This window comes from Glycine soja, chromosome 11, assembly GCF_004193775.1.
Source record: "Glycine soja cultivar W05 chromosome 11, ASM419377v2, whole genome shotgun sequence".
Taxonomy (NCBI): Eukaryota; Viridiplantae; Streptophyta; class Magnoliopsida; order Fabales; family Fabaceae; genus Glycine; species Glycine soja.
In genome coordinates, this window is record NC_041012.1 from 19,375,999 (window position 1) to 19,448,087 (window position 72,089).

At 31.9% G+C, this 72,089-nt stretch overlaps 2 protein-coding genes and 1 long non-coding RNA gene across 12 annotated transcripts; 2 read left to right on the plus strand and 1 right to left on the minus strand.

The window, feature by feature from the left end:
* Nucleotides 1-7,413: 7,413 nt before the first annotated feature.
* Nucleotides 7,414-19,428, plus strand: LOC114374687. 10 transcript variants are annotated; one of them, XR_003658600.1, is made up of 12 exons: nucleotides 7,420-7,657; nucleotides 8,196-8,294; nucleotides 8,373-8,443; nucleotides 9,886-10,552; nucleotides 10,672-10,882; nucleotides 11,782-11,834; nucleotides 11,941-12,013; nucleotides 12,085-12,220; nucleotides 16,698-16,885; nucleotides 16,969-17,162; nucleotides 17,243-17,300; nucleotides 19,104-19,428. It is a non-coding gene; the product is annotated as an uncharacterized LOC114374687 (long non-coding RNA). The 10 variants fall into 10 exon arrangements; XR_003658603.1 differs by having other exon boundaries at nucleotides 10,288-10,552; XR_003658602.1 differs by lacking the exon at nucleotides 8,196-8,294 and having other exon boundaries at nucleotides 10,663-10,882.
* Nucleotides 19,429-22,109: 2,681 nt separating this feature from the next.
* Nucleotides 22,110-25,842, minus strand: LOC114377193 (aspartyl protease AED3-like). Its single transcript, XM_028335609.1, has 3 exons — nucleotides 25,328-25,842; nucleotides 23,479-23,953; nucleotides 22,110-22,901 (listed from the first exon to the last, which is right to left on the minus strand). The coding sequence occupies exons 1-3, from the start codon at nucleotides 25,793-25,795 to the stop codon at nucleotides 22,528-22,530; spliced, it is 1,317 nt and encodes a 438-aa protein (XP_028191410.1). The 5' UTR covers nucleotides 25,796-25,842; the 3' UTR covers nucleotides 22,110-22,527.
* A 12,551-nt stretch (nucleotides 25,843-38,393) lies between these two features.
* Nucleotides 38,394-46,105, plus strand: LOC114374331 (probable calcium-binding protein CML25/26). Its single transcript, XM_028331969.1, has 2 exons — nucleotides 38,394-38,940; nucleotides 45,524-46,105. Exons 1-2 carry the CDS (start codon nucleotides 38,530-38,532, stop codon nucleotides 45,929-45,931), a joined length of 819 nt encoding a protein of 272 aa, XP_028187770.1. The 5' UTR covers nucleotides 38,394-38,529; the 3' UTR covers nucleotides 45,932-46,105.
* Nucleotides 46,106-72,089: the final 25,984 nt, after the last annotated feature.

Genomic DNA, 72,089 nt, shown 5'->3' on the forward strand with positions numbered 1-72,089 from the left:
ATCAGAGGTGGTTAGAATACGTGTTTCCAATGGTGGAGAAGGATTCAGTATGAAGGATTCAAGGTCAAATGTTTCAAGGGCAGAAATGATTGTAGAGCGCCAAAGAGAGTAGTTGTCTCTATCAAGTTTTATGTTGATAGGAGGAAGTTGGAGATTTAGATTAGAGGTGGTGGTGTTTGCTAGAGCTAGAAGGGAAGGGTTTGAGGTGGCCATGGAAAGAAGAATTGGCAGAAAAAAAATGGCTCTGATACCATATAAGAAAGAAGGTTCTCTATATTTTCTATTACATGATTATAATAGCAGAATATATATACACCTGAATGAAAAATAACTGAACAAAAAACTAAACTCCTAAATACAAGGCACGTTCATCATGTATGAATACAAAACTACCCAACTCAGTTTGAAAGGTCAAAAAACTGATATACAGTTATTTATATTTATCTGGTTGTTAACTTATATACTTTATTTTTGTTGTATCACCATTCGATGTGGGATCTCGGACATGACCAGTATTATTGGTATTTTGAGATGGAGAGTAAAGGATTATTGGTTTCGCAATTTGGGATTCTATTTTCAGCACACCAGAGTGGTTCAGTGATAGAACCACTGAGTTAAGTTCATTACAGATGTTAACAACCTGTTGTTAATTTCTTATATCTTCCTTTCTCTGAGTTCTGATTATCTTTCTTTTTACACTGATGTCATGGCCAATAGTTCCACAATGACTGCAAAACAAAGGGAGTTTTTCGTATTCAATATTGGAGACTCAGCAATAGGTGTATGAATTTTAAGTGACTCTTACAGTATAAAAAATAGTTTTAATATTCTAGATTTTCACTAATTTTTAGTTTTAGATAAGATTATTATTACTGTTACTATTTTTTTTTTTAGTTTTTAAGTGACCCTTTTCTTTTGTTTCATTTAATATAGTTACCTAATTTTATTTATCATTTCAAGTCATGTTTTTTTATTATTTTAAACGATAATTTGCATCTCTTTCATTAAAATGGTAAAACCTTTTAGCCAAAACATGTTTTGGTTTGTCACTTAAATCTAATTTAACGATAATTACCTTCGCCTTACAAAAGCACTGCCCAGCCAGACCTAAATAAATAAACCTAAGATATATATAAAAAAAATAATTAATAAATAATAAAAACTAAAAAATGTGTGAGAGACAGGGGTGGGGGTTCCCTCAAATAATATACTTAAATTAGTTCTTAAAATTTTAAATACTGATTAACATAACTTTTAAATTATAAAAATATTATTAAAATACTTTAAAAAAAACTAAAATATACTTTTGGTTTCTTATCTTTTTACTAAAACTCATTTATCCTTTATTTTTTAAAAATACTCATTTAGTTTTGTCTCTCAAATTTGGAACATTGTTATATTTTTTAAACGTAATTATTTTTAATTTTGTGACACAATTTTAAACAATGTTTTTTTACTAATTAAAGACCCTATAGGCTAATGCCTAGTTCCGCCTCCTTCCACCACGAGGCCGACCCTAATATATCCAATTTAATTGAATTAATGAATTGTTATCTAACAAGTAATACAATATTAGCAATAAATAAATATGATAGTTATGGAATTAATTGATGTTTGTTGCTGTATAATTTGACTCAACCGTTTGAAAACAATTAATTACCAACGAATGTTTCTTCTAAAGGTGAATGACTTGAGAAAGAAAGGTAATTTATTTATCAATTGGGCTCTTAATCTACTAAAAGAAAATATAGCATTCATTGAATTGAAGTCAACTAAGTTACTTTGCTCTACTCCTAAAGTAGTGTGATAAAAAAAAAAAAAGTTTAAAATAAAGTTATAAAGAAAGTAAGTTGCTGGAAAAATAATAAAGTTGATTGAATTGGTTGGAGACCTCCGTTATTTGCATTAGATGTTTTTCCCTATGACAATTACCCGTTATCTTGTTCATCTTTTCTTTCGAGCTTGGTCCTTTTCAAGTTAGGCTTGATTCTAGGTCTCTTCTAAGTTCAAATTATGATGAACCTGCATTAGCGGTCCAAAAATGACTAATTTAGAGGTCATTAGCCGTTTTTAGCTGCAACAATAATGTTATTTCTTATTATTTTATGGGTATTTTAATTGTTTTATCATTATCAAAAATCTAACTCAGTTGATTATATATGTTATTATAAGTTCTCTTATATCTATCTTTGATTTCTAGAAATAAAAAAATCTTTTAATAATGAGATTAGTCTTATTGCTATTTAAATAATGGTTTGTGGCATGGCAAGATTTTGTATTTTTTTTCTTAAAACGATCAGGTCTACGTTTTCAGACAGATCCGAATTATTGTTCATCTTTTCTTTTCTTTTTGCTTGATGGTACTGAACAATTGGAATGTGGATTCGTTTTGGAATAATTTGTTTCAACCCCTTTTTTACATTTCCAAAGAATTATGCTACGATTAAAATTGTTAGCGAAAGAAATGATTAGATTAGTACTACCAAAACCAATGTTTTGAATTCATAAACGAGTTAACTAGATTAGGTTTGCAATACCAAATTATGATTAGGGATGTCAACAGGCAGGACGGGGGCAGGGAGTACTCCTTCGCTCACGTTCCTACCCCAACTAACCTTCTGTCCTCATCCCTAATACCTTTTGTGGGGGATTTTTTTGTCTCCTGTTTCCATCTCCGTAGTCCCCATGAGATCCCAAAATTTAAAATAAAAACACCATGGTGATGTCGATCATTTGATGACAGCAATTTCATTCTTTTCCTTTTTTGTTCTCTCTTGCTTCCTCGCTCTTTGTACATCACCACAAAGAGTCATCGCAACGATGACGTCATAGTAGATATCTCCCCTTCTTTACATCGCACGTTCCCCAAAATGATACTCGTTGATGTCGTGCCACGATGGTGCGGTCTTCTTGCTTCACTCCCACTTTGTCCCTATGCTAGGATGAGCCGCCACGACGACAATGCCTCTGTGCGACTCTCTTCCCCTTTCCCACCTCGGCGTACCTCCATAACATACCTTGTGGTGGTGCTTTCAATTGCAACAATACCCGCCACAGTCCATTATCGCTATGTTGCGACGGTGCAGCTGCTCTCCAAGATCTAGTCGCACATATCAGAGAAAGAGAAAGGGTGTTTAGGGTTATCACTTCAAGTCAGTGAGTTTAGGGTTCATTTTTATTTTTCTTGGTTTCTTTTTTTATTTTTTTAGGAAATGTATTCAATTAAAATTTTAAAGGATTTTAAAATATATATATATTTTTATATCCAATTAAGATTTTTTCTCTCTAGAAGGAATCCCCTATTCTTCCTTACAATTTTGTAACATAAATAGACCGAGTGTCTCATGTGAATGCTATTTTGTAAATGAATCTGCGACTTTAGGTTTTTAACACAACGCTCTAACCAATTGAGCTGATAGTCTAATTATGTTATAAAATAAATAATGTTGTTATACATAATACTAAATTTTCTAATGTATATTTAATGCGCATGTAAATTTAAATAATAAATTTTATGACAATTAATTTTGATATAACTCATACGAATTATTTAATCTGTATAAACTTTTTATAAATAAAAAATATTTACTATTAAAAATTTAATAAATTAAAAAAACATATTTTTTAAAAAAAAAATACTTACGAATTACGTGATCTGTATGAGTCATGCTAATTAACTCATACGGATTACGTAATCCGTATGAGTTAATTCGTACGACTCATATGGATCACGTAATCCATATGAGTTAACTCACATGAATTACATGATCCGTAATTATTTTTTTTTATTTTTTTCAAAAATATTTTTTTTAATTTATTATTATATTAAATTTTTCAATAGTAAATATTTTTTATTTATAAAAAAATATACGGATTAAATAATCCGTATAAGTTATATCAAAATTAATTGACACAAAATTTATTATTTAAATTTACATGTGCAATAAATATACATTAGAAATTTTAGTATTATGTATAGCAACATTATTTATTTTATAACATAATTGGCCTATTAGCTCAGTTGGTTAGAGCGTTGTGTTAATAACCTGAAAGTCATAGGTTTGATTTTTGCTTGGGTCATTAATTTTAAATTAATTCGTAACACATATTTTTGTTAAAAAAATAAATAAAAACAAACTTTCGAATTGGGCTTATATGGATCGACTGATCCGTGGGCCTCATATGGATCAACTAATCCGTATGAGGCTTATGGATTAGTTGATCCGTATACTTTTATGAAAGGGCATTATTTACTTGTCATTATTTAGCTCAGTTAGATCACTTTCTTTTGATTTTATTTTTAATTGTCTTTAATCTTAAAAGGATGATGGACTGATATAACCTCATGTTATGTTCACATTAAAAAAAATTATTTAGCGAAAAAATATATATTTGATTTTGTCATGTGTAAAGTTCCCTTAAGTCAGCGGCAACCACCATCATGAATAGGATTAATTTCTAACCCAGCGAGTTGGGGGATAACCATGGTCTCTGACCCAAGATCAATACAAAAAATTAATTTTCTTTTTTTCTATTGATTTGGGTTTGAAATAAATTTATTCATCAATAAAATTGAATCGAGTGGTCTTGATCTCTTCCTTGATGGTGACTTCAGCCTCACATAAACCTTGGTCTGAAAAATTAAGTCTCCTCCAAAACATATGGATTGAATCGAGTGGGATGCTGCCAACAACATACCTAGATAGCTCACATGCACAAGGAAGATCGTGCGTGGTTTTCATCACACAACCATAAGAAGAGGGATTGTTGTTAGCATAGTGTACACGCTCAAACTCAGCAGCAATCTCATTTAAAGCGTACCTTAAAACCATTCCAAGAAGCCTCTTGTATAAGGCTTTTTTAAATACATGTCCAACCACATGTGTACTTGTCAAATGATGCTTTAATTTGGGTGTGCTGCAGCGTGATCATGTTCATGGCATCCCAAACACTACACAGGTCTACAAGGCTATTATGTAACACTCTTTTAAAGCCCAGTGACCAAATTCAACCCTACATTTGAAATAGACAAAAAATAGTAAACATATACAACAATTAAATTGCATAAATTAATAAACATTACTATAAAAAATGAAACATTTTAATACCTGTTTGTTGTTGTGTTGCCTAGGTGCATGACCTTATTCATTCAGGCTATGATAAATTTTTTCTTGTGTGGAATAATCCATGTTTCGTTAACATATTCAACAAACATTGGCCAAGGTGAACAAGCCATTTGAAACTTCTGAAGGCACCCAGGGAATTGTTGTTCAGAAGGATAATCAATCAGAGTACCCCAGTTATCCATGACACACTCCCAAGCATTTTTTTTTACCGATTAAAGATTTGCATTTGGCCTTGACGTTCTTGTCGATGTGAAACCTGCACAACAAGTTTGTACACTCGGGGAATACATTTTTCACTGCATTCATCAATGCTAGGTCTCTGTCAGTAACAATAACTACAGGGAGGCGATCACGTCTTAAAAATAGACCTCGAAATCGTTCCAAAGCTCATACAACATTATTAACACGTTCACCCTCCAGGTGTGCAAACCCAGCAAAGAATGTCATCCCCGTTGGTGTCATCCCAACAAAGTCAACTAGTGGGAGTCTGTACCTATTTATTTTGTAGGTATTGTCTATGAAAAATACCAAATGACATGGATTGCATAACTTCATTGCATCTGGGTGACACTAAAACAGATCATGTACCGCAACTTCATCCTTCAATCAATGCCAATGAATATATTGATCACGTTCAAGAAGCTTCATTAGATGTTGCATTTCAGTATCACTTCCTCTAATGGAAGAACGATATGCACTTCTTGCATTGTAAATTTATTTGATTGTGGTGCAATTGTTGGCATTGTGCTCCTTCAACGTTAGTAGGATGTTTCTTGATTTCACCATCGACTTTGTCATATCAACAATAATATTCTTCTCATCCTTAGTCAATTGCCCAGCGTATGGATGTCCAACTAAGAACTTGGCCAATTCATGATTGTGAATCCCACAGATCAACTTCACCATCCAACCTTCCCTTCCATGCACTGGTTTCCCACGAAGCTTGAAGGGACAACCACATTTCCTACTCTCAATGTCTCTTCTAACAGATTCTTTCTTCCTACACTTATATTGACCGCTCATTTCACAGCCTATTAACACAAATGAACTTCTTCCTCTACTACCAGCATGTGTGTCAGACATCATAATGATTGCAACAAATTTGTTTTCATGGGCAACCGATCGAGCCCACTGCAAAACATCATCTCGGGTACCAAAGACCTACAACATAATCCCGACATATTAATTTTTATACAAAACATAAACTCAACAAAATGACTCAAACTAATGAACATCATTACCTGAGAAGTATTAAAAGCATCCGAACAATCAACATGTGGTGGTTCATTCACACCACATTCTTGTTCATTTTCATAATCCATATCAACTTCTTGAGATATCGTATTGTCTTACGTCCATTAATCTTCGTCCATCTTAACGACAAATAAATAAATTACACATCATACACAAGTACATTCAAAATTTACAACTACATACGAATTACCATATTAGCAAAACTAAAAATAGACTAAATAATAACTACATACATATTACCAACTAATACAACTACATTCAAAATTTATAACAAAATAATTTACTTAAACTAAATACAAATTTTGGACCTAAATAATTTCAATTTTGACTAATCATATATTAAATTTGTAATAACTAACTAATTTTAAATTTCTACAACAAATTACCCAATACGTACTACAAAAATACAATAATAATAAATTTTACGAAACATCTAATTTCACAAAAAAATACTTCAAACAAATACAAATTTTGCATCCTAATTAACAACTAAAATATATACAACTATAACTAACAACTAATTAAACATTTTACTACTACAACAAAATACAATTATTATACCTAAATTATTTAATATTATACCTAAATTATTATACCTAATTAAACCAATTATTATCCACAAATACAAATTATTATACTTCAATTATATAATATTCATAAATATTAATTTTTTCACAAATCTAAAACAAAAATTAAAAAAATTTAAAACTAAAACTAAAAAAAATTAAACTAAGAAGCTTACGGAAGACCTTCTTCCATAAGAACACTACTAGAATTATGGCATTCTACATCGCGCGATCTACGACGGTTCTGGAGAACCGTTTTATTATAAGGCGCGGTGGAAATTTTGTAATTAGGAGAAAAAAAAATAATTTTTCACGTTGTACATTCTAAGGCGGTTATTTATAACCGTCTTAGAATGTATGGTGGTGACAAACTTGTAATTACGTACAATGAAGTCAACGACGGGTTTTGACCTAGGACCGTCGTAGTATTACGAATATAAAAACTAATCTAAACCCACGGCGTCGCTACTCAGCCATTGTCGCAGACCATTCACGTTTCTTCTCAGCCATTGTCTCCGTCAAACTTTTTACCTTGCCTCCCTGAAGCTCACCCACATTGTGTCCCTGAACCTCATCCACATGGTGTACCTCAAACTCTGAACCTCACCCACATTGTGTACCTCAAACCCTAGACTGTTGTCTCAAAAATATTAGGTTATACGCCATCGACAATGTTTGCACGCGCGCATCCATGCTCACCTCATCAAACAGGTAATCGACAACCCAGTGTTTGCCCGAGATTGATTTTGAATTAATTGTGGATGATTTTATCTTCATGTGTTTTTTTTGTCGGCAATGATTTTCTACCACATATGCCTACACTAGAGATTCGTGAGGTCTGGTATTCTAGATCTCTTGTTCTCTCACTCCCTTTCTTTTCTATTTTCTATATATTTGGTGTGAATCAAATTTCAAGACTGGTCTTCTATTTTCTAGGCATTAGTTGCGGATTTTGTCCTTGACTTAACCTAACTGGTCTTGGACGTATATTGGAGCTGTTTTTCCCCCTTTTTTCATTTTTTGGATTTTGGTAGCTAATGTAAACAATTTGGGGCAATTTTGAAAAAAAATGATGGGTTTGTTCTTTTATCTAAATAATAAGGAACTAACTATCAAGAAAGCTTATATTGTTAGATTGACCAAGGCTAGAGTGCTTTGGGTTGATTCGTTGAAGCATCAATAAAGTATCAAACCCACTCTACCTTCTCTGAAGTTTAAGTTAATTTAAAGCATGTGAGTGGTTATGTAGGATTTTGTAGTCTAGGATTAGGAACAACTATCCCAAAAGCTGAAGCTTTTGGATGGAGGCAAAACTCCTGAGGAACTTGAAGCTATACGTAAAGATGTCGTAAGTTAACAAATTGAAGTGTTACTAATTTTGATTCATATGGAGATCTGGGCGTTCCTAATTCAATTTATTGTTTAGGTCTTGAAATACACTGAAGGCCTATGTTGGGTGATGCACTATTATTATGAAGGCGTTTGTTCTTGGAATTGGTGAGTTCCTTTTCTAGCTTTTTCTGGAGAATTGTATGAGCCTGAAATTATGTTGGCTTTCATTTACCTTTAATATGGCACTTGTGGTATTTTTCTCTTTTCTCACCTTGGATGATTAAATTTGGGATGACGTAATTTAAGGTGTTGAATACTTGGTTTTAAGACTAGTTTGGTTGAAACTGAAATTGTGTGATGCATTTTGAATGGGTATGGCTGTATCCTAAAGTGGATAGGTTTAATTACTTGTTTGTTGAATGGATGATCTCACCAGGTGAGTGCATTTTGAATCTTGATAGCTTTAATTAGGCACAATTAGCTGGGTGGTTAGATTTTAGTGTTGGAGGTATATATATTGAATTTCTTTCATATATATATATATATATATATATGGAAAGTGGGAGGTATATATATAGAGTTTTTTTTTGGTTCAACAAAAGCAAATTAGATTCCTAGGTGAGTGCAGTTTTAGGTACTGATGAAAAATAATTGGTTATGTTTTTTTTTATCTCATTTTGTTTAAGAAGCTATGGAGTGGTCTAAATTTGTTCACTAGTTAATTCCTTCTCCCTTGAGCATCCTAGTCGTACATGATTTGTTCACTATACCTCTAGTACGATGTGGTTGTCTTTTACATAGTGCATTTTGAGATTGTTTTGAACTACGGCCAAGGTAACAAATCTTGACGCATATATGTTCATTGGTTTAGAGGTGAATTTGTTTTAACCGTGGGAATTGGTAAGTTAATTATGGAAAATTTCATGTGTTGCAACATTACATGTATTTTTTGAAGTACGACCAAGGTAACAGATCTTAAAGCCTGTTCATTGGTTTAGAGGTGAATTTATTTTAACCGTGGGAATTGGTAAGTTAATTATGGAAAATTTCATCTGTTTGTTGCAGCCTTACACGTATTTAGTGTGTTATAGTCTCCTTTTTGTGTTTAGTATATTGACTTGTTATCTAATTTTGGTCACAATGAGTAAATAACGTGTTCATTTAGTGTGCTACATATGTTCGTTTAAATCTTAGCTTCTCTCTCCAATTAGACTAAAAAGAGAATAAGGACATTTCCGAAAGTTTGTGAACGTGTATATATAATTTCCTTAATCGTTTTTTATTATTTACAAAAAGTAAAAAGAATAAAATAATTAAGTCATTAAATATCTTTTCATCCATTTAATTTGTATCCCAATTTCTTCCTTTATTTATTACACTTTTTGTTATTAACTCTTTTTTTTGGGGGGTTAAGTTGCATCTCTACTACCATTTCTTTTTTAAATAAAAAAACATAGAAAACCCAATCATTTAGTCCTACTTGGCCAAAGAATCAATAAGAGGTGTTCAAATACAAAGGGCAATGAGTGAATCCATATTGAGTGCAAATCATATTAAGTGTTTGATGGATGAAAAAGATGAAATCATATTAACTTGTAACTTTTCAGGTTTTAAGTGCAAATGCAGTGGCTGGTCTGAGCATTGAGTGTTTGATGGATGAAAAAGATGTTAAGGGCTTTATCAAGAGGGAAGAATTTGAGAATTTGGCATCAGGATTACTGGAGAAATTTAATATTCCCTGCAACAAAGCAGGGATACACTTGATATTCACTACTTTAATCATAATTACATGCTTTTAACTTGAAAGTTTCATATCCTTTGCAACATGAATTTAGCTAAATTTGTTTAGCTGTATTGTTCCCCTTGATTTATTAAAGTATGTTAACAAGTTACATTTTGATTTTAAGATAATTTGAATTCTGCAGCTTTGGAATTGAGATTCAGAATTTTAATCCAGATAATTTGAATTCTGCAACTAATAAAGATTGCGAAATGTTATTTTAATCCAGATAATTAAGAACCAGAAGAAAGCAATGGGAATGCATATATAAATACTATGCTCCAACCCCCAGTTTAATTTGGTGGTAAGTGGTAAACAGAGGAAAGGATAATAGCTTTTGATCTACCTAGTAGCACACAATATGGGAAGATCCCCATGCTGCGATGAGAATGGCCTTAAGAAAGGTCCCTGGACTCCCGAAGAAGATCAAAAGCTAGTCCAACATATTCAGAAACATGGCCATGGTAGTTGGAGAGCCCTCCCTAAGCAAGCTGGTTTGTGTATTAATCTCTAGTATAATTTATAGTAATATGTTGCAGCAACTATATAGTTCTCTCTTTCCAGCATTTCCTCATTCATCTATTTCTCTTGCAACTTTTGCAAGTCTCAACAGATGTGGAAAAAGTTGTAGGCTAAGGTGTACTAACTATTTAAGGCCTGATATCAAGAGGGGGAAGTTTTCTCAAGAGGAGGAGCAAACAATTCTAAATCTCCATTCCATCCTTGGAAACAAGTACTTTCCTTGCCACATAATAATATTAAATCTCACACATTTCTGAGTTTTGTGTGCAGGTTTAATTGACTCTAGTAGGAATTATGTTCAGGTAATGGGATTAATTATTGTACAAAACTCACACATTTCTTAGTTTTGTGTGCAGAAATTCAAACAATGACTGTGTAAATATATAAATATAAATAGCTTATATAAAATTATTTGCGAATATGAAAGTTGACTATGCTTCGTATAGATAATGGAAATTAAGGTGAATGCTGCCCAATGTTTATATATCTTCATTACTAACAACAAATTAAAGAAGTTGATTTTAATGAAGTGAATGTTTTCTTTCCTTTTATTCTCATTTTTTTTGTGTGTGTGATTGATTGAATAGTAAAAAATAGAATGATGATGATGAATTAATTTAGCTAATTAAACAGAAACGTTTATATAAATGGATTTTGTTTCAAAGCCTTGAATAATATACTTGATAAAATTTGTTTAGAAACCTTTACTTTATCCTTGGGAGAAGGGAATACCAATGCAAAGAAAGAAAACAAGAAGGTCAAATAAAGCCTCTAATACCTACCCAGTTAGTCAAACATTAGAAATTGTTGGCTGCATTTAAGGAGTAATAACCACATCTAACAGCATGTTTCAATCATTCTTGAACATGTATATAAAGCCTAATCAATCAAAGCCAAATGTTTAGTTTTTTATATTTCCAATAAAGACAAATCAATTCTGCGGCTTTGATGGTGGAAGTTTTGGTTCAATACCATGATGACTTAACATCTGGTCTAAAAAAAGCTCATCATGAATTGCTATTTCATATTAGCTTGCTGCAATTTAGGGTGAAAACTATTAATGACTTTTAATTTTTCAATTATATACAGTAATGTCATGAATGATGAATTATATATATATATATATATATATATATATATATATATATATATATATATATATATATATATATATATTCTTTAATGTTCACATGTTCACCAGGCAAACAATGTTAGAGTTCCTACACCTCCTCGTCCTTCAAAATTAATGTACAGGTATGACTGGTTAAATTCATGAAAATAATGAAAATTGAATCAAAAAATATTTGCAAAATGTGGTGGAAGTAAACATTTAATTTTCAATCTGTACATTCTTGACAAGGAGAGCTGTTGAAACGGGCAAGTGTTGTCGACTTTACTGATGAATCTCAACCCCCCTTGGCTGATCCTACAAAGTAAGCTTATGCTTCCCTTTCAATCTACTGCTTCTTAATTTGCTTAGAACTTGCTTGACTTATGTTTGCAGGACCATTGAAGTGGACAATGGATTTAAAAAATCAAAGTTGTGGAAGCCCCCAAGATACAAAGACACACGGGTTGATGAAGTATTTGCTGCCAAAAAGTCCAAGTTTAAAATTGCATCTGGCAAGGAAAATGCAAAGGTTATTATGTTTTTTTCCCACCTAGAGGTAGTGCACATTATGGTCGTTATAATTAGAATTGGATGAATTTGTTTCCTGATTAAATTATATTTTCTTTTATTAAAACATTTGGTATGGGCTTAATTTAAATAATTAGTTTTTTTCCTCGTTATTTTGAAGTTTACATCTCACTTTATTAGCTGTGTAGTGAGCTATTTTACTTTAAAATACCAATACTTTAATATTTTTACTCTTTGCTGTTAAAATATTTGTTATGGCATTTTTAATTATTGATCATGAATTGATTCGTGTTACAGTTCAATCCATGATTAGGTAAATAAATTTTTTGATTCATGATATGAATTCTGATTTGACAACCTTTGAGGCCTACTATTGGTGTGTGCCATTTCCCACACTTGACATATACGTGGTTAATACCAGGTTATCCAAAATCTACTGTGCTAGCTAAATCAGCTACCCTTGGTTAATTTGAAAATCGAGATAATACTGGATAAATCTGAAGTCGTGTATAACACTTTCAGATTGAATCAAATTTCGGGGTTCAATCAAAATTGTTCAATCAGATAAAATCAGAAGATTATAATTCAAGAGTTTTGTTTTGGTCTTGTATGTTTTGTCACCCGTTATGTTTTCTGAACCAGAATGATTATTTATGATAAAAGAACAGGTGGTTTTGGGCGGTTGATGGAAGTTTTTTCTTTTTAAAAACTGTCGTTGATGGAAGTTTTAGTAGCTTCCATGTAACTTCCAACCGTTGATGGAAGTTTTAGTAACTTCCATGTAACTTCCAAAATTTGCCTAAACCGAACATCTCGTTATTACATTAAAACAAGCGTGCACTCTTATTTTAACATAATAAAGAGATCAATTACACTAAAATGTCCAACAAACCTCCCCCATTTTAGTGTAATTACCGATCAAATCATCAAAGTCATAACATACCACAAACTACTGCATAGATGAAATATTGTGACGATTGAATTTCATCTTAGCAAATTACACGTTTCAAATATTCGAATATCAGGGTGTCACTAGGGATTGAACCCTTTCTATTCATAATGAATACATGAAGATAATCTGTACAATAGTTTATACCATTACTCTTGCTCGACACTAGTTTACTAGCCTGTGTCCCTATCCTTCATAAGCATATCAAAGTCAAGTCTCAGCTTCTTGAAGCGGCTAAACTTCATGCTTATATAGGTAGTCATTTTCTTTCTTGCACCTGCAAATGCAATTTTTCAAAAGAACCATTGAGAAGTTATACTTCAACCTCCTTAACTTACAGAACCGAACACATTCCTTTTGGGATACTTTCGATGATGTGTTCCAATCTCTACATGTTAAGCTTTCCACATTGAATTCAGCACCTAATGTCATATTAGATGGCAATTGGGTATCTTAACATAAGAGATTTCAGATGGACTTTAATCCTAATCCCACAGCCGACCTTTTCACGAGATCTCTACTTAACCCTTTGGTTAAATGATCGGCCAAATTATGCTGAGTTCTCACAAACTCCACTGATATCACACCATGCATGATTAACTCCCGAACCATGTTGTGTCTAACACCCAAGTGTCTAGACTTCCCATTATACACTTGACTATATGCCTTAGCCAAAGTTAATATGGGGTAACCTTATTCCTTTTGTTAGGAATTCAGTTCAACAAGTAACAGGCTGTCAACATAGCCTCACCCCAAAATCCTTCACTTAAACCCGAATAGGATAACATAGAATTCACCATTTCTTTCAAGGTTTTATTCTTCCTTTTGGCTACACCATTCTGTTTTGGTGTATAGGGAGTTGTAGTTTGATGTATTATTTCAGTAGACTGAAAATAAACCGGATCATAATACTCACCTCCCCTATCCGTACGAAGAGTTTTGATTAGCCCATTTTGATGAAGTTCTACCTCTTTCTTATAAATTTTAAATCTATCAAGAGCTTCATCTTTTATATTTAATAAATATACATAACAATACCTTGATGCATCATCAATAAAAGTAACAAGATATTTTTTTTATGACCTAATGATGGAGTAGCATGCAAATCACACAAATCACTATGAATAAGGTCTAAGACTTTAGTCTCACTTTTAACATCCTTAAAAGGTTTCCTAGTGATCTTGGTCAACATGCAAGTTTTGCATTTTTCAATGTTCATATCAAAAGGAGGAATCATACTTGGTTTTGACATATCTTTTAATCTTTTGTAATGAACATGTCCTAATCTAGCATGCCAAATTTCTAATTTTGTCATATTAGTTATAGAACTACACGAGGCCATACAAACAGATTCATGAACAAAAGGAACATCAATGTTTAATTTAAACATTCCATTACAACGATAACCAAATCCAACAAACGAACCATGTGTTGACAAGATGTACTTGTCACTTTCAAGTACTTGCTTGAAACCACAATTATTTAAAACCATACCAGACAATAAGTTCTTACGAATACTAGGTACAAATAAGACATTATCCAAATACAAACTTTTTTCGGAAGTAAAAACTAAATTCACACAACCTAATCCTAGGATTGGTTCAGTTGCAACATTGCCCATCTTCACAATAGAGTCATCATCGATTGGTCTAAATTCTTTGAACCAACGACGATCTTTGCACACATGGCTTGTTGCTCCCGAATCAAACCACCAAGCAACGTCATCATCCTGCACATAGAATGCATCAGATATTAGTGATACATAATTTGAATTCGTATTCGAATTAAAATTATTCACTACAATCTGACCTTGTTGCTTTTCAGGATCATTAGACCCACTTGGACCAGCCTTGTTCTTTCCTTTGAACACCCGGCAATCCCTCTTTAAATGACCAGGTTTCCCACACTTCCAACATGACAATTTTGTCTGTTTGTTTGGACCTTTGTTCTTATTTCCTTGAAATTTTCGTTTGTTACCTTTAGCATTGTAATTTTGCTTAACTGTTCCACTTTCCTCTACCATATTAACGGAAGAGGAACCTGCTACGTTTTTATCATTGACTTTGTCAATTTCCTGAGCCCTCAGTGACTCCTCAATCATGAAATGACTACCGAGTTGAACCAGAGTCAACTCTTCCTTCTTATATTTCAAGGTATGCTTGAAGTCTTTCCAAGAAGAAGGCAGTTTATCAATTATAGATGAAACTGCAATGGATTCATCCATTTTCAAATCATGTTGAGTAAACTGACCCAAAATCCGCAGCAGCTCATTATATTGTTCCATAACAGGCCTCGAATCAATCATTTTGTAATTAAAGAAATTACTAACTAAGAATTTGTTACTTGAGGCATCTTCTGCCATATACTTGGATTCAAGAGAGTTCCATAATTCCTTAGCAGACTCAACATTTTGATAAATATCAAAGAGAGAGTCAGACATACCGTTCAGAATGTGTCCACGACAAATGTAATCGTCGTTCTCCCATTTCGAACGCTTCCTTTTTTGATCCAGAGTTTCGTCTTCCATATACACCGGCATCGGTGTACTCAGCACATACACCACATTCAATGTTGTCAAGAGAAAGTGCATCTTCTTCTGCCATCTTCTGAAATCTTGCCCTTCAAACTTGTCCAACTTCGCAAACTTGCTTGTCATCTTCAAACTATTGTTCGTCATCTCGAAAAAATTTGATTCAATCTTTTGTTGGTTAATTTGAAAATCGAGATAATACTGGATAAATCTGAAGTCGTGTATAACACTTTCAGATTGAATCAAATTTCGGGGTTCAACCAAAATTGTTCAATCGGATAAAATCAGAAGATTATAATTCAAGAGTTTTGTTTTGGTCTTGTATGTTTTGTCACCCGTTATGCTTTCTGAACCAGAATGATTATTTATGATCAAAGAACAGGTGGTTTTTGGCGGTTGATGGAAGTTTTTTCCTTTTAAAAACTGCCGTTGATGGAAGTTTTAATAACTTCCATGTAACTTCCAACCGTTGATGGAAGTTTTAGTAACTTCCATGTAACTTCCAAAATTTGCCTAAACCGAACATCTCGTTATTACATTAAAACAAGCGTGCACTCTTATTTTAACATAATAAAGAGATCAATTACACTAAAATGTCCAACAACTTTTTCTATCTTCTCAAAAGTGTAAAGTTTCAAGTTGGACTTGGGGAAACTTAACCACGTTGTGATTATAAGTGCAGGATTTGCATCATATATAAATGATAAGGTAGTCCTACATGTTTCCCAGCTACCCTCCACACCTAGAAGTTAGTTACAGTTAGATCTCATCTCCTTTAAATGTAAACAAATAAATCTAATTTATTATAGTTTAAAAACAACTATATTATTCTAAAAAAATCTAATTAAACTTTTAGTCTTAAAAAATTTTAAATTTTAAATTTTAAATTTTATTTTCTTCTTTTTTAATTCCTTTAAATATTATAATTTTTCAACTTTATATATATGTTGATATTTCATGAGATTAGTATATAATTTTGACTATGATGCACTCTCTCAGCTTCAGCATTTTTCCATCAACAACCCGGGGGATCCTTTCATTGAAAGCAATTATGGTGTCCACTCTAGGCAGTTTGAGGTTGGTGTTTTGGACTGGTTCGCGTGGTTGTGGGAACTCGAGAAAGATGAGTATTAGGGCTATATAACAAACTGTGGCACAGAAGGCAATCTCCATGGCATCCTAGTGGGGTTAGTAATTCTGCTAGTTTTGTGTATGCTGCTGTAGAAAACTTGAAATAGGTCTAATGTGGTGAAATGACTTTTGTTTGTAGGAGAGAGGTGTTCCCTAATGGGATTTTATATGCCTCACAGGAATCACATTATTCTGTTTTCAAAGCTGCTAGAATGTACATAATGGAATGTGTGAAGATTAACACTCTTTGGTCTGGTGAGATTGATTGTGATGGTTTTGAGGCCAAGCTTCTTTGTCACAAGGACAAGCCAGGAATTGTGGATGTGAACATAGGTAACTTTCTCCTCCTCTGTTTCTCTCTTTGACTCTTCCCTGTGCCCTCTCTCTTCTCTTTTTGATTCTGACTCTCGCAGGTTCTACATCCATTGTGATGGGGCTTTGTTTGGTCTCATGCTGCCTTTTGTCAAACGTGTAAGTCTTGAAATGTCACTTTTTGATTGTTCAATTTTTCGTTGCTATCCTCGCGTTTTCTGACACACAACATACTAAGAATTTTAAACATTGTCTAATTAGCTTCTTCCTTTTGTGAATAAAGCATACTAAGAAAACTATGTCTCTAATAATTGGAAAATACTGAATTTTAAAACAATATTTATTGTTTTCCCTAAACAAGTTTGGGGACCTACTTCCATATAGAAATGTTGAGTCTTGTTAATCAAGCAGGTAAGTTATTAGCCTAATATTATAAGGATTTCATTTCTTAGTTGGGACCCAATTCTAGAACCGCGTATCTGGAATTCCATTGCAAACTTTACTTTTACATTGGAGAATTTATTATTTTTTATATAATTAATTTTATAATCAACAAGATTTTTGAATTAATTTTAATTCACCTTTATGTTCGATAAAACATTTAATTATGAGTTTTATTCTTAACTTATTTTATAAATTACACAACTTTAAGATTAATTCTACAAATTAAATCCATTCAAAATTAATTTTATCGTGTCCTCCATAAACGAAGATAATCAAGTGTGGAGCGAATACCTGATTACTTTTTGTGGCTATTTGTTGTTTTTTTATCTCTATTGAAGAATGTGCATTTTAATTTTAATAAAAGTACTTTTGTGTTTGAACATATGCAATATTAATTGATATCTTTGCTTTCTTATTTCTATACTTAGTACATATAATGAGTATGTGCTCTATCGGAAGATATAGTCTCATTTTAGCTTTCTCTTTTCCATATATTTATTTTGATAAAGAACAAGGAAAGGTGGAGTGAGAAGAATTTTAGTGCCCCACTCAACCTTGTTGGACGTTAAGAATTTCAATATCAACAGATTATGAATATAATAATTATAGCAAGAATACTAAAAGAGTAGTAGTAAAGTCACGTTAGACAAAGAAAATGTAACAATATTTCACAAGACATACTTGGTATTTCACCATATATACTATTGGTATTTTTTAATTAATCAAGTTAATACGTGTATCAAAGTTAATTTATTCTAATGGATTATTTTTAATTTATTCAATTTTATTTATTTATTTATCAATTTATTTAATTTTATTAGGATGAATATTTTTGGGTACCTAATAGTAGGATATGCTAATAAATATATGCTTGGAGTTATCTTAGTAAGCATGGATATTGGCGTCATGTTGTGAGTACTCAATTAATTCTTTTTTGGGTACCTAATAGTAGGATATGCTAATAAATATATGCTTGGAGTTATTCCTTTTTATTTCCTAAAAACATTTCCTAGATCATTGTATATTCCAGAATGAAGTTGAGGCTGCAAAATCTGAGATTCAGACGTGGTATTCTTTATTTCAAAATGAACCTTTTATACCTATTGAGACCACTCCAAGTTAGTTTATGCTTGTTAAGCAAGAGACTTGTCAAATATTAATGTTGTTGTTGGTGGTGTTATTATTATTTTGCTGAACAAAATCAATATAAATGTTACTAATTTATAAGTCTGTCATGATTTGAATGTGCTCTTTGAAAGAAATACATGACTTATTATGTGTATAGCATATCATGTGAGTACTCGTTCTTATTGTTACAAATAAGAATAATAAACATAGACCATAAGATCATATTTGAATGGTCAAGATTAATGCACATGACTTTTTTAAGTGGCCATATGACGACTAACATTCGAACTAGAGGATTTATTTGAAATAAGTTTTTAACATATGTGCATGGGATTTTGATCCATGTTTTGTTTACTGCTGATGAATTCTTATTCTTGTTTTTGTTATTAGCTTCAAAGTATGAACCAGATGGTCGAGTAATGCTGGTTGAATTTGAAACACTTCGTTATACGAGACAGGAAGACCAACAAGGACTATTAGGTTATCAATCCCTTTACATGATGCTCAAGAATTTTTGTCTCTACCAACTTCATTATGCTTTTCTAGGAATAGGATAGGAGATTTTGAGCAACCAAACACTCGTGTTATACATATGACTAGCTATAATAATTTATTTCAATAACAAATTTGCAGGTGTAAAGCTGCCATATAATTATGCATATTTCAATTGTATTGCATAATTTTTTATAGTATATTAATTTCATTGCAGAATTTTGATCGGGGTAATATAATTTCATTGCTAAATTAAGTCTTATATGAGACATTAAGTATAATTATATTTGCACATATAGTTACTGTCATTATTGAAAAAAAAACACAAAAAATTAATAATTCTACATCGGTTGATGACAAAAACGATGTAGAAACTACACCATTCAACATCGGTTATTAGTCAAAACCAATGTAGAATGCTATAGCCTTCTACAACGGTTGTCGTCACAAACAATGTAGAAAGTACGCCCTTCAACATCGGTTATTATCCAAAACCGATGTAGAATGATTTGGTGCGCATAGACCATTTTACATCGGTTATCATAACAACTGATGTAGAATGGTTTAGGATACTACTACGATTTTGATAGCAAATGATGTAGAAAGTATGACATTCTAAATTGGTTTTGGCTAATAACCGATGTTGAATGGCGTGCTTTGTACATCGATTTTGGCGAATAACCGATGTTGAATGAAATGCTTTCTACATCGGTCAGATATCCGTCGTTGTAGGACGCGTGACTTTCAATATCGCCTGCAATGATGACGCGTCATAACCGATGTAGAATGGGTAAAAGAACCGATGTAAAAAGGTTGTTTTTTAGTAGTGTGATGCATTTTACACTTACGGAAAAAGTTCTTCCACAAAAAACTTATGAAAGAACTTCTTCCGTATGTTAGATCTTACGAATAGATCTACTAAAATACAAGATACCCAGAAAAGTCATAAAATGTGTACCTTCATCGAAAAAAAAAAAAAACACCACCCAGTAAGAGTTTCACCTTCACCAAACTGCTAACTCTCTCAACACTTGCAAAAACCACCACGAACGGCACAAACCGGAGAAGAATGAAAGAAACAAAGCTTGAAACGTAAAAGAAAACCCAAAGCGCTGTCAATTTAAAGAAAAAAAACAGAGGAAAAAAATTGACATTTTTTAAAAGTGTTGGGTGCACTAGTAATATTGTTGGTGTACCTAGCAACACTCCCATTATTTAGCATAGTCAGATCACTTTCTTTTGATTTTATTTTTAATTGTCTTTAATCTTAAAAGGATGATGGACTGATATAACCTCATGTTATGTTCACATGAAAAAAATTTATTTAGCAAAAAAATATATTTTATTGTGTGTAAAGTTCCCTTGAGTCAACGGTAACCACTATCACAAATAGGATTAATTTCTAACCCAGCGAGTTGGGGGATAACCATGGTCTGACCCAAGATCAATAAAAAAATTAATTTTCTTTTTTTTTTTATTAATTTGGGTTTGAAATAAATTTATTCATCAATAAAATTGAAAATAAAAAATGGAAAAATAATTAAGTGGTGAATTTAGGATCTAAAATCTGTGTAATATTGTTTTTGTACGTGTAGTACTGTAGAACTCCTTTTTAAAAAAAAAATCCTTTTAAGTGATCTTTTTCATAAACTTGAAATATTCAAACTACAGTTTGCTAAAACAGAAATAAACTATAGAAAAAAATGGCAAGTAAATTTCAAGAGTTATTAAAAATGAAACTAGTTTAGAAGAAAAAGACAAATTAAATAAAAAAATCATGGATTTTCTAAAATATGCATGGGAACAAAAATCTCTCAAAAAAGAAGTAGGAGGATCAAAATTATAGATTAAAAATTAAAAAAAAGATTAAAATTATAATTTAACAAAAAAAAGATTGAGTGGAGAGACTTCACTAAAAGAAATCAACCAAATTCTTTGAAAGAATCTAGTCTTTAAGAAATCTGGTGAATTCATTACACCAATTTCATGATGATCCAAACATTTTTTTTTTACCAAATATCAATCATATATTATGTTATGAAATTAAAATAAATGTCGTGTGATTTCTTAATTTGAATCAAAATATATTATCAATTAGAATGTTTAAAATTTTGAATAGGACATTGATCATGAATACCGTAATTAACATATAATTATGCATTTTATACATAAAAAATGAAAAAAAAAGTCATTTATATTTTGGTGAGAAAAAAATGAAAAGCAATACCACGTGATATATGCCTATGTGGCAAAGTCTATATATATATATTAAATATACATTTTGGTAAATATTATTTATTAAATATAATTAAATGCATAATACTTTTTAAATATTAAATTTATTTATTTTTATGTTAATAATTATTTTTAAATAATGTTTTATTTTCTTATTATATCTATTATTAATTCTTGTAATACTATATGAATTAAATTCAAATAAAAATAAATATATTTAATAGTACGAAACATGAAAAGCATTAAATAATTTTTTATTTAATAAATAAGATGGTTTATGAAGAAGATGTTAAAAATTTAGAATTAATTATGCTTTTAAGTATTAAGAAGATTAAGTTTAAAATTTTCCATGAGTGTAATTTAAGCAATTCATTTGAAGTTATTTATCTTATGTTAATTAGTTCACATATAATGTCACATTATAATTATTTATATATATTTTATTTCAATAATATAATTTTATGTAACCAATGAATTATCCATCTTATATGATATTTAAATGACAAAAAAATATTTTTTTTTACTCATAAATATCTGTCAACCAAAACTTAATTTTAAATAATGTAATATCTGAGGTAGATCATTTCCGATAATTAAAAAAACTAAATAACAATATCTAAAAATAAACAATTTTACAAGCGTGGAGAAAATATAACAAGGATACAATTAGAAAGAAAACATAGACGCCCATATTCGTTAAAGAGCGAAGAATAAGAAATTTATTACATGATGACCCGTGAACTTGCAAGATTATCCAAATACTGAAATCTCATCAATTCAATCAACTTGAATAAAAAGACAAAAGAGCTACAGACATATAAAGCCGTGACACACCCCCATTACAAAGCTATAAATACGATTAAACTTTAGGCACAAATTTAATTCCATAACATAAATAATAGCCCAAAATCTTCCACTATATATAGTTAGCAATGAAACCTTATTATTCCCATTACCCTAAAACCAAACTCACCAATATAGAAGAAATATCAATACCCAAAAGACTTTGCAATAATAGTCAAATTAATTTGACAATATCATTGTCTCCAAAGTCAAGACAACTTAGGTGTTAATTAACCATTTTTAATTATTTGGTGCAAAGTTCACGAGCAACTCCAAGCCTTGAATTGGGCACGTCATAGAGCACACGGTGGTTTTGTTGCTGCATGTTGGCAATGACATTGAGCACTGAGTTCACGTTATCAGGAGCCGAAGCCATGGCCAAGCATGAGGTGCTGCCAGCAGTGCTGTGTATGAGAATGTTGTCCTGTGGCAGCGTCACGTTCATGCCTGAGAACATGAATGTGATGGTGGGTGCAACTATTGGGACTGTGTAGCATGTGTCAAAGCCTCCTAGGGATGTCACTGTTAGGTTTGCCTTTGCCGCCATCGCCACTCTTCGCCGGAACTCGTCCCGGACAGCCGTGTATACCGGTGCAACTAGCCTGGTGAAGACCGTGCCTGAAAATGTTCAGCAACGAATTAAAATGTTAGTATTTACTTATGATGGGACGAGCCGATAGTTTGATTTTTGCATACATTAATTAAAAATCACTTTAAATATGATTTTAAAAATAATTATAATAATAATTAATTAATAGGCTTATCACGATTTATAAACAGTGTAAAAGGTATTAATACTTTTTAATTAAATTCTACAGTTAACAGTAATGTTCTTCATTTGTGGCTTTTTCTTAAAAGATTATTTTCTTTTTCACGAAAAAATGCAAAGAAGAAAGAGAGGCCATACTATGTTATTGGGTTTTTTTTTTCAAAAAAGGCATGCGGGACACTGCATGGGGACTGGGAAGAGAGTGATGTATGAATATCACGTGTAGCATTTTGACTCAATATGTGACTTTTTTATTTCTAAAAAACCTAATAACAAATAATTTTTAATTATTAAGTTTAAAACTTAAACTTTAGTTGTTTTATATTTTGATCTGACTTTCGTTCGACTAATTAAGTCTTATAACATAAAGTGTATTTTTTCTCTTGTATTATTATTTTCTTAAATGTCTGGGTAGAAAGGCATTACCAGAATCAAAGACGGTGCCGGCTCCGGTGGCCGCATTGAACGCCAACGCTGCTGGAGGAATATCGACAATTTTCCGGCCAACCCTAATTGCAAACAAGTTCACATAATAGAGGGAAGATCTTCTAGGATTCTTGAGAAGAGGGGTATACTTGATCCTTATGGGCTGGGCCACAGGCCCAAGTCTCAGTGACCCAGAGAAGTTAAGTGATTTAAAGCTGGGCAAGCAGTAAGAGAATGTGGACTGGTAGAGGTTTTGGGTCTGGGACAACAATGACAATGGGCCTCGGCCCAAGCCCAATAGCCCCTGTGGTGGTGTACTGGGCCCAGTAGTCTTTGCAACACACCCAAAGGTGTACCCAGGAATAGGGTCAGTGGCTAGAGTAACAGTGTCTTGGACCACATTAGCAGCTATTGAGGAGCTACCATAGGTCAAGTTGAAGGTGCACGCGCTTGTTCCGCAACTGGGGCTAGGTACCTGAAAAAAATGTTCACATTTGCTTTAGAAGAAAAAAAAAACAAGTCATTTCTCAAAAAAAAAAAAAAGTCTCGTGAACCCTTGCCTGGCAAAAAGTGCACATAGTTTTTGTAGATTTTGAAATTTGTTGGATAGGGATATAGGCAGAGCAAGTCAACCCCACTCGCTATGCATGTTTCTATGTGATGATAGTGAAGAGAATCATTGGAGTGAAATTACCCTCCTTCCACGTCAAGAAAAAGAAAAAGACTAATGGCAAAAAAAATAGTCTGGGCCATCCAAAACTAATCCTCACTATTGTTTAGCAATTATCACAATCTTTAATGTAGTACACTCATAAAAGACGTCAGAATTGTAATGTAGTGGGACTCGAGTTCACATGATTCATATTTCGTTTTCAAATGAAATATAAAATGCATTATAATTTTTTTTTAAATGATACATAGACAATTCATGCCTATACATCCCAAGTTAAAAAGATAGAAGAGAAAAGTGTAGATATTTATAATGATATAATATGGAGAAAAAAAATGTGACAATAGAGTATTTCTACTTGGGGATATAAAAAACTATCACTCGGATTTAATTGCACATAAGTCCATTTATCCCGGTTGTGTACAATGAAAACTGCCATAATTCTGTAAGTAACGATATTGGATATTTCAAAATTTCCCATTACAGTCAAGCTACTAAAAAGAGCAATTTTTTTTTTACAATAATAATAAAGATAGAATTTAAGTTCTCATGCATATTACTTAAATATTCTAACCTTTAAACAGTAGCTGACCCTAGTGGGTTAGTTACTAAACGAGCATTGGAACAAATAACTTTAAGCAATAATTATAAGTTAATCAATCATCACACACAAAAAACGGTAAATTAATTTGGATCTTGGCACGGTGTTTTCGTTTTTGTTTTTTGTTTTTTTTCCTTCTAGTCATGGAAGCCATGAGTGCTATCTGTTTTAAACTGACATAGGAGCAGAGAGACAGCAAAAATAAGCTGAAAAGTTATATCTACGCGACATTTTAATGTTTGGCTTCTTTCTATTCATGGAATCTGGAGTGTGAACCTACATGATGAATTCAGAAGAAGTAAAATGGAAAGGACTCCCAAAATGTGATGTAAAAGTTCACAATTAAGGGTATGCTTGCATTTTTTATTTGAGGGTCCAAAAATATGTCTGAAAGTAATATCAGATTTAATGTTTATGTATGTAAAACAATTTTATATTTTTTCTTCCATATCAGTTTGAGATTTTGTTTGATTATCCTAAAAAAAAGTATGTTTAAGAGTAAAATTTTGTTTCAAAACTCAATATTAGAGAAGTAATATTAAAATATTTTTTAAACTTTAATCCAAAAATACACTAACCTTATTGCATTCAGGAGAGCCACAGCTAACATTCTTGAAAGTGGTGGACTTTTCAGGAGCAAAAAGGGTTGAAGTGCAGCCATCACAGGCAGTGCAAGGGATCCAAGCAGCATCATTGCTAGTGTCTATGGCCAAGAGCAAGGTTTGTGGTGGGGTCCCTATTTTGGCCCTCACAATGTAAGTTGGGCTTTGAATAATTTGCCTTCCTGAGGCAATGGGCACAATTGACCTCCCAGCCACCATGCTAGCCAGGAACTGTAGCCTGGCTTGGTCCTTGGCCTGCAGCTGGAGGACACTCTCTGCCCATGAGAGTGGCTTTGATGGCCTAAATGGGGAACATGGGCTGAACACATGGAAAACTTCAAGGGTTGAGCCATGGTCTTGGGTGTCACATTTGGGGGTGAGTCCTTGGACTAGGGAGAAGAGTAGGAAGAGAAGTAAAGGAGAGAGTGAGAGTGTGGTTTTCATGGCTATTGATGTGGTTGGATTTTGGTGCCTTTCACTAGAGTCCTCACTACTATATATATATATATATATATATATATATATATATATATATATATATATATATATATATATATATATATATATATATATATATATATATATATATATATATAGTAAAGGGAAAATTAGTAAAAGGGAAAAAAAAAACTAAGTGATTGGATTTTTATGGGATTTTTGTTTTTACCTTTTTTAACTGATTTTTAGTATTTTGGGGGGAAAATATTTTTTTTTGGGGTTTGTGGGTGAGGAAGGGGTATGGATCACTTAGTGGTATTAAGGTTGTGGGGGTGACTAGAGTTATTTAGAAGTAAGTGGAAGATAACAGACTGTACTCCATTTGGTTTTGTAGTCTACTCTGCCTATTTCCTGTATCACAATTTCAACATGGAAATTACATCTTCCACTACATACTATGATGTTATGATGGATATGTATTTTGTGTAAAATGGTTGAATATTGCAAGAGTTTTCTCAAAAGATTCGGGATGATGTATTAAATTGGAATAAACTAAAAACTAAATGAAAATACGATTATTTTGAAATAAATATTTCTAAATAATCCTATTTTTATAACTTATTTATAATTGGGTTAACTAAGTTTTTACTTCCTAAATTTTTTGAAATTCGAATTTTAGTCTTTAAATTTTTATTTGACTAGTCAAGGATTTTAAACTTTTAAAAATTTCATTTTTTTTTTACTTTCTAAACAAAAGTTTGAACCAATTATTTTTATTTATTTAATGAGATTTTAAGAATTAAAAATAGAATTTTTTAAAAGTTTAAAAACTAAAAATCTTATTAAAAAAATTAATCAATCAAATAAAAACTTAAGGACTAAAAACCTTAATGAAATAAAATTAAGGAATTTTAACCGGTCAAACAAAATTTTAAGAATTAAAAATAAAATTTTTAAAAAAAATAAATACTAAAACTTAGTTAACTTTTTTTAATTTTACACCAATTTTCTCAATCGGCCAAGAAAAGGGTAGTTGGGGGCTAGATAATGGGAGAAGATTGCATTCATGCCTTTAGTAATGTATGCTTTACAGTGGTGCAGAATTATTTGGGCTCAAAATATAGGATGTCTATTTGGGAATTAAACAAATAGGCATGACAAATAAATGCTTAATAATAGCGTGTATTTGATTTTGCATTGTCGGGGATGCTAGAATGTAAAACTAATAAAGACATACATAATTGACATGTTATGGGGTGGGAAAAAAGTGGTCTCCCTTTCACACACCAAAAATGAAGTGCTCTTTGGATGTCAAGGCAAGAAACGATGGTCCAAATGTGGGGGCGTGGAAGTACCATAATGCACACTATAGATTGGACTTCAAGCACTTTTTCAGAAAATCCATTATTAATTTCTCCTCTGATTTTAACTCCAAGATAGAATAATTTTATGACCTATATTCTTTTTATTTTTATATGAAAATATCTGTATGAAAAACAAATACATCTAAATTTATAACAATTCACAAAACAAGTACAGAACATATATCGGATCATTAATTTCTTGCAAGAGGACAAAGCAAGCATTGCTGCAAACCACAGGCCGTGATTTCAGCTGAATTGCTGTGTCCCCCTCCCCCCTCTTTTACCCTTTCACGGGTGGTATTGTATGATTTTCTTATCTTTTCCTTCACTCCACACAGGTATAGCTAGGCATTATATTTGTCATGTTGCTTCATTATTACAAATCATTATACACGCAAGCTGCGTAGGATCAAAGAAATTCATAGATTCAGCTTCAAACCTTTACTATGTTTCCTTATACTTCAAAATAATTTATGCACTTCTATATCTTTTCACTCAATTGTTTGAGCTATGTATATTGTAGAATGCATTATTATATAATGAAACGAAATCTTACGAAGTCAAATTCACTGTCTGTGCCATAACTTCAGTCTTTTAATGTAAATAAATCTGTTCAAGACTGACATATTCTCTGGAATATGTAGGAATATACTACTATATATTAACGGGGCCATATATGGCTTATAGTATGCTTTATAGTATTTATTTAATCATCAGAAAAGCCTAAAGTGATGACTAGGTCCATGCACCCTGTATATGATAAAATAAATCCAAATCTCATGTATTAGTGCCAAAATGATTAGACCCCAGAAGCAGATTTGTTCAAGAAAAGTGTAAAAGATTCTTAGGTTGTCATTGCTTTGTGCTAATTAAAAAGAATTGCTATTTTGTTTAAACACAAAGTAGCACTATATATAATTATTTTATAAAAAAAAAGTAGCACTATAATTTGCAGTGTAGGACCTCAAGAAAATGGGAATTTTTATACCAAAATATTGATTTGTTCCGAAACCGACTTCTGTCGGTATTATGATTTAAAAATCTGAGATTTACACGTAACCACATACAGACACCCACTAAGTGGACAATTGACATGGTTGTATTATAAGCTATACTAATTTTAATATTTGAAGTGAGATCTTGATCTGATCAGTAGTCCTAAAAGAACATTAACCATTAAAGGTTATATATATATATATATATATATATATATATATATATATATATATATATATATATATTAATTTAACATTTTTATTTCTGTTTTAATTCTTGTAAAATGTGTTTATTTTATTTTTATCCTTAAGTATTTTAGATAGCAATTTAAACAATTTTTTAACAATAAAAAATATTATTTAAAAAACTTTAAGAAAAAAATAAAACAGCCACATTTTATAAGAATTAAAACAATAAAAAAAATTACAAGAATAAAATAAAAAAAATACTAAATTACAGTGACAAAAATATATTTAAACAAACATTAAACTATAGCAAGATATTAGATTCTCATTTAAGGGGCCATATTCTTCACTTCCACTTTCAAATCCCTTGATAAAGACCTTAGTGCAATCAAGCTCATCTCCAAAGGAATTAAATTGGGACAATATTGGTCTATTATATAAGTGAATAGACATCATTTATAGGACCAAGAGAATATTTGCCATAGGCAGTATTACATGTGATTTCATTACTGTGGTTGGCACTTGAGAAAAGTTTGATATATAGTCATGTGCATCAGGGTTACCACAATTCAGAAAATCTCTTCAGTATAGTGCACTACCCTTTTTGTATTGATGCCATCCAAAATGAAACAATTTGAATTCTATTCCATGTGTGTCCATTAAGGGATAGTAAGCTCCAACATTTTCAGAAGACAACAAATTACTTGATTACTAAAGTTTATGAATTTTGACTGTCTTGGATAAAAGTGCAGTTTTAACTTAATTAGACCAAATCAACCTCCTTTCTGTGGGGCTAAAGGTAATTGCACTCATTACATTTGAGAAAAAGGCCCCTTTTAATCCTATTACTAGTTAACTTGTGAACACTAAGGCACTATTAGATTTTACTTTTCTTGCTAAGCTTGAATTAGTACATGCTAATTAATCATTTATCAACATGAAATAAATCATTAAACAAATAAATTATAAGATTTTGAATTTAAAGAATATAATAAGCCTTCTTTTTATACTAGACACTCTTCCTCTTGGAGAAATAATTATCTGCAAATATTGTAAGTGAGTCCATGACCTCTATGTAGAAACACATATATATAATCGATCTCATAACAAAAGCATCTCATGGCACGAAAGAGTAACACTGTGTTTAGATTAGTGTAAATAGAAGGGGGGAAATAGAGAGGACGAATGTAAGATGAAAATATTAATTTTGTTTTATTTATTTGAAAGAAAATTAGAAATAGAAGAATTTTTTTTGGTGGGCTTAAAAAAAAACTTCCCACTCATGTGACGTGTTAAATTGGGAAAGTTGCTCATTTAATTTTTATTATATTTTTTCTTTTGATCTTTATGGAAATTAAATGTTTTCATAACAAAAATGATGAATAATTTTATATTAATTAATAAAAAATAGAGTAAAAGTTATTTTTTTGGTTAACTAAACTATTTAATTAGTATAAAAGTTTTATACAATTTTTTAGTTTTTTTTTCATTCTCTTATAGAGTTCTATTTGTCTAAATAAATGGAAAGAAAATTTTCTACTTTTTTATTTTTTATTTCTATCAATTTATACAACACATTTTCTTTTCTATTTTTATCCATTATTTTTTCCTCCCTGTATCTTTCTTTATACAAAGTGTAATTTCTTTTTTAATTTTTTTGACAGAATACAAAGTATAATTTCTTAAGCCCAAAAGCAAATAGATATGTGATTAAAAAGTGTAATAGTAACCCTCCCTCAAAAGAACAACACCATCATCTTGAAAGATTGATAAGTTGACAATAATTCGCTACAAAGAATAAAATTTTTTGATAAGAACTCAAGATTTCACACAAGAATAAGGAGAGACAATATGTGTCTAATCCGAAATTTCATCAAAAAACTGCCAACAAAATGTTTAAGGAGTCTATTTATAATTCCTACTAATAATCCTAAATTAGGCCCAATCACTAATCTAATAACTAAAAGACTTAAAAATAACAATAGAAAAGGTAGCAGCCCATTACAAGTACAAAAATAGGCCCAAAATATAATTAAAAACGAAAATAAATCTTATTCTAAAAGTTGACTAAAATAAATGAACTTGGCTTCTTCTTTTCTTTTCTCTATGAGAGAATTTTTGCCCTAGTGATTGGTTCATCCATGTTGAGCCCACCCTAGCCAAACTCTTCCTCCTTGGATAGTCTTCTTTCATACCCTCCTTCTTGGGAAGAATTCGACTCGAAATGATATCAAATGTACCTTACAGTGATGTTGTTGATGACTCTACAATCTATGCACATTCTCCAAGTTCCATCCTCTTTGGCACCAAGATGATGGACATAGCACATGGGCTCAAGCTTTATCTCACCCATCCTTTTTCCATCAAGCTCTCCACTTGCCTTTGGATCTCGTTTGTCTCTTCCAGATTGCTTCTATATGCTGGCTTATTTGGTAAAGACGCTCCTAGAATGTGATCAATTTGGTACTCTATCCCTCTCAAAGGAGGTAACCCATGAGGGGTGTCCATGGGAAAGACATCCCCAAACTCCTTCAATAATTTTTCCACACCTATAGGCAAAGAACTAGCAATAGAAGACAAACAATAATCATGAGGCATTAGTAAATACATAGGTTGTCTAGCTAGCATTACTCTCTTCACCTCTTTTTCTCTCATGAACAAGCTATGTATTTCTCTCTCTTGATTTTTTTTCTTTTTTTCTTTTTTTCAGTTTCACTCTTTTTTTTATCTCCACTCTTTTCTTTATTTTCTCTATTTTCATCAATTTTGTTTTTCTCTTATTTTTCTCTCTTGTTCTCTTTTCACTCTCATTTTTTATTTGATCCTCACAAACCTAACTTGGAGACAAAGGTTTAAGAGTAACCTTTTTCCTTTTATGTACATTTGAAAATTTGTTTGTGACACCATTGTGGACAACATCCCTATCATACTGCCAAGGCCTTCCAAGTAAGAGATGGTTAGCCTCCATAGGGACTACATCAAACAGTATCTCATCAACATATTTTCCAATGGAGAAGCATATCAAAACTTGTCTATCTACAAATAGCTTCCCATTCTCACTCAACCATTGTAGTTTGTAAGGCCTAGGGTGAGGGGAAATTTTCAAAGCAAGCTTTTCAATCAATATTTGGCTAGTTACATCAATGCAACTACCCTCATCAATAATCAAAGAATGTATTTTTCCCATGACCATGCACCTAGTATGAAAATTGTTCTCCCTTTGAGTTTTATCTCTATCCTTACACACACTCCCCATTAACCTCCTAACCATCAAAAGATCACCTTCCAGGGGTTGTACATCACATTCAATTTCACTCTCACTAGAAGAACTAGAAGAGCTAGAAGAAGGTGCACTAGTGATATCCTCATTATCCAACACAACCATAGTCCTTTTGTTAGGACATTGGGAGACAATATGACCCTTTCCCAAACACTTAAAAAATTTAATAGAACTCGCCTTTGAAGAAGTGGGAGTAGGGTTAAAATTATTTTTACCAAGGGCAGCACCTTTTTCATGATATTTGAATGAAGATCCACCCTCCTTCTTGAATGTCTTCTTATCTTTCTAAGTTGAAGAGCCATAGGGGGACTTCTTGTATGTTTGCTTCCTCTTTAATTGTTGCTCTACCTTGATAGCTTGATGAATGAAATCCTTCAAAGAGGCATAATGGTGCAACTTTACAATGTCTTAGATCTCCCTATTGAGACCATGGAAAAATCTTACCATGGTGGCCTCTTGAGACTCCTCAATTTGAGCCCTAATCAAGGAAATCTTCGTCTCTTTGTAATACTCATCCACACTCCTATTTCCTTGAATTAGTCTTTGGAGTTTGTTGTGAAGGTCTCTCCCATAATAAGACGACACAAATTTCGCTCTCCCAAAACTCTCTTCATGTCTTGTAGAGTATTAATCAAAGGCCTTCCTATACTCTCAACATTACTCCTCACTTGATTCCACCACACTAAGGCACATCCCTTAAACTTCAGGAAGGCCAATTTGATCTTTTTCTCTTCATTGTAGTTGTAGCAAGCAAAGACTTGCTCAACCTTCATCTCACACTCAAGATACACTTCTGGATCACAAGTCCCTTTAAAAGTAAGGATCTTTACCTTCACTCCCTCAATCCCTTCCTCTCTTTGTCTACCTCCATATCTTCTATGATTTCTTCTCTCCCTATACCTCTCATTCCTCCTCTCTCCTTCATCCTCTTCATATCCATCATCTTCTCTATGAGAAGAATTAGATGATCTTACCTCTCTTCTTCACTCTATATTTTCAATCCTCACACTTAAAGCTTCACTATTCCTGTGTATTCTTCCCAAACTCTCCTCATTCTCTTTTCTCATTCTCTCCATCCTTTCTTTATCTTCATAACTCATTCTTCTCATTTGATCAACAAGTTTAATCATCTCCGCCATGAGCCTTATGATTTTTGGAGATGGTGGAGTAGCATCTCCACTTGTAGAAGCCATACATACAAGAAAAGTTAGTACACAAGTAAAAATAGAATAGGACCTCATCACTCAGCTTAGTGTTTCACTCAAGTTCACTTGTGTATCACTCTTTCAAGACTTTTTCTTTTATAATATGCACTCTTGTCTTTTACCACTCTTTCTTCTTTTCAGTTCTTATGCATAACCTTCAAGCTCAAAATCAAGAAGTATTCAATGTGAAATATGTCACAACTCAAAATTCAACTCAAGAAACTAAGAAAAGAAATACTCTAACACAAAACTAAGGAATTTTAAAGGCAAGCAAAAATAATGAAAGGAATAATCAAAAGCCAAGGAAGACAAACTAAAAGACTCTAGAATGAAGAATAATATTGTCCAAAAATTGAACTATACTAGATGTAAATAATGAATAAAACACAATTTTTTTAAATAGAAGTATGTAAAAACAAGAAAGACTCTAAATGTATATTTTGTTTTTTTTTTTTGGTGTTTTTTCTTCCTTTTTTTCTCTGCATTTTTTTGGCACACAATTCAAATTTGAATTCAAATATGTGATTGGGAAAATCCAATCTAGACTGTAATAGAATTTTGCCTTCAAATCTAAAAATTGGATTTTAATACTATATTTATAAAAATAAAAAAAAGATATTGATACTAGATATAGTTTAGAAAAGAAAGATAAACTCAAAGAAATAAAACAAAGGAAGATGAAATAATAATATAGAGTTTAAAGAAAAGAAATGACAGAACAAACAAAGGAGGAAACACACGTAAAACAAAAAACACAAAGGATACTTGAATTCAAGAACTAAAGTTCTGATACCAATTGATGGAAGCCTGATTTGTGGATCCAATTTTTAACATCAACAAATTGGGGAACCTATTTGAGACTCTTTGAAATTGCGGAAAATAAAAATGAAAAAAAGCAAAATTAGAGAAGAAGATGGAAAGAACAACGTCACATTGGAAGATTGATAAGTTGAGGATGATTCGCCCTAAAGAATAGAATTTTTTTATAAGAACCGAAGGTTTCATACAAGAACCAAGAGAGACACTCTCTTAAGTGTGTCTAATATGAAATTTCATCCAAAAACTATCAACAAAGTGTTTAAGGAGTCTATTTATAATTCTTACTAATAATCCTAAATTAGGCCCAGGGCCAATCACTAATCTAATAATTAAAAGAGTTAAAAATAACAATAGAAAAGGTAGCCACCTATTACAAGTCCAAAAATAGGCCCAAAAGTATAATTAAAAACAAAAATAAATCTTGTTCTAAAAGTTGCCTAAAATAAATGAGCTTAGCTTCTTCTTCTCTTTTCTCTATTAGAGAATTTAGTCTTTCGTCAAGCTCTTCTTAAAATCTCTTATTCCTTGTTCTAGTGATTGATCCATCCATGTTGAGTCCACCCAGACCAAACTCTTTCTCCTTGGATAGTCCTCTATCAAGTTAGGACTAGAGGATTTTGAATAGAAGTTGGTGACCTTTGTTAAACCAATTGGGTTAGGTGCTTGTTTTCCTTTTCAAAGTTGAGATTTTGTATTGATTAACGATTCTCGAACAATCTTTTTTTTTTAAAATACTTAGGATATTTTTGATTGGTATTAATGATTGTTGAGATTTTAGCAAGAGTATTAAATTGTTCACAATAGTGACAAGTAAATTCATTTTGACAATAAATTGTGCAATATAAATATGCAATTAAGAGTAAATTTAATAGACTATGAGATTTAAAGTAATTGAGTAATCAAAAGTAAAAACAATTACATAAAAAGTAAAGAGTTTAAATGAAGAAACTTAGTTCAAGAATTTTATGAAACACTTGGTATGTGTAGAAATGGGGTCTGTATCAATATTGAAAATTACCGGGGTTTGACTTCATTGAGTCAACTTAGTTAATATCCATTATTAGTCATTCTTATTCAATTAAGTCTATATTATCATTAACTCATAATTTATTTTAACATTAATTCCTTAAACTAGAGGCTGAAGTCTCCTAATTATACTATCAATTCTTGATTAGTATAATTATTTGACTTACATTAAAAACAAGGATCTAATGATGATCAATAACCTTTACACTCTCCCTAGGTATAAAGTTTAATGGTTGTTCTTTTCAGTTTTCAATTAAATTGAACTTCCCAATTATAGTCAAATAAAAAGAATCATGTACTCATGTGATCAATTAAGCTAAGAGCAAGTATGGAAGAGAAACAATAATAAATCTTAATTAAATAAAAAAACATAGTAATTAAATAAAATGATATTCAATTTCGTCAAATCCCAACAAGAAATGAATTAACTACTTATAGTATTGGGAGAAAAGGCAACGAGAGACAACAGAGGCAAAATCCCACATCAACGACTAGGGGCATCCATGTCATTCTTCTCAAGCATCCATAAACACAAAACAAACCTCAAAAGCTCCTAGGTGATAAAAAGTAAAAGAAATAGATATGCAATTATTCCTAAATGAGAATGAATGCAAATCTTCGTGAATTAATATGTAAAAATATGGTATAGATATCAACATCAACGACTAAATATCTTATACTATTAAAATTCATTTAAAAAATTGTTTTTTTACGTAATAAATTAAATCCTTGACAATATTTAAAAGTTATAATTATTTGTCCATCATGTTACACACTATTAGCTAATAATATAATTCTAAACTTGTTAATATGGTGGAATATAATGGAGGCCTGTGTTTGATATTTTTATACTTTGTGAATTTTATTCAGTTTTACCATACAAAAATTTCTTCTATAACAGAATCTAGTAATAATTTTTTATTTTTTTTTATATCCATAACATCTCAAAATAAAAAAAATTCTCATTTAAAAAAATACATTATAAAACTAAAATTTTAATAATTTTTAAAATACATTGGGATCTTCTAGCCTTATAATTATTAATTATTTTTTAATAAAAGTTTCCTATTAAATAAATCATTTGCTGATGCATATAAAAGTTACAGTAAAATATTTCTCAGGAGCTGCATGACAAAAGTTACACACTAGGGGCACTCCCATTTGTTTCCCAAATCACACGCAATCATCAATCGTGACGCACACGCAGCAACTCTACCATCGGTCCATCATCTCACTCGCAACCTTCCTCATTTTTGAATCACACTAGCAAGGATACATAAAAGGATGTTCAACCTGTGTTCACTTTTAACAAAAATAATTGAGGCAATGTTATAAGATTTTACTGAATTCATATGAATGGTGATAATTCATTTAGTAGGAAAATTTATGTTTAACTTTTTTTATGAATAAATTTTCTTGGATCAATAATAATTATTTATTGTAATTGAGATTAATTTGATTCAATAAATTGAGAGACATTTATCATCTTTAATTTTAAAAAAAAACTAACAAGTATTTCTCATATAAATTATTTTTCAGAATGAGTTAAAATTTCAACACAATTCGAGAAGTGTGTTTTTGGAAATGTTAAAATTTTGACATTATGATAAGTGTTTTTTGTAAGTGTTAGGCTATGTGTTGGACAACCATTTGGCTTCAAGATATTTTTTCTCATTAAACTCAGTTTGTGATTAAACTCAGTTTTTTTTTTCGTTGGAAGTATTTATCCAATAGAAACATGAGGTAAGAGTACTTTTGATTAGCATTATCCAAATAAATTTTATTTTATTAGTATATTCATTTTTTTTTATCAAACTTGAATTTTTTATTTTTGATTTTCATTTAAATTTATGTTTATAAATTTTAATCCAAACATACACTTAAATATTTAATATATTCTGAAAAATATTTTTCGGAAAGACAATTTTTAATAGGAAAATAATTGTCTTTATTAGAGGCTATCTTTTCACCATTTGGGATAATTCATGGCAATGATACCATAATCACAGAGAACTTGGACGTTTCATTGTCTGCATTTTTTATTATCGTGAAAATTTTACTTGTCAAGCAAATCTTATATCACAATTGAAATTATTGATTGTAAATTCAAAATGTAATTTTTATATTTAATTTTAATTATAATATAATTTATATTAAAAAATAACCACTTATTATCTGATTTTTTTAAATATTTATCATGTAAAATACTAGTTATAATACTAGATTGAGTACTAAAATTTAGATCCCAAAGGTCCTAACTAATTCTGGTGGTTGAAAAAAAAAGATTGAACATAATTATGTATAAGTATAATAGTAGGGGGTATATGTGAGTCGGTTTGGGTTAAGTTTGAGGAAATTTGTGATTTAATCCAATCAAATTTGAAAGGGTTGATTTTAGTTGGTTTTCTAAGAAAAAAAATTATAATCCAATCCAATCTATTTGTAAACTATTTGGTATGAGTTAGGTCAATAAGTCAAAACATTTAAATTTATTTATTATTTTAAAATTCAATACTTTTTTCCAATATTTTTTATATATTAATTTTTTTATTAAATAAAATATCGAATATATTACTTATGATTTTTCCGTGTAGTCAAATATAAGAAGAATGGATGAATCATATTATTGTCATGATTATCATATAGACTAACATACTATGTTTTATGTTAAACATGATTTAAAAAATAAAATATAATAAATAAGTTCACACACCATATCTACAAAATCAAAAATCCAAAAACTAAAATTATTTCTAAATAATTTTAAACTCTAATGTTATCAAATAATAAATTGATTAATGTAACTGAAATTAATCAAAATCTAAAATAATTTGAAACAAATTAAAAAGCAAAATAAATATTTTACAAATAATTTAAAGTTGAAATCCTATTTTTGTAAGAGTGATTAAATAAAATCGTGATAATAGATCTAAATACTTTTAATTAAAAATATATATTATATATAAAAATAAATAATAATAATATAATAGAAATTAATGGATAAGTGAATTCAAACATTAAAATTCATAATTCAATCTAAAACTTAATAGATTTAAACAAATTAGACCGGATTTATTAAAAAAAATATTAAAACTTCCTATCCCATTGTTCAGAGGTTCTTCGCTATGCGAAGGTATGAGGGAGGGATGTTGTAGACAGTCTTACCCTTGCATATGCTGTTTCCGGATTCGAACCCATGACCAACAAGTCACCAAGGCACAACTTTACCGCTGCATATTAAACTCAAATTATTTATATCAATTTAAACTCATGATGACCGTATTCCTGACGCAATAGACTTCAAAGTTTCAAACCTCTCCGACATACCAAAACACATTCAGTATTAAGTCAATTCTAAATTGAATACTGCTGTTAGCAAATAAATAAATATAATATGTAACGTACAAGGCAGTCAGGGCTTCCAGCATACATTTATCATCATGAGAAAACGAAAACTAAAAGATGTTTCAGAATTTATTAAATATCAAAAAGAAAGAAAGAAATAAATAAATAAAATATACCCCTAACAAAATTGACTTTGTATTGTTGTTTGTATTTATACCTGGTAAAGCGGTACTAACACGTCTTTGATTTTATTGGGTAAGCATTCTAATTATTCCGTTTTCATCTGACGCTGCTCTTAGGGCGCGTAAAGCCCGTTTCCTTTCTCCTTCGTATCTTGAGCTTTCCGAAGCCATTTACAATTTACAAACCCAATATATAAATTCATCAACCCCCATAAGATGTTAACACAAATCACAATTAGGTCACAACCAAGCACCTACATAACTAAATAATCTTGTGCCTAACAATTTCACAAGTGTAATTTTTTTCATCAATATTTTTGCGTGTATTTTCTAAAGTTATGAGGATGAACACAGAGTTTGAGCGTGTTCTTAAGTATTTTGATGAGGATGGGGATGGTAAGATTTCTCCATGTGAGCTTAGGAACCGGCTAGGCATGATTGGTGGTGAGTTGTTGGCCAAAGATGCTGAAAAGTTGATTGAGGAGTTGGATTCTGATGGTGATGGGTTTTTGAGTTTGGAAGATTTTGTGAAACTTATGGAGGCAGCTGGGGAAGACGAGAAGTTGAAGGATTTGGAAGAAGCTTTTGAGATGTACAATGACACTGAAATGTTTGGGTTTATTACTCCCAAAAGCTTGCAAAGGATGCTGGGTAGGTTAGGAGAATCAAAATCCATGGAGCAATGCACAACTATGATTGGCCACTTTGATTTGAATGGAGATGGCCTGCTTTGCTTTGATGAATTTAGAGTCATGATGCAGTGATGAGTCTTTGTCTTTATTTGATTTAATGGGGGATGGGGTTGAATTTCATTCATTTATTTGTAATTAGATTTTAAATCTTGTGTGATGCACGAATTCTATTAAATTATATTTTTTTTATATTTATATAAAAATGAATATGCATTAATAAAATTAAATTTTAAAATATTTATTAGAATATAAATGTAATTATACTAAAATTGAGAAATTAAATGTATTTTTAATTGAGGAAATGTTATTAATATTAAGTCTAATGAAATTTATTTTTAGGTTTAAAAAAGTTGGATTGGACTGGTTTGACCCAATTAAGCTCAAATGTAAAATTTTACAACACAATTTAGGCAATTGTTTCATGCACCATATTTTCCTTGCTTCCGGCACCTCCAAATGTTTTAAAAATATCATTTTACACTTCTTTTATTCCAAGATGGTCATTGTGTAACTATCCCTATTTCAAAATAATTATTTTAGAATATGAAAATTATAATCAAATTTGTTTCTAGATTATTTATCTTTATTCTGAAATAACTATTCTGAAATATGAAAATTATATTATAGAATAACTATTTCAAAATAGAGATAAGTAATCTAAAAACTTATTCCAAAATATAATTTTCATATTCTAGAATAATTATTCTAAAATAGGATCACAAACCTTTGCTCCCTTTTCACTTTTCTCTTTATCCTAATTTGAGTGAGTGAATAAGCAATTTAGTCCTTGAGATTGTACCCATTTTGTATATTAGTCTCTAACTTAATGTTAAATTTAAAATAGTCTCTATCTTTGCATAAGTGTTGCAAAATAGTCCTTCCGTTAAATTTTAAAGTAACGCTGTTAGTGAGGTCAATTTTAGTGTCACGTGGACTATCCAACGTGACACTAAAGGATGACGTGGCTTGACACGTGGACGTGCCTCTTAAAAGATGTCACGTCATTTGATGATAATAAAACGAGTAAATAAGCAATTTAGTCCTTGACATTGTACCCTTGTTGCATATTAGTTCCTAACTTAATGAAAAATTCAAAATAGTCCCTATCTTTTGCATAAGTGTTGCAAAATAGTCATTCTGTTAAATTTTAAAGTAACACTGTTAGTGAGGTCAATTTTAGTGCCATATCATTTGATGACGATAGAATGAGTGGCTTCTTCAAATTTGATGGTTCTGAACCAATTGAGGCATATATACGAAAAAGAACCCACACACACTTGCACAAATAAAAAGAACCAAAAATCCATAGCAACAACCTTATCTCTGTAGCCGTCAACACCAATGGGCGAGGTCTGCATAACCATTCTCTTTTCCTTTTTTTTTCTTCAATTACCATCAATGTATCATTCCGGGTTTTGATTTTTTTTGTGTGTGTGTTCTGAATAGGAAGAGAAAAAACCAGAGAAAAACAAAAGTGGAGGAGAAAAAAGTAGAGGAAGAAGAAAAGAAAGAAGAAGAGAAAAAACCAGAGGAATCAAAAGATGACAAGGAATCTAAGGAGGAATCTGCGTCGCCAGAAATTGTGCAAGGCACAACCTTCGCAATGCATGGACACTTTAAGCACGATTTCTGGCATCTTTTAAGTTAGGGACTATTTTGCAACACTTATGCAAAAGATAGGGACTATTTTGAATTTTTTTATTAAGTTAGAGACTAATATGCAATAGGGGTACAAAGTCAGGGACTATATTGCCTATATACTCGTTTTGTTATCATCAAATGACGTGGCATCTTTTAAGAGGCACGTCCATGTGTCATGCCACGTCATCCTTTAATGCCACGTTGGATAGTCCGCGTGCCACTAAAATTGACCTCACTAACAGCGTTACTTTAAAATTTAACGGAAGGACTTTTTTGCAACACTTATGCAAAGATATGGACTATTTTGAATTTAACATTAAGTTAAGGACTAATATGCAAAATGGGTACAATCTCAGGGATTAAATTGCCTATTCACTCTAATTTGAGTCCACACATTTGAGTTCACCTTTGGCCGCCCACACATTCTCATCCCTTATCCCAAACCCATTCTTGTCCCTCTTACAAAATCAACCTCATCTCCAAACCCAAAAGCCTACTGAACTTCTTCTTATCCTTCGCCTCTTGGTAGAGCCATTCTAATTCCTTCGAAAGCATTGACGGGCACACCTATGCCATAGAAAAACATTGTCAAACCCCTGAATATTTTCAAATCAAACTTATTCTTAACAAAAAAAAGCATCCTTAATCATCATGATACTCTTAGTAGTGAGATTGACAACATCAATGAAGATGCTCAATGATGCCAAATGAGGAATGAGAACGAATTGTGAGGAGGTACTCAAAGCTTTTGTTAATGACGCAAATGACATCGTCATCGAAGGGGAGGGGGTTGGTAGAGGTGGTATGGTGTAGTGGGGGCATGGTGAGGGATATTTGTGTCCATTTGGCTCTTTTTTGGTGTTGTAGGAAGTAAGTCCCCACAATTCAACTTATGCATAAACTAATTAGGGCAACCCAATGGATAGGGTGTGTAACATTCATGATTTTTGACTTCAACAATCATCCCTGACTGCTTTTAGGATCAATGACCATCCCCACAAACCAACACGAGACTTTATAGTGTGCTTTGTCCTCACTCACGCGCTTTCTTGAAAATTTCCCAGAAGGTTACCCATCCCATAACTACTCCAAGTCAAGCACACTAACCATGAAGTTCTTACGTGATAGGATAACGAAAACGAAAAGTATATGTATCTTGTTAGTATAAGTAATACCAATTAATTCCTTTAAGTCATCCTTAACTATACAATCTTATACTTGCACAACCTTTGGATCACTCTCATTTCAGTGTGATTCATTTGGGGTATTACGTGACTAAATGTAACACCCTTCTATCCCAAGACACATTTAGTTGTAATATTTTCTAAATATAATCACAACATAATTTAACTAAAAGGACGCATCAAATTTTTTAAAAAAACAAACTTATTTTTTCAGTAAGAGTATTACATGTCAAATATTTGTAAACTTAAAGAAAACAAATCAATAAATAACGAAATTTAATGTTAAACAAATCTTGACACTCCAAAGTTCATACAAACCATATTAAATATAATTTGGTGAAAAATTACTCACTAATTTAATGCTTAGATAAATGAATAAAACATGTGTCTCAATGTTACATTGTTTCAGAACATCCATAACCCTAAAATTAATAGTAATATAAAATGGAGAACTAAGTCTCTCATGTAACATCATCATCATAACCTTATAGAGACTCACGTGCAAGGGTGATATTCAGTCAAAACACAAACAAGACAAATAGACGAGGAGTGAGATACATCTCACAATAAATTTAAAATATTAAGGAAGTCATAAAGATATAAGATACATTTATAAACAATTACATTTCACAAACATGTCTCATACAAATCAAGCATTCCATACACAAGTCACACACGAAATGCAATGCACATTAGACCTTTAGACTCTTATGCATGTGGTACCATTTTGGAAAGCACTATGAATGTAGTCCTAAGAGTCCGTGTAGTCAATGAATTTCCACCTAATAGGCAACTAGACACTATCACTCTCACCGAGATGACACGCCAATAGTGCGTTAGGGTGTTTTGGCCTTGCAAGGATATTCCAACACATGTTATCAGCATGAGCTTCAAGGAGATACATTAACTCATTCATGACCTCCTCAGTTAGGCTCATAAACTTCCTTCACTTCAAAACACATATGCAATACATGATTAATGGTTCATAGACAATATGTACATGATTTATTTTTTAATTCCCTTGGAGATTCCTATCTCGCGAGGGTTAGGTTCTCCTAACATTTTTTGCAACACATACGCGTACCATGACATATTACTTTCACATATACTTGTGGACATTATGCATTTAATCACAATATCATTCATGGGAAAATCCACTCATTTACAAAACAATATCATGACATCACTTCATTCTCCAAATCATATAAGTATAAATGTCATGCATTATACTATCACTCATTATGATATCAATATTACACACTCATTTTTCCTCCTATGTTACTATGATCTTCATAAAGTATAATAATCATGTCTAGAGTTTTACTAATCCTATTAAGTTGGTTCTTATCTTGTTAGAGGGATAAGAAAATTATCTATAAATTCTATGTTGACCTCAAAATCCCTTTCAATCTTTTAGAAACTTAAAATTAAGAAATTTATAAACTGGCTGCATAATTTTGTCAACTTAACCTTTACTCACTAAAATGAAAATATTTGGAGTTATATAAATCTTTTTTGAGTGAAATAAAATCCCTTAGCTAGAAAACATCAGGGGCTACAACTCATATGAAGAACACAAAGTCTAATTCTATCATTTAAGTACTCATTTGGGTGTTCTAAGTTAACATTTTTTTATCAAGAAATTAGCATGTACATCCAACATCAATTATTAAATTCAATTTCAAGAATATCAAAATGGAAAAACATCAAAACATCCAACAATCAAATTCACCCAAGTTATAACAAAACAAAATGCTTTAGGGTATTCACTATCCATCCAAGAAAATAAACTTGCTATAATCATAAACCTAAGATCATACAATCTACTTGTGCCTTATTACCACTCATACAACAAAAAAGAAAGAGAGAGAACCCACTCCCCCTAACCTCAAATGAAGCAATTCCTCAACAAGAAAACTGAAGACGATCTCGCAACCTCCCCAAGAACGCTTTGACCTAATGGCTTCATCCACCACAATTTTCATAACAACTCTTACTATGGTAAAAACATAGTTTTGATTTAAAACACAATCTCAAGTCGTCTAAATTTTTCGAGTTTGAAAACTCAAAGGAAAATATAAAAATATTGACTATGAGGGGTTCCGCGTTTAATGCTAAGCCGACTTAATTCTTTGGTGCTCCTAAGGCTTGGTGGCCTCCTCTCTCTCTCTCTCTCTCTCTCTCTCTCTCTCTCTCTCTCTCTCTCTCTCTCTCTCTCTCTCTCTCTCTCTCTCTCTCTCTCTCTCTCTCTCTCTCTCTCTCTCTCTCTCTCTCTCTCTCTCTCTCTCTCTCTCTCTCTCTCAATTTTGATTTCTACAATGCAGTGATAAATTATAACTTTTATAATAAGCTTTCCAATTGTGCAAGTGACACCTTGAATGGGCAAGTACATCTCAACTAGAGACACTTTTCAAGTGTATCTAACACTCCTCTAGCATCAAATTCAATATAATACAATTATAATGACAATAACATTATCAACAAGAAATATAATACAATAACAAATTATAATATCATCATCACTAAATACAATGCATAAGAAGCACATATCTTCAAGGACATGTGCACAAGTACATATCCCATAATATAGCATAATAAAAATAACAACGATAATAATTAATTAAATTACAAATAATATAACAAAGTTCTAATAAAAATTCTTGTTAAGATATATACCTAGCACTCAAAATTTAAGGTGCTATAACTCCACCCTCCATAAAAGATTTTCGTCCTGAAAAAATCAAGATTGAAATAGGCCCTCCGCCCTCCTACTACTCACATCTATCTACTTTCTCTTTAGGTATTGTCTCATCAAGGCTATTGTAGCAAATCTAACGTCCAACTAGTTTTTTACTCTTCTTCAAACATCAGAATGAACATATGTTGCTTTTAAGACATATATATCTATATAATTAAAGGGTTCAAGGGAGATTGCTCTTGAACTCAGTTCTTGCTAGTCATCATGTCCAAACACCCCTTCATGAATTATATTTAAATACGTACTGCCGTTAATATATAAATAAATAAATTTAATATGTAATAAAAAGGCTGCTGTGGAGTGCATTTGTCACGAGAAAACGAAAACTAAAGAAAATTTTAGAATTTAATTATTAGGCAACTTGTTGTTTCAGTTTATTTTTCACCTATTATTAGTATAAATATTTACACTCAATCAATCAGAAATTGTTGTTTAAATATAATAAATTTGTCATACAAACTTTACAAGTAACAAATTTTAGACTACATTCTAATTTATTTTTAAAATATATTTTTTATTATGATGTTGATACAAATACCTTCCAACAAAAATGATGATTAATTTTTGTTAAAGATGTTAAACGCATATAAAGTAAATATTTTTTCCAACCCAAATCATTCAATAATTTTAATCATTCTAATATATTTTTATTAAGTGTAAGTGCGCAGCAGCTCCAAATTGACTTGTATTTATACACGGTAAAGCGATACTAACACGGGTAAGCAATAGGCCATTTTTATTTATTTTTTTTATTTATCAGCACAATAGACCATTCGTGTTTGTCATCTAACGCGGTCTTGGCCTTTTCCTTTCTCCTTCGTATCGTGAACTTTCCGATGCCATTTACATATGCAAATGGAATAATCCTCCGTTTACACATCACAAACACAAGATATAAAAACACCATATATCTCCCACAATATGTTACACACAATTAGCCGACGACCCTGCACGTACATATTTAATCTTGTGCATACTGCATAACAATTTCACAAGGGTTATTTTTTCATCAATATTTTTGCGTGTATTTTCTAAAGTTATGAGGGTGAACACAGAGTTTGAGCGTGTTCTTAAGTATTTTGATGAGGATGGGGATGGTAAGATTTCTCCATGTGAGCTTAGGAACCGGCTAGGCATGATTGGTGGTGAGTTGTTGAGCAAAGATGCTGAAAAGTTGATTGAGGAGTTGGATTCTGATGGTGATGGGTTTTTGAGTTTGGAAGATTTTGTGAAACTTATGGAGGCAGCTGGGGAAGACGAGAAGTTGAAGGATTTGGAAGAAGCTTTTGAGATGTACAATGACACTGAAATGTTTGGGTTTATTACTCCCAAAAGCTTGCAAAGGATGCTGGGTAGGTTAGGAGAATCAAAATCCATGGAGCAATGCACAACTATGATTGGCCACTTTGATTTGAATGGAGATGGCCTGCTTTGCTTTGATGAATTTAGAGTAATGATGCAGTGATGATTTTTTATTTCTTTATATGGGAATTGGGGGTTGGATTAATATTTCACTCATTTGTTGTATATATTTTTAGTTTTTTCATTGTTAGGCTTTTGTAAGACTCAATGTGAGACTGATCGATTTGATGAGCTTTATAAGCTTCATATATTATATGGCACGACATTCTTTGCTACATTTTATTTGTAATCCTAATCTATCTTTGTATAAACATCTTATTAACTCTTTTATTTTTTCTTATCACATCATATAATTAATTATATATACCAATTATCTCTTTCTAGATATTTTTAATTAAAAGGATATCCGTAAACATCCAATTTTATTTGGATAAATTATAAAAGATTTTTTTAACAAAACATGATTAATAAGTTCAGTTAAACTTTTAAACTAGTAGAAAAAAACTAACTAACTAGTTGAGAATGCTTGCCAAGCACATGCATAGTGTTGAGGGTTGATTGGACCTTTCATTGTGAATTTAGTCACGTCACTTATTAGGTTTTTTATAAAATGTGTTTTGTGTCCCTTTGTGTGTAGGATTTATGCTCTCAGGTGACACTAGATTGGACCATTAAGACGGGGTGATCATAATGATATTAATATTAAACCACGATCATTTATGATAATTGGCCAAGCTAATATGGTTAATGTTCTTCATAGTTCAACCATTGGAGTAAAATTTGTTAAAGTGCTTAAATATGATAAATATGATGTAATATTATAGGACTTCTAAAAAGTAATTTAAAAACTCTAAACACAATTATTATTTTGAGATGTTTTTATACCCAAATGAGAAGCGAATTTGAATCAAATCAACAACATAATTCTAGCACTCCCTTTCTTAGTTTGATTAATTTTTATAGTTCTTTTGAATAGTTAAATGATGTATTTAGACATGTTTATAGATAAAGAGAAATACCAGTAACATACTTTTTTACGCACTCTTTTGAACACATGTTTTTTGATTGATTGGTTATAATTTTTAATAAATTTTAACCAATTAAAAAAAGTGTATTTAAAGAAATGTGTCAAAGAGTGTATTTCCAACACTCTATGTAGATAAATTTTTCTATAAAGAGAAAAATAAAAAAGTAAAATGAATTCAGCTTCTACAACATTAAAGTCAACTTATATGCTTTAACTTTTGTAGAAGTTATCTCATGTAACTTCTTTAAAAATTGAGATAATAAGTTGATTTTAACTTACAAGAAAAACTTAACTTATTTTACTATCTTAATGATTTTCTTCTCTATAAGTGTTATGAGCAATTTTATCCAAACAAATTATTAAATAACTAACTGTGTATAATTTTTTTTTATATCATTAATACAATGTTTGAATATATTTTGTTATTGTAATTTATCGTTTTTTTAGTTTTCATTTTTGTAAAATTAATTTTTTGTGTTTAGTCTTTGGAAATTATGTTTGTTTTAATTTTTAGTCTTTAAGGTACTTTAGATAATGTTTTGAATAATAAAAAAAATATTAGTTAAAATATTTTAAGAACTAGAAATAAACAAACATAATTTAGAAGGAATAAAGATAAAAGAATAATTTTAGAAGAATAAAAAATTTTAAAAAAATACCAAATTACATGGGCAGTATTTGAACCTTAATACATTCTAATATATTTTTATTAAGTGTAGGTGGCAACAACTCATAATTGACTTGTATTTATACACGTTAAAGCGGTACTAACACGTACGTATAAGCAATATACCATTCGTATTTCTCATCTAGCGTGTTCTTGGTCTTTTCCTTTCTCCTTCGTATTGTGAACTTTCCGATGCCATTTACATATGCAAATTGAATAATATTCCTCCATTTACACATCAGAAACACAAGATATAAAAACACCATTCCCCACAATATGTCACACACAATTAGCCCACGATCGACCCTGCACGTACATATTTAATCTTGTGCATAATGCATAACAATTTCACAAGTGTTATTTTTTGTCAATTTTCTTCAGTTGTGACATTATGAGGGTGAACACAGAGTTTGGTAATATATATTGTAAAAGAAAGTTAATTCCCTTCGTTGCTTTTCATTCCCTTGGATGATAAATATATATAGAGAAGAAATATATCAAGAATCTTAAATATGGAAAACTATACACATAAAATCCTCTAAGAGAATATTTACAGATAATAAATCAATATTTGCCTAACAAAACTTATGCCTAGAATCAAGGATTGCCAACCAAAATAAGGAAAGAAATCATGTTTACAATCTCAATCTTCAATACCCCCTTCAAGGTGAAGCATGAGGATCCCGAATGCTCAACTTGCAAAGGAGAAAGTCAAATTGTTGTGTTCTCAAAGTCTTTGTAAAGATGTCTGCAAGCTACATAGGAGTATGAACATATTTGGCCTGAATTTCACCATTTTGGATCGCATCACTAACAAAGTGGCAGTCTACTTCAATATGCTTTGTTCGTTCATGAAAAACTGGACTAGCAGCTATATGCAAAGCCGCTTGACTATCACAATGCAGAAGCACAAGTCCCGAATGCATCACACCAAGAGTAGACAACAAGCCTTTCAACCATTTCAACTCACAAGTGATGGTTGTCATGGACCTATATTCCGCCACAGCCGAAGACCGAGACTCTATTTGTTGCTTCTTGGTCTTCCAAGAGATTGGCGAAGAGCCTAAAAGAACAAAATAACCAGTTAAGGATCATTGTGTTAAAGGACAACTTGCCCAATCGGAATCACAGTAAGCATACAGTTTCAGGTGACAATCAGCACGCAATAGAATACTTTGTCCTGGATTTCCCTTCAAATATTGAACGACCCTCAAAGCTGCCTCCCAATGTTCTTCTTTCGGCTGTTGCATGAACTGTGCAAGTATATGCACACAATAAGACAGTTCGGGCCGAGTAAGCGTCAAGTAAATTAGTCTCCCTATCAAGCGTCTATACTGTCCAAGATTATCCCAATCAGCAGTCATAGCAAGTGCTAATTTATGATTCTGTTCAAGAGGAGTCCCAACCGGCTTAGCTCCTAACAGTCCAGTCTCAGAAATGATGTTCAACGCATATTTACGTTGACACAAGAAGATACCTTCCGAGTTCCGTGCCACTGCAATCCCCAAGAAGTATTTTAGTTTTCCTAAATCCTTCATATGAAAACACTGACTCAAATAATCTTTGAACCTTTGCATAGCCACCCCATCATTGCCAGATATAATCAGATCATCAACATAGACAAGAACGTGGAGTTGAACATGTCGATCTTTATAAGTAAACAGTGAGTAATCAGAATATGACTGTTGAAATCCATACATGTTTAGCGCCGTTGCCAACTTGGCAAACAAACATCTGGGTGCCTATCGCAAACCATATAATAACTTTCATAATCTGCATACTTTTCCTGGCGTTGGGGAAGCAAAACTAGGTGGCAACTTCATATACACCTCTTCATCCAACTCACCATGTAGGAAGGTATTATGCACATCCATTTGATGCAACTCCCATCTTCTGAGCTTTGGCATAAAAGAATGGGACATCCCTCTTCTAGGATAGTAGATTTAATTTCTGAAATTGGTAATGTTGGAAGAAGTGATAGTGCCAAGAATAAGATTTGTGACATTTGTCTTAGAGCTAAGCAAACCAAAGAAGAATTCATTTCTAGTGATAATAAAGCTGCAGAATGTTTGCATTATTGAAACAATGATGTAGCCACGGGCACAAAGCATATAATGTGTTGGCATTTTCCCATGACAAAAATTAAACGACCTAGATGGCGAGATGCCATTAAACCAGATCAGCTTAGACCAAGAACAAGGAGAGCTATTAGAGTGAATAAAATTAAACACCTTTCTGAAAGAAAGGATCCCATTTTTACCAGGACGCCAAACAGGAAAATCAGTTTGATGGATTAAGAGGGATTGTTTCTTTAGCATCTGCTTCCAGAAGGCCCGGAACGCGATCAAAGATAATGGAAGGTATGTTCCACCAAAAGTTCAGCAAGAAATCTTTCACTCTCATATGAAGAAACCTCTGTTCATTTTCAGGAATGGCCAACAAATCAACAATATATTGATTGATTCAAGGCAAAATTTCCACTTGATAGGTTGACACACTACTTTCCACTTGGCCGTTACTAATTTTTTGGAGTTAATGTCTCCAAACCAGGCAAAATTTCTTACCCATCTTAATAAGTGCCACAGACCATGAGTAAACATGCAAAGAATAAAGGAGCTTACCCTTGATAACCCTACTCATAATAGAAAGAAGATTACCCTTTCGTGAAGATAGTGGACTTTAGGCTTCCCTTTAAACAAAGGGACACCTAAATAAGTGAAAGGAAACAGAGCCACTGGCAAAACCCAACTAATCTTTTACTCTATTAATCCTGGTAAGAGATATTGAACCTGCATAAAACCTGCACCTCTCCAGGTTAATGAATTGTCTAGAGGCTTCACTATAAGAATGAAAAAGTTTCATCAAAGCAGCAGATTCTTTGAGGTCCCTCTACAAAAAACAAGAATATCATCCGCATATAGAACATGATTGGGAGTAGCAACTCCTACCGGACTAGCCAGTGGGAGAAGAATTTTTTTTCCACCAACTGAAAAATACCTCTACTTACAACATCTTCAGCTAAACAAAAAAGGAGAGTAAAAAAGGATCCCTTATCGGATAATTTAGCTGAATTAAGCTAAAAAATATTTAGTTAGCAGTGGAAATCCAATTGCAGAAAGTACCATTAAAGCCAAAAGCAGTTAGGAGCTCCATCAAGAAGCCCCAAGCATTTGCTTCTTGTATGATTAGTTAGCAGTGAAATGATAAAGTACTTGCCAAAATATTTATTTGGAGGTTATTATTTATGTGAAAAAATTATCATTTTATGAGAATAAGTTATTATTTTATGTGACAAATATAATTCTTATGCAAAAGGGTTATTACAAATGATATTTATAAAGATATTATTTTATGTGAAGGATATGATAATTTTTTTTTTTAATAAGCCATGGAATGCCAACCCCCCTAAACTTTCTGCAATCCAAACTAGGTTGACACCCCATCATCTAAAGGACTACTACAGCAAACCAGGAAATTCAGTAACAAAAGAAAAGGAACAAGAACAACATAACCAAAAACATGGGGGGCATAAAATCCGAATCCATGGGCAAACCTAAGAAAATCTGTAACTAGGTAAGCCCTATTCTGTTCCTATTGAGCTCTGCTACCAAAAACGATGGGGTGGATTTCCACCAGCAGAACCCAGCCATAGAAGTAGCTTTAGAGGCAAGCGTATCTGCACAGACATTGCCTTCTCTATAAATGTGACCAACCACAAAGCAGAAAGATTTGGTTACAGCTGTACAATTCAACCATCTATTCCTAAGAGAACAATGCATCAAAGAAACACCAGCAAAAGATTGGACCACTAAAGCTGAATCACTTTCCAGCCAGAGATTAGACCAACCAAATCTGTCCGCCAACTCAATGGCTCTGATTGCTCCCATGACTTAAGCAAAAAAAAAAGTTTTGAATTCCCAGAGATTCAGCGAAACAACCTTGAAAAGAACCCGTGTGATTCCTAAAAATGCCACCACAACTTGCTATACCTGGGTATCCATGAGCTGAGCCATCCGAGTTATATATAATCCAACCCGACTTAGGGGGACGCCAAATGACCTCCTTGATGCGAATGAACTTCCTAGGGTGGCCATTAATACCCAAATGCTTTAAGATGAGAAGCTCAGAAACAGAGGGGCCCATAACAGCCTTAGTGCTATTACTAGTAATATTAACCTTGCTAGACACAATGGATGTGGCTTGCTGAACAGTAATTATTTGGTTACAAAAACAGATTTGATTCCTGCTGTACCAAATAACCCAAATAGTGAAGATCTCCACTGCAAGGAAAATATCAACCACTTGGGCAGACCCAGAAGTTTTCCCAGAAGACAGAATGGAAAGGATGGACGAAGTATATATATGACAATAAGAAATTCCACCAAGCCAATTCCATAAACCAACAACAAAGGGGAATTGATAAATAAGATGGTCACTGGTTTCATAACTGGAACCACAAAGAGAGCACATAGAGACTATAAAGAAGCCCTTATTTCTCAAAGCACCTTGACTAGGAAGCTTATTATGAATAATCCTCCAAATAAGAGAGGAGGCGGAAGGAGGAATTTGCGGATACCAAATTCTTTTAAATAAAGGGAGTGGTTGATTGGAATGACAAACATGTTTGTAGGTTTCCTTGAGATTCAGACGACCATTGGTGGAATGATCCAAAATCATAGTATCCTCTCTTTTCTCCAAAGGAATGACAGTTTCTCTAATATGCTGCACAAGAGCAGGGTGATTTTGCTGGATAACATTAAGAATGACCCAGGAGGAGTTTTGAATAAACAAATTAACTGTAGCTTGAAGGGCAAGTTGATCAGGAAGCTCCAAGTAAGAGACTATGGGCTGCAACAACCATTTATCCCGACAGAAATTGATGGAGGAGCCATCACCAATCAGCCAGGAAGAATTGGCACAAACAGAATTCAAAATAATTCTTGAAACTCATCCATATAGAGGAAAAAATGTGATAAAGAACGGGTTTTCCATTTCTCAAGACTCTAGCTCTCAACATGATTGCCCACTGCTCATCTTTTGCCACAAAATCAAAAGCCAGCTTGATCATGGATGCTTTGTTAATGGCATAGATAGAACGGATACCAATTCCCCCTTCAGCTTTCGGCCTACACAGGTTACGCCAAGCAACTGTAATCAACTTTTTGGTCATCACATCACCTGACCAAATGAAATTATTTAGGTTGATCTAGCTTCCCTAACATGGATACATATGTCTTCTTCATCATTATTTTTTTCTTTCTATACACCTTTTCGTGAGTCATACTGCAAGTTACAATTGCTCACTTTACTTGAATATGCATGTTGCAATATCACTCACAAAAAAATGTATAGAAGAAAGAAAAAAAAAACAATGATGAGGAAGACATATGTATCCATGATAGCAAAGTTAGATCAACCTAGATAATAGAAGTTGCAGTCATCTCTTCTGATGAAATGCATGACACAAAATTTCCACTGTTTAATGAACAACTCAAATCTACCTCTTGGATTGTTAGTCATCCTTAGTCTAACTCCCTTTCATACGCAATTATAGTGTAAGCAATATAATGGTGCCTTCAGAGCAAAATCCTAAAGTGGTTCTCTTTTAACTAAAATCTTTAGTTCACTACTCAAAGAACAACTCCTATCTATCTCTGTTTAAACCTAAAATTTTCTATGGTGAAATTAATTAGAATGATTCTCAACATTTAAAATGTGATGTCATTTTTTTATCTTTAATTTGGTGTCATGTATGATTATCAACAAGTTCAACATAATGTGAAACATAAATTTGGACAAATATTTTAACTACTTTTCTCAACATTTCATTTTTTTAATTAAATCAAACATAAAACTTACTCATTAGACAAAAGGATTTAATTCCTTTAGGTGAGGTAGTGCAATACAACAAAATCCCTATTCAAAATTATATTGTAATTAAGTGTACTAAACTAGGAAAATAAATAAGTATAACTCTTCTTTACTTAAGGTTGACAACTAATATTTACGAGACAAAGGAGGATCTAGAGGAGGACCCAAAGCTAATGGAAAAATACGAGGATTCTTCCTAGGGATTGTAACCCCTTGACCATTTCAACTCATCTTATAGAAAGTTTCGCATTGTCTGACTAGTAGAAATATAATTGTTATTGAAAATTAGCTGGGATGGAAATTTAATTCAAGTAGTTAATTTAAAATTTTAATTATATGTATGTTATTTATATGCTAAGTTTGGTAGGAATTAGAATTTCTTTAGAACATGATTTTTTACACGGTGTAAAATTACACCGTGCAAGTTTAAACTGTGTAAATTCATATTGTGTAGATTTACTCTATGCATGATTAATTGTGATTGCTTTGATCTATGTAATTAGCACCATTACCTATGTTCATTAACTAGAGATTTACTTCATTTGGTAAATGCAAAGTTTTCTTTTGTGCCTAATCCTACTTAATTGTCTATATAGGTTTGAAGATGGAATGAAACCACATAAACAAATGAAGAAGACTTTGCTAATCTATTGACAAACGAAGAAGAATCATATAATTTGAATGGAGAATCAAATAATATTGAAAAAGACAATGAAGGGGAATTAGAAGATGACTTTGAAGTTTACAATTCTGAAGATGATTAGAAATTGATGTTTGTTAGTCAATTATAATGTTTGAATTGCTATTAGTGACATTTTTGTTTTGGTGTAATACTTGAACACTTTATTAGTGTATTTTATTTTTGGTGTGAAATGAAATTCTATTAGTTATGTAATTTTAATTATCCCAATATTCTACTTGATTAATTATTTGTAATATTATTTTTTTACATATAGATATGTCATCAGGTGGTGTTGACCCTCCTCGACCCCTGTCACATGACTCTAGTGGGAAAGGGACAAGTGGAAAGAAAAAACAATAAGTAGATGAGGTCTTTCAGCAAACTCATTTACAAAAGAATACTGGTCAATTTGTCAATGATAGATCTAGGCAGACATATGTGAGATCATTATCTTGCATCTTTTTTTTTATTCTTTAAAATGTTTATTATATTTATGAAATAATAATTGTTAATGAATGACAGGAAGAATTTGAGGCTAGACTATCTCAAGCTAGGTTTGATGTTGCATCAAGTGTTGGTGAATCACAATTCACTCCTTTAGACCTTGCTGAAGAACAAAGACTTAGGAGTCGGTGTTGGGTTGTAGCTGCGGGACCAAAGTATAAGGGATACCTTTATGGTACTGGAGACCTTGGTCATACTTATAAATGTGTAAATGACATCTTCATGCAGCATACGCAAGGATCTTCCATTTGTGCTCAAGATGCTGCAGAGATTAACCAATTGAGGGAGGAGTTGCGTCAATCAAAGGAGGAGATGCGTGTATTTCAGCCAGTTGTCCTTCAATTCCTACCTCCTGGAGCGCAAAACATTATTCATCAACATCAACAACCTCACCAATAAAATAAGGACCAGCAGCAACAAGACATTGACCAGGCAGATGACCAGAACAACATGATGACCAACAAAGGCACTCTCCCAATGACTATTTTGATTACTGACTTGGTAACACAAAATTATTATTGACAATCTCTATTGACATATTACATTGTGTTTTTCTTTTATATTTATTTTTAATTTAAATTAATGATCTATTTTGCTCTTTCATTAATTACATGTATGTCTTAATTCAAAATTTCACCTTAAATAACATAAATACAAAAAATAATTACTAAATTATCGATGAGAAATGATATAAATATAAAACAAAAATAAACCGACGGATTTTTCGACAAATATTTCCATCAGAAATTTTTGACAGACGGGAAAAATTCATCGGTTAAAATTTCTTACGACCATTTTTTCGACGAATTATGATCCATCAGAAATTTTGAATTATTGACGGATTTTTGAGGTTTCCGAAGGATTTCGACCGTCAGAAATATGTTTTTTTTTTTGTAGTGTATTCATGGCAAGTGTCTTTGGGGTTGAGTATCCTTTGTTATTTTAAGCCTTAATTTTTTTAAGGTCTAATCACCCATTTAATTCATATAGTTTTCAAATTTATGTATTTTAGTCCCTATAGTTAATAAGTGAATTTTTTAGTCCCTAAAATTTAATAAGTGAATTTTCTAGTCCTTGAAGTTTACATTTTAGTTCCCAAAAGATCCCTACCGTTAAATTTTTTTAACTTTGCGAGTTAAAGAATTTTAACGGGCAGAGATCTTTTGGGAATTAAAATGTAAATTTCAGGGACTAAAAAAATCCACTTATTAATTATATGGACTAAAAATGAAAAGTTTGAAACTATTTGATTAAACTTTTTTTTTTAAAAAAAAACAATTCCTTTAAAGTATATTAGAAGTGAATTTTAAAAATATTCCATGTGACATGGAGTAAATACATTGTTCAACGTAACAAGTATTGTAATTAAAAGTTATTAGAAATAAGGTTAAATATTATTAAATAAAAAATATTTAAACTTTTAAGATATTAAACGTTATTGGCATTGATAAATGGAATTCATAATATTTACATCACTTTATTATTATTCAGTTAAAATAAATTAGAATTTGAAAGGATAGACGAGGGACGTGTCATCAATTCACATTTACAACGATATCTCATCTAAAGGCACAAACTTCTAGTAAGATAAAAAAAAATATAAACTTTATTTCCATCAATAATAATATATATATTCTAAAAATTTTACAAAGCAAAAAAAGTCATATTTAGTAGAAAAAATATTGCATTTGACAAAAATATTCAATTTATAATTTTCTCATTTAACTAAAACATTTCTCTTAAAAAATAGCACATATCTAATGAGTATTGTGATATTAGGAATGAAACTAAAGACATTAGGATTGATAAATATATTATTTTATCTGGGAGTTAAATCATAAAACAAATTGTGTTATTCAAGTTAAATTTTATATGATATTTGATTTAATTTAATGTGTAATTTTGTAGTTAATGATATTTTTACAGAAAAACTAAATTTTAAAATTATGGACATACTACTTTTTTATTTAAAATTATTTAGTATCTATATTAAGAATATAAAAATATTATTTATTTTAGTATATTTATGCAAAGACTCAATTAAAAAACTTATTTTTTAATAGCAAAAAGTCATTTAAAAAATTTAAAATTAAATTTAATGAAGGAATAAGAAACTAAATTTACAATATTAACATTATCCTTTTTTTTATTAGTCATTAGCACTATTCTTAAATCAACGATAGAAAAATCTCAAAAAATGAAATACTTGATCATGATCACGGAAGGACACATACTGCCCTTGATCTTGATGCTCCTCAAGTCATGGAGGGGTACGGTACCTAATTAGAGGTGAAACTCAAGTACATGAAAGAACACATGGCCCCTAATTGTGTTGTAGTAATCCTGATCCATTTTTGGATATGTCAGTTAGCTTTCAATGTTTAGAAGTTAGTTAATTAGTTAGTAGTTTGTTGCTCAAAACAGAAAGTAAGGTGTTGAGTTGTTTTTTTTTTCGATTTTATCATTTCAGTCTTTAACAATGATGTATAAATACACTTGATCGTTCAATAAGATTGTTGAATGAGTTCACACAGCAGAAAGGAATAAATTATGATCAAAACTCTCTCTCTCTCTAATCTCATACATTTTTATTTTTTTCCTGCAAGTGTGTGTCAAGGAACTCATATGTTCTTGACCCTAACAGTGGTATCTAGAGCAAGGTTCGATCAAGAAGGAATCATTAAGCACAACCATGCTTCCAATGACCATTTTCCCACGAATCTCCCAGTTCTCACTCGCAAGAACTTTAGCAGGTGGCAAGTTCAGATGAAAGCCTTGTTTGGCTACCAAGATTTAATCGACATCGTTGAGAATGGTGTAGAAGTTCCAAGAGACAATGCTTCTGATGCACAAAAGGCTGGATTCAAAGAATTAAAGAAGAAGGATTGCAAAGCATTGGTGATGCTTCATCAATGTGTTGATGATACCCACTTTGAGAAGATCGCAGGTGTAACTACTGCGAAAGAAGCCTGGGATACGTTGAACAAAGCTTATGCTAGTGCAGATAAAGTCAAGAAAGTGCGCTTACAAACCCTAAAGAGATAGTTTGAACTACTACAGATGGAAGAGAGTGAAGGTATTGGATATTTCTTCAATAGATTACAAGTTCTTGCTAATTCAATGAAAGGTTGTGGTGAGAAATTCACTAATCTAATGTTGATTGAAAAAGTATTAAGATCCTTGAATCCAAAATTCGACCACATTGTGGTTGCTATTGAGGAATCAAAGGATTTGGAATCCATGAGCATTGACGAATTACAAGGTTCCCTCGAAGCCCATGAGCAAAGATTGCAAGAAAGGAATAATTGTAGTACAAAACCTGTTGAAACAGCTCTTCAGGCTCAACAAAACCTGAAGAACACTGGAAATGAATCATCCAAAGGAAAGAGAGGCAGATTCAAGAACTTAAGAGGAAGAGGGAACTATGGATCAAGAGACAATTCAAATCAGAAAAACAATGACAACCAAAGTTCCAATAGAGGAGGACATAATGGAAATCGAGGGAGAGGAAGAAAAAAGACCTGGGACAAGAAGAATGTAGATTGTTACAATTGTGGAAAGAAGGGACACTATGCTGTTGATTGCTGGTACAAGGATAAAAGTCCTGCTGATGAGGCTCAACTTGTAGAAAGAGCATATTCAGTTTCTGAACTTTTCCTGTTGATGGTGACAAACAAGACAACTCCTGATGACAAGGGTCAATGGTACTTAGACATAGGATGCTCTAAACACATGATTGGTCACAAAGACTGGTTCGTGTGTCTAGATGAAAGGATGAAAAGCAAAGTGAGATTTGCAGATGACAGCACCATGCTTACTGAAGGAATTGAAAATGTCCTTATTTAGATGAAAGATGGTAGAGAAACTTGCATAAAGGATGTACTTTATGTTCCAGGCATAAGTAGTAATCTTCTAAGTCTTGGTCAGTTACTTCAGAAAGGCTTTAAGATAACTATGGAGGACATGATGTTGCTAGTATATGACAAAACCAGAAACCTAATCATAAAAACACCATTGACCAAAAATAGAACTTTCAAGGTTGGAATGCAAGCACTTGAGCACGAATGTCTTAGTGCTGTGAGTAACAAAGAAGAATGCCTATGGCACTATAGGCTTGGACACCTGAACTTCAGAGATCTTGCTCAAATGCACAAGTTGGCACAAGGAATTCCTTAACTACATCAACCACGAGAGAAATGCAGGGATTGCTAGGAATGCAAGCAGACAAAGAAGCCATTCAAGAAGTTTATCCCAGTAAAATCAACTCAAAAGCTTGAAATCATCTATTTAGATGTTTGTAGCCCTATACAAGTAGAGTCCCTTGGAGGAAACATGTACTTTATAACCTTTATAGATGATCTCACTAGAAAGACCTGGATTTATATGATCAAAAGAAAGAGTGATGCGTTTAATATCTTTAAGAAGTACAAAGCTTATATTGAAAATCAAAGTTCTAGGAAGATTAAAGTGTTGAGAACTGATGGAGGTGGTGAATACACCTCAAAAGAATTCCTAGAATTTTGTGATGAAGTAGGAATTGTACATGAGTTCACACCACCCTACACTCCATAACACAATGGGGCAGCAAAAAGGAAGAATAGAACAATTGTGAACATGATCAGGAGCATGCTCAAATGCAAGGATCTGCCACAAAACTTGTGGAGTGAAGCTGCTTCGACTGCTGTGTATGTGATGAATAGAAGTCCTTCAAAAAGACTAAATGGTGTGACTCCAGAAGAAGCTTGGTCAGGCATCAAACCCAATGTGAAGCATCTGAGAATTTTTGGTGCTATATGCTACAAACACATTCCTGACCAATTGAGACAGAAACTGGATGACAAAGGTGAACTAATGGTATTTCTTGGATACCACGAGACAGGAGGGTACAAGTTGTTTGATCCAAGAACCAAGCAAATTGCAATTAGCAGGGATGTGGAATTTGATGAGTTTAAAAATTGGAGGCTTGAACCTAAGTCTACAAGCAGGAATGCAAGATTCCTAATTGAAGCAGATTATAGTGATAATAATGTTGTTGTAACAACTCCCACATCTAACCAAACTAATCTGAGAAAGTCAACAAGAGTGACACAAGTTCCCCAAAATTTGAGAGATTATGAAGTTTATAAAGATGGTCAAATCACTAAAGGTGGTGACCTAGTGCATTTGGCTTTATAAGCTGGGGTTGAGCCAATAAATGTAGATGAAGCATTGCAAGAACCTCAATGGATTCTAGCAATGAAGGAGGAATTGAGCTCAATGAAGGAGGAATTGAGCTCAATTAAGAAGAACCATACTTGGGATCTTGTGAATCTCCCAAAAAGGAAAAGACCTATTGCAGTTAAATGGGTCTTTAAAGTGAAGAAGAATCCTAAAGGAAAGGTGGTCAAGTACACGGCAAGACTAGTAGCAAAGGGTTTCCTGCAAAGAGAAGGTATGGACTATGGTGAAATTTTTGCTCCAGTAGCAAGGATTGAGACAATAAGGCTTGTAGTTGCAATTGCAAGTTTGAGAAGGTGGTCAATGCATCAATTAGATGTCAAGTCTGCTTTTCTAAATGGTCCTTTTGAAGAAGATGTGTTTGTTGATCACCCTCCAGGTTTTCAAGTAGATGGCAAGGAAGACAAAGTGTACAAATTAAAAAAGGCCATGTATGGCTTAAAACAGGCTCCAAGAGCTTGGAACAAGAAGATTGATGGTGTTCTCAACCAAATTGGGTTTGAGAAATGTATTTTTTAACATGGTGTCTATATTAAAGGGGAGACTACTGCAGATTTAATCCTATTGTGCCTCTATGTGGATGATCTATCGATCACTGGGAGCAACATGTCAGAAATCAACAAAGTCAAGAAGTTGTTGATGAAGCAATTTGAAATGACTGACCTGGGCCAACTATCCTATTTCCTTGGCATTGAATTCAAGGAAACTGAAGCAGGTGTGGTGATGCATCAAAGTAAATACGCAGCTCACTTGCTTGTGAAGTTTCAGATGAGCAATTGCAATCCAACTGCAACTCCAACTGAAACTGGACTATTGCTGAGCTTGAATGATGAAGGAGAACTAGCAGATGGTACCTTGTACAAACAAATAGTTGGCTCACTCAAGTACTTGTGCAATACAAGACCTGACATAGCTTATAGTGTTGGCATTATAAGCAAGTTTATGAAGGCACCTAAGATTTTTCACATGATGGCTGCAAAGAGGATCTTAAGGTATGTGAAGGGCACAACTGATTATGGAGTGTTGCTACCTTTTGGACATAATGAATCAAATCAAAATTTGCTTGGCTATATTGACTCAAATTGGAGGAGGGACAAGGATGATAGGAAGAGCACTGTGGCCTATGTGTTCATGTATGGTGGAGCTCTAATCTCCCGGAGCTCAAAGAAAAAAGATCCGGTAGCATTATCTACTTGTGAAGCTGAGTATATAGAAGCTTCCCTTGGAGCACATCAAGGTTTGTGGTTGAGAAAAATGCTGAAAGAAATGAAGATTCAGAAGAAGAAACCAGTTTGCTTTCTGATTGATAATAAGTCAGCAATCAGTCTTGCTAAGAACCCAGTAGATCATGGGAACAACAAGCACATTAATACTAGGTATCATTTGATCAGGGGCAAAGTTAACAAAGGAAAGATCAAGCTCATCTAGTGCAAATCAGAAGATAATCTTGTTGATTTACTGACAAAACCACTAAAGAAAGCCAAGTTTGAAGAACCGAGAAGTAAACTGATGATTAAAACTGATTAAGGATCAAAATTAAAGAAGAGTGTTGTAGTAATCCTGATCCATTTTTGGATAAGTAAGTTAGCTTTCAATGTTTAGAAAGTTAGTTAATTAGTTAGTAGTTTGTTGCTCAAAACAAAAAGTAAGGTGTTGAGTTGTTTTTTTTTGGGTTTTATCATTTCAGTCTTTTACAATGATGTATTAATACAATTGATCATTCAATAAGACAGTTGAATGAGTTCACACAACAGAAAGGAATAGATTGTGATAAGAACTCTCTCTTTAATCTCATACATTTTTTCTTTTTTCCTGTAAGTGTGTGTCAAGAAACTCATATGTTCTTGACTCTAACATTGGAGGTGAAACTCTAAAGAAAAATACTTGGAAGAACAACACTTAAAGAATAAACTGGAGAAGAGCATGGAAAATGATAAGGATCCTCCAAGGTAATGTTTATAAGATAAAATATATTTTTTTTTATTGTAAATATAAAAATATTTAAAATTTATTTTTGTAAAAATTTTAATATATTTTTTGTCTTTATAAAATAAAATGTATTATTTTTTGGTCCTGATAGGTTAAGGTAAATCTAAACTTATGATGATGACTTTTTAAGTCGGTCATATTTATAATTGACATAAAATGACATTTTTTTATATCAATTATATATATAACAAATGGAAAAAAATCATAATTTTAAATATTTTTGCATTTATATTTATAAGAATAAAAACTATATTTTAATCATTTTTATATTGCCATCATTTTGATCATAATGGAAGGCCAAGTTAATTGGTGTCATGCTTAAGATTATTTATCTTAGACGATCGAATTGGAGCTGATATTTTTCTTTCCCTCAAGTTAATCTATGTCATATTGACCTTGAGGAAATTAGAATATGTTTTCTAAGTCGTAGAATTAATGAACTCAATGATCCCAAGACCAGGCCCATGCATCAGGATCCATTTCCAGATGCAAATGAAAAGTTTTATCTTTTATGGGTAACTTGCCTCTAGAATGAAAATTACATGAAAGCTAAATTATTACTTCACAAGTTTTTAAAAAATTCAATTTCATCATTAAATTTTAAAAAATTTAATTTGATTTTCAAGTTTTTTTTTTAAATAGATCAATTTGATAATTTTCATTCAATTAAATTAAATCCGTTAGAATGGTGAATAATGATTTTTTTATTACGAACAGGAACGATTTGTAACCGTCACTATAAATTTATTATTATTTTAAAAAATAATAAACAAACATCAACTTCGTTGTCTCCTCCGCGCGACCTACAACCCATAACCACTGTGCGCTGGCTCCAACACCACCATCTTGAATTTGTTTATTATTTTTTTAAATAACAAATTTAGTGGCAGTTAAAATCGTAACTATTTGTAAACAAAAACTTCCACTATTCTTAATCCTAACAGCGTCAACTTAATTACACAAAAATAACCAAATTCATGCAGTTTAAAAAAACTTAGAGAACAAAATTGAATCTTTTAAAAACTTGGGATCAAATTAAATCTTTTATTATAATTTGGGGGCAAATTGATAATTAAGCCTTATATGAAACTATAATTTGTTTTTACCGCTATCAAAGTTTTAAATATTGGTCGTGATGATTGCATTTGTTGATATCGGGACAAATCACAGACAAATGCAACCGATGCGGTTACAGATAATTAAAAAACCTTAATCTTATGATCTAAATCACGGCCGCAGACTGAATTTTAAAACCTTGACTGCTATATTTAATTTTGTATTTGGGTTAAATCTGTTTTTTGTACTGTGGGGTAATAATTAATACAGAAATAATGGGCAAGCTAGTGGTGTTGAGGCTGCAGAGGCTGCTATAGGTTCGAACACTAACATACACTATGCCTATGCTGTGCCTCTACCTCCTTCCCTTTCCATCGTTATTACTTTATTTTTCCTAATTTGACAATTTTGTTTATTATCTCTAATTCTTTTCATGAACATATACAAAGGAGGATTGTGCACCTGTGGCTGTGGAGGAGAAAAGGCTTGTTACATGGGGTATTGATGTCCCAGATGAAAAAAAGTTGCTGATGCACTTTCTCAAGAAAGTAAATATCAATCTATCATGCATAAATATTTGGTATTTGTTATTGACTTAGTGTCATTCCTTACTTTCTTATTGTATTTCCTAGTGGAATTAATTATATTTATGTGCCAATAACTTTGTTGATCTTAATTATCATGATCAAGAAACCATCGATTCAAGCTAAATATTGTATCATGTTATAATTTCTTGTTCATTTCTACCGGTTTATAAGTTTAGTTACCTTCTATGAGTTGACTTTGAGTAAACTCTTTTTTTAATCGACTCTAAGTAAACTCGGTAGACTCAATTTACTATTGAGTTAACGAGTTAATAAATTAAAAAAATTAGATCAAAATATAAGTCATTTTATGTTGTTTTATGTCTATTTAGTGTTCAACCTACCTTCATTTAGTGTGTTATTTTAAATACAAAAATTCTCACCTTTAATAACATCAAATTCTTGTTCTCTGATAACATCAAATCCTCGATGAGAATGATCTACTACTACTATAACATCTACAAGTTATTATCTAATAATGATACATTACTAGACTTGATTATTTAAGTATTGTAAAATTTATGATTTATTATTTTACTTTATTATATTTTTGAATTATTTAATTGGTATATTATTTATAAATATTTTGTTATTTTTTTTATATGAAGTGAACTCTTGTTGAGTCCAGAATCGAGTCTATAAAATTCTCATCAATCTAATTAAACTTTCAAGTTTAATAACCTTGACACTTCAATGGGCATACAGGAAGGAGAAAGTACATATTGACGATCCAATGAAGAATTTAATTTCCTGCATCTCTTTCATTGCAACTCGACAAGCCTTTCTTATGTCAGCTGGATTGGGGAGAAAGAGGAGCTAGGGTGGAACTATTGATTTGTACATACAAGCTTGTGTACAGTTTAATTTAGTTACTTTTAACTGGAAAAAAAATTATGCGTAAAAATTAAACATCGCATACAAGAAATTTATAATACTCACACATTATGTCAAATCAATTGATGAGTTAGATTTTCTTGGTGTTTAACCTGAAAATGCCACTGGCTTTAATAGAAGCAGTTTTATCAATCCTGAAGGTTCTTTACCTATTTTGAGTCGTTGCTTGGAGTAATTGAATGATATTTTATGATTAAAAAATTATATTAAAAATTCTGTTATAATAATTTTCTATAATTTTTTTAAAATTTACTTTTTTTTTGCTTAATTTCTTTCTATATTTTCTTATCATGTTGTTTAAAAATTAGATCAAAATAATTAAGCTACAGATTTGTTGTTTTAAAATTTAAGTTATCGTAGTAAAAAAATGAGTGCAAGGGAGGATCAAGACTGAACTGACAACTCATTTGTAGGGGGCAATGATAAAAAAGATTAGTGATATTTATTTTAGGGTGTGGTTGATTGTCTCTTTTTGTTCAAACCTATTTTAGAAAGTAATTTTGAAAACACTTTTTAAAAAGAAGAGAGTTATTTTGATAATGAAAATTTGAGAACAGTTTTAAAAAGAATAGACCGGCTTCACTGAAGTGAGCAATTTACTTTAGAAAAAGTTAAATTATTCATATGACTCCTTCTCTGGGTTATAATTTGATCCTTTATTTTAGGTTTTAGGTTATAATTTATCCTTTATTTTAGGTTTTAATTTGCTTCTTTATATTTTGAAAGTTATAAAATAATCTCATATGCAATTTTTCTAATAACATGTTTATCCAAAAAAAACTTAAAAAGGCATTACTTCAAAGATAAACATGTTATAAAAAAATTACTTAACAAACCATTTATACTTTTTAAAAAGTAAATGATTAAATTGTAACCTAAAATAAAAATAAGAAATTATTTTATATATTTTAAAAATTAAATGATCAAATTATAATCTAAAATAAAGATAAGAGACCAATGAAATATTTTATTCTTTAAAAAATAGAGTAATCTCATCGTTGATTAATCAATGGTCGGTGTTAGATGTGCTTGCATAACAAATCATGCATGTGTCGTTATATCAATAGTTAATTTTCTTATCAAGGACCAAGTTCCAGAAGAATGAAGTATTTGACGGTGGATATGGTACCGAGTAGTCTGTCTCAACCAATCCTTTTGGATCCTCAACCACAATGTTTGGCTTACTTACATGAAGGAATTGTTGCTGCGGGTAGGTATCATGAAGGTAGTAGTAGGGTTGAAGAAAAAGGAGGATGATGCAAATAATCTTAGTCTATTAAAAATTGATTTTAAACAATATAAGTAAAATCATCAAATACAATCAAATGATCTTATTGTACTAGTTTTTAACATCATAAGATATTAAAAATAAATTCAAATATTATAAATATTAAATATGTCATTTTACGCCAATTGATATTTATCAGTTAACTTATCGATTAATCTTATCAAACACTCTCAATTAAATTAATTATCTTATAAGTTTTTTTTAGATTTTTAACTCCTAACTTATAAGCTTTCAGTTAACTTATAAGTTAGTTTTATTAAATATAATCAAAATTTGCGACTAAAATAATAGGACTAAAATTGTGAATTGGAGACTATAGAGGGACTAAAAGTGTAACTCCGTAAACTATATACCAAACTAGTATTGCATAAAAAGTATTTGCTAACCATGGGCTATTTTTCTCACATCAAATGCAGAGGCGCCATCTTAAATGCAGCTTTGTGCTTATTTTTTGTCCTATAATGGGAGGTGTTATCTTGAGTGACATTTTTCATTTTCTAGGTGACACACATTTTACATTGGTGATTTTACAACCGATGTAAGAAATACTTTTTAAATCATTTATAGCTTAAATCGATGTAAAAAGTGTGAACACAAGACAAGTGACACTTTACATCAGTTATATGTACAATTGTACTTTTTACATTGCTTGTAAAATAACTAATGCAAAAGTTGACGATAAAAATATAAAGACTAAAATATGTTTTTCGTTTCTATAAATATTAAAATATTTAAAATTCATTCCTACGAAATTTTGAGTATGTTTTTCATCCTTGCAAAATTGAAATATACTACTTTTTGGCTCGGAGTTAGGCTCAGTTGATGTCCAAGCCTACATGTCACTCTCCTTCTTATGTGTCACTCTCTCATGGGTTCAATTGTTGACTATTTTCTTCTTACTATTTTACGGGGCTAAAATCTCTCACAAATTGCAAAATAAACTGCAACAAACTCTCTTCTTACTAACCTTTATCTTCTTCAAAACTTTGACCACCATAACCAAAACGAAACTAAGGTTTTTTGCAATTTGTGGTGTTAATAACTTAAACATCATTATGTAACTTTTGATTATTATGATACAACACCCCCACTGTTATCACCATGGTTCGTTACTCTTCCAACAATCACTCTCCCTCCCCCTCTCGCCATCACTAGAGCCACCCCATCAACATCTCCTCATTACTGTGAGACAACCACAAGCATTTCGACCAAGTTATTCCAATCTGGTTTACATGGAGGGAGATGTTTTTTATGGTGTAGATCTAGAAAAAAAATGGAGTAGAGAAAGCATACTCTAAACTACACAGTACACCCTACCGCACCCCATCTTTCTCTTTCGCATCCAAATCAAATTCGAGTTGGGGTATGGGTCATCACCTTCGAAGAAGAAGATGAAGAAGCCACCATCAGAGAAGAGGAGGCACAAAGGGATCAAGGGGTTGTGTTGCCAGGTCTAAAAAAATGGAAGAGTAAGAATTCCCTAAACCACACCCCATCTTTCTCTTTCGCATTCAAATCCTAGTTCGGAGTGGGTGTTATTGTCATTGAAGAAGAAGAAGTCATCATTGTAAGAGAAGTTGATCATTGTTGTTGTCATCGAAGAAGAAGATTTTGTCTGAAGAAGTCGATCGTTGTTGCCGTCGTCGTAACACCCTTTCACAGCGGATGCAAAACCTCGTGATGAGGTGTCCATTGATATCCAAATTTGGTTCCCATCAATTCTTCAAGTTAATTTTGTTTTTTTGTTTTTGTTTGGTATACATGTGTTTTTTGATAATTGTGTTGGTCAAGTTATTATAGCACAAATTCATTTTGGTTTTGCCCATGGTTGTTAAAGTTTTGAAGAGGATAAATGTTACTGAAGAGGGGTTTGAAATTTTGTAGCATTTTTTCAATTAGTAGGGGGTTTTTAACCCACAAAAATCATCAAAAGATTAGTCAACAATTGGACCAATGAAAGAGTGATACATCAAAAGAAGAGTGACACGTAGGATTAGATCTCTCAAATCTAGCTTCGATCCAACATGTCACACATTTACACTTTACAATGACGAAAAACATACTCAAAATTTTGCAAGGACAAATTCCAAACATTTCGATATTTATAGGGACAAAAGATATATTTTAGCCAAATATGAAAAATGCCATTCTTTTTTTTGGAGGGGAAAATGTCATTCATGATAGTGTTTCCCACTACAGGACAAAAAAAAAACACAACTCCATTTGAGATAATGCCTCATGCATTTGATGTGAGAGGAGCAATCCATGGTTGACAAATACTTAGACTTTTTGACGTAGATAATACAAAAAATAAATTATTTATGCAAATAATACAAGCACAAAAATATTTATGTTAATGATACAAATTATTGTTCACGTTAAAAAATCGACTTCTAAACTAAGTTGTTTTTTACAACACCACGTTATGAAATCGGTTCTTGACGTGTGTTTTTTTTTTTTTTTAACTAAGAACTGATTTCATAACGTGGTTTTTTTTGTAATTTATTTTCTAATTTATTTGTTCTTTAAATTGTTTTAATTTTTTCCTTTTTAATTAATTATATTTATGTTTAAATTGTTTAAACTGAAAATTATATTTAGTTTGAGAACATTTTGTATTTTTTTTGTTATTTTTTTAATTTTATTTGTTGTTTAAAGTGAAATAAAGTTTATTTAAGAGAAAGTGTTGTTAAAAAATAATTTTAAGATGATACTTCTACTAGATTATTTTATTGTTTATTCCTATGTATTTTCATCTTTATCATGAGTAATGATAATTTTGATTTTTGTAGATTATAGTTTGTTTTACATATATTTTTTCTCAATTATTTATGATTCTATTATCCAATATAAGGAAAAATTAGACTTATATAAAAAAGTTTAATATAAAATAGATTTGTAAAAATATTAATAGACCAAAATAAACATTTAAATAGAATAAATGAAACTTAAAAATAAAAATAGAGCTTTTTAAATTAATTTCTTGCATATTCATAATTTTATTGTACGTCTATCTCTTTTAAATCACTTGTTTATTTCTATTTCCATCTTTAAATTAATTTTTAATGTTTTTATAGTTAAAAAATAAATTTATCACAATTTTAATTATTCATTATAAAATCAAAATATAATTGTTTATTTAAAATAAGTTGAAGTGAATTTCTTCCAAAAGTTTTTTGGCTCAGTATGTCCGGGAAATCCCTCGCTTTGCAAAGGCTGGGAGGTGTGTTCAATCAATGCAGGGGATGCTAGCAAGTTCACTGAAACAAGTTTGCACGCACAAATACGCATGTGTGATGGGACTAGACAGGTAGCAATGTTCCTGGATTTTGTTATTCTCATAAGTCCATAAGCATTAGCTTGTTTCATTGGAATGGAAGATTGGTAATAGTAGGTTGGCCTTCCCCCCACCCCCCCCCCCCCCCCCCTCCCATAAAGTATGTAGCAATAACTTCTACAACTGCAACTACAAGCCAAATAAGGATCATGTGAGAATTTCTCCCTCAAAACAACACACTGACCACGAAAGTGTTTTTTTTTCTTTTTATTTTCATTTTATTTTATTATTAAAATACATATTTGAAATTTAAAAAACATCTGTAACCAACAAGTTGAATTGAACTGAAATATTTAAAATAAAAAATATTTTAAAATTATCAACAACATAACAAGATATTTAAATTTGAAACAATACAACAAAAATTTTTTAATACAAAGAATATGACATAAATTCAACATTGTTGACTTGAGCCTACACGGTGGGGGCAATTTTTCTTTGAATGACCAGTGATGCGACACATGAGACATTGCTTTGGTTGACCCGGTTCTCAGATATCCATTTTGGTGTGGATACGAGAGGAGATAGGACGACCCTTAGATAGGGCAGATTAATGGCTCATGACACAGTGGCCTCGGAATAATTAAGAAGGGGGGTTGAATTAATTTTGAACGTGTCTTGACAAATTAAAAATCTATCCTTCTTAATGTTACTAGATTCAATTAGGCTTTTACTACAAAGTTAAGAAAGTAAAGAACAGAAATAGAAACTTAACCAAAAGTAAAAGCGATAATTAAAAGTACACAGCGGAAATTAAAGAGTGTAGGGAAGAAGAAGACAAACACAAGATTTATACTGGTCCGGCCACAAATCATGCCTACATCCATTCCCCAAACAACCTGTGGTTCTTGAGATTTCTTTCAACCTTGTAAAATCCTTTACAAGCCAAAGATCCACAAGGGATGTACCCTCCCTTGTTCTCTTTGAAAAACCAAGTGGATGTACCCTCCACTTGAATTGATCCACAAGAGATGTACCCTCTCTTGTTCTCAGTATAACAATCCCCAAGTAGATGTACCCTCTACTTGTACCACAAAGGATGTATCCTCCAATGTGTTGGGACAAAGAATTCTCAGGCGGTTAGTCCTTTGAATCTTTGTAAGGGGAAACAAAAGATATCTCAGGCAGTTAGTCCTTTGAAATCTTTTTCTTAAGGGAAATGGAAGAATCAAAAGAATTCTCAGGCGGTTAGTCCTTTGAATCTTTTGTAAAGGAGAAGAGAGACACAAAAGAATTCAGGCGGTTAGTCCTTCGTTCTTTTTGCAAAGGGAGAAGAGAATGAAAAAGATGAATAGCACAAGTTTTTGAACAAAGAACTTATCTTGGAAGAGAAAGTGTTGATAAAAAACTTTTAGAAAGATGAAGAGAAATGAATCATAAAATTCTGTAGAAAGATATTGAAAGATTGATTGAAAGATGTTGAGAGATGAGGTTGAAAAAAGATTGAAAGATAGATGATTCAAAGATGATTGATGATTGATGAATAAATTGTTTTTGAAACTCATGTCATGATCACATATTTATAATCTCTTGATGACTCAAGTCAAAGCTTGTGACTCTTGACAATTTCTTTAAAACTAGTCACTTAAAAAGTTGTGACTTTTAAAAAATCTTCAGAAACAAGTCACTAGAAGAATTGTGACTTTTGAAAATGTATTTTTCGAAATCAGTCACGGGTAATCGATTACCATTAAGGTGTAATCGATTACACATCAACAGATGTGACTCTTCATTTTAAATTTTGAAAATTAAAACGTTTAGAAGCTCTGGTAATCGATTACAAGTGTTGTGTAATCGATTGCCCTAGTTTAAAATGATTTAAAACTGTTAAACACAAGTTGTAACTCTTGAAATTTGAAATCTTAACGTTTTAAAACACTGGTAATCGATTACTATCTTCTGGTAATCGATTACCAGATAGTAAAACTCTATGGTAATGATTTTGTGAAAACTTCTTGTGCTACTCAATGTTTTGGAAAACTTTTTTAGTACTTATCTTGATTGAGTCTTCTCTTGATTCATGAATCTTGAGTCTTGAGTCTTGATCTTGATTATCCTTGAATCTTGATTCTTGAAATTGATTCTTGAATCTTGATTCTTGAGAACTTGATTCTTGAATTTGGAATTTGCTTAACTATTGATTCTTCGGCATCATCAAAATAACCTTGGAAGGCATTGCTTCCACATGGCCAATACGCTTCGTAGCACAATTTTCCAAACAATCCTCTGTATACGTTGGAGACATTTTCCAACGTATACACAAGATGTATGTAGTTCTTGTACTCATGATGAGCATGCTCACAAGAACCAACAACATGAGAACAAAGCATGTGTGTTAGTTGTCATTTACGACTAACTTTTGTATTGAATAATTATATGAAATTAGCATCTTTCCCTCAATTTATGGTTCTTTTTGTAGGATTTGTATATATTTTCATTTTTAGTTTGATTTTGCTAAGCAGATACTCCCATTTTTGTTAATTAATGTGAATCAACTTCAGTTTCAGGCCAAATGAAGAGAAGGTCTAGCAGTTGGTGTCTCGCTAAGCGAGGCATATGCGCTTAGCGAGTGACATCCGCTAAGCGAGGCACTCAACTCTCTTAGCGTGTGGGGAAACCCTAGAAGAGGATCAATCACGAATGCCCGCGCTTAGCACACCGTCAGCTTGCTCAGCGAGTTGTTTGTCCCTTCTCGCGCTCAGCGCGCCCAGCTCGCTAAGCGAGAATTCACTAACTCGCGCTTAGCGAGAAAATGGCGCTAAGAGAGCCTTCAGACTCTGAAACATCAAGGAACCTTTAAAACACTGAAGTTGGCATGAAATAAAGGGAGGACACCAGAGAAAACGAAGAGACACACCAAGAGAGACGAAAAATAGAGCAAAGCTCCAACCTTCAAGAGAATTTAGGTTTTAGGAGTGATTTTAGGGTTCTAGGGGTGGAGGAGACATCCTCATCCATTTGTAACCTTTGTTTTTCTTCAAAAATCTATCCTTTGTGCTGAAAGTTACGATCCTGCAATGGAAGGCTAAACCTCTTGTTGGGGATTTCTGCTGAATATTTGATGTAATATTCTCTCACTACCTCTTTAAAGTTGTTTTTATGTGTTCATTGCTTCTATCTGCACTTATTTCTTGCATGCTTGTGG

Coding starts and splice junctions, on each gene's coding strand:
- LOC114377193 (XM_028335609.1), bottom strand. CDS start 25,795: ATGAAAACCACACTCTCACTCTCTCCTTTACTTCTCTTCCTACTCTTC. Junction 23,954..25,327: donor GCTCTCCTGAATGCAATAAG/GTTAGTGTATTT, acceptor CATTTTTTTCAG/GTACCTAGCCCCAGTTGCGG. Junction 22,902..23,478: donor CGGCACCGTCTTTGATTCTG/GTAATGCCTTTC, acceptor GAACATTTTCAG/GCACGGTCTTCACCAGGCTA.
- LOC114374331 (XM_028331969.1), top strand. CDS start 38,530: ATGAGGATGAACACAGAGTTTGAGCGTGTTCTTAAGTATTTTGATGAG. Junction 38,941..45,523: donor TTTGCTTTGATGAATTTAGA/GTCATGATGCAG, acceptor GTGAACACAGAG/TTTGAGCGTGTTCTTAAGTA.